The 60,948-nt window shown below is 48.0% G+C and overlaps 1 protein-coding gene across 1 annotated transcript; it reads left to right on the top strand.

The window, feature by feature from the left end:
• Nucleotides 1-590: 590 nt before the first annotated feature.
• Nucleotides 591-31,281, top strand: LOC144819646 (uncharacterized). Its single transcript, XM_078677458.1, has 5 exons — nt 591-685; nt 1,650-1,748; nt 21,121-21,204; nt 22,784-22,855; nt 31,015-31,281. The coding sequence occupies exons 1-5, from the start codon at nt 644-646 to the stop codon at nt 31,057-31,059; spliced, it is 342 nt and encodes a 113-aa protein (XP_078533584.1). The 5' UTR covers nt 591-643; the 3' UTR covers nt 31,060-31,281.
• Nucleotides 31,282-60,948: the final 29,667 nt, after the last annotated feature.

Here is a 60,948-nt window from a genome sequence, read left to right as displayed (position 1 = left end):
TACCCATTCAATCCACCCCACACATTCAAAATGCCCTTACACTGGCACCTGTCATCAGACAGCAAAACTAAACAGGTCTTCGCTAAAGCGACCCTTCGTGGGGCACTGCCGCACCAGCCCTATGAGAAGCACGTCCTATGATGATACAGTACATTTTCATGGATGTGTGATGGCACCAAGAAATAATCATAGGGATTCTCCCTTCTTTGTCAGCCTTTATTTCTTCTTTGCTTTCTGAAAGGAACAGTACCTCCACTGCTTTTCTGCATTACCAGTTTCGGAGCCTAGGTACTGGACGTTTACTGGCTCCCAGTCCTCCCTCTTCATTGTTTTGAGTCATATTCATGGCCATATTCAAATCTCTACAATGTCCAGAAGATATAACATGACATAACCTAACAAACATTTCGCTCAACTCATTAAGAGCTGTTTCATAGTGTGAGTTGAAGACATGTGTAGAGTAAATCAAAGATGAATACTCCGCTATAAGTATTACTCTCATAGAGTGGGCAGGAGTTTCTTTTTATTCGTAACTCAGACTGTCTTTAATTTACTCCCATATTAGGGTTTTATTTTCCGGTGCCTCGGGAAGTGCCTCGCCACATGCGATGATACTGCGCTGGTCTTACGTTACCTTCGAAAGATGTTCAATTCTACTAAGTTTATTGCAACTCCTCACCATGCAGTAAGTATCAAGTGTATTTCTATTCCCCTTAGGTAAAATTTCACCCTGTATGACCAGAACAAACACATGGAGTCTTACGGGACTGAAGAGCATCTGGGTTTTCATTGTTCTGGATTGTAATTTCATTAAAGGAGCTTGATGGTAAATTAATGATGACAGGAGACACCTTCCTCACTCAGCACATCCTGTCACCCAAAAGTGTGGTATCTACCCCATGGATAGCCAAATCATATCAGAGTGGAAACCCTCCGCAGTGTGGATGAAGACTGTAGTATAGAGCCTTTCTTCAGGTTACTACTGCTGCATTTCATCAGGGATTATTTTTGCCTCTTTAGGTGATCCGCCCTGATAGACACAAGTGTATTAATTATATAAATCAATCTTAATCAATGTAGCAGATAAATGGGATGAAGATCTAAAGCTTTGTGGAGCTTTCAGAGAGACCCAAAGAGATAACAGAGCTGTCTGTTTCTACCAGTTGTTAGAAGGGGGCGATTTCCCAGGGAATGAAGGACAGAGCAGAATCTGGTGTAATCCCTGCACAGTACCCTTGAGGAAGAGAGGATAAGCATTCCTTCTAAATAAATCGTACTCCTTCTTCCCAAATGCTTGTGTACTAAAAAGTCCTTGCAGTTTCTTTAGGTGAAAACCATAAAGAACCAAGTTACAGAACACAAATAGTGACTGAACTCCCATCTTATTGTCCATAGATGCTGCTTCAGTAGCATGGTAAGGACACTCCAGCATAGTTGTATAGGGAGTATCCTTAAATCACGCTTTCTGGAAACTGAATATATTTGCTTTACTAGTGGAGAACCATTTGCGATTGCCAGTTGTAAACACTGAAGGTCCAATCAAGAACAGTATCATTATCATTTCTTTCTAATATGGAATCTCTAGTCCTAAATGCCTGTGTTTGGTCAATGTTTCCCTAATGCTATGAGTTGTCTTTCACTTTTTGCAGGATATAATAATTGGATTTGAAACATGCGCCAAGACTCATCCATTCGAAAGCCGTCGGGTGATTGAAGAGTACAAAGGCTATCTTTTTGCTATTGACCTAGTAAGAACCATGCATCTCTTTTTGTCTCATATTTCCAACTTTCCTCAGCAGTGGCGATTCACATTTATAAAAGTGTAATTTGCAATTAGATAACAGTTTACAAGAAAGAAAAGCAAAAATATGTCTAAAGGCGTAGGTGGTCTACAATACCGAAAACAAAAGAAATTTAGACATTTATTTTGAAGGGGCTTATGATACCAAATGCAACAATGTCTTAAATTCACTATAAACAACAAGAACATTCAACCTTTACTTCCTCCTTTGCATTATTCATGACTTCAGAAGTGAGAGAGCACAGACGGAAAGGCTGCCCTCCAAGACGACTCGCATTTAGGAATCAATACAAGACCGGGTCTAAGACCGGTCCCTGCACTCCGAGGTGGCGGAGTACTAAGGATCAAACACCAGGCCTGGCTAAAGGCTGGGCTCTTCATCCACAGGATACACAATACAGTTACATTGTGGAAAGGAGAGGGGCTCTGTTCATAACTCCAGTTGAAATAGTGACTGGCCTAAGCCAGGAGGCAACCTTCACTGGCCCTGGTGTGTTGTGCTACATTCAGGACGTCCTAGGGCCGAATATTAAAGGCAATCTGAGAAAAAAGTCTAACTTTATGACTTTTGGTATTCACAGAAGTCATTTACTACTTTTGGTATTCAAAGAGGTAATTTATGAGTCGTATCTATACGTTTGCAGTTGGGCCGAAATCTCCGCCCCTGTGCCAAACTCTCCACACCCAGGCCTTACTCTCCATCTGGGGCCGTACTCTCCAGCTGAGGCATTACTCTCATCTGGAGTCGTTCCTTCCAGCTCAGGCCGAATGAAGTGTAATCAATGGGCTGGAATGTAAACTTTACAAAAAGGAACATTAGGAACATGTGATAAATTGTAGAGGAGGTCATTTAAAACAATCTGGCAGGGAAAATGGTATGGCCAGACACTGCATCATGATCCAGATAAGTTTGCTCCTCTGTATCATGGTGCAATTTGTGCTTCCCTCAGTGTTGACTGTAGTGTAAACACTACAGTCAATACTTAGGGCGCTCCCCTTAGTGTTGACTGTAGTGTTAATACCAGAGTGTGTGTGTGTGTGTGTGTGTGTGTGAATAAGAGTTACAGTAGGAGTAATGGGAAACATTAAAGTTAGGTGTAGTGTTAGACTCCAAGTTGTGTATATTGTGCCAATTAGGGAACAGTTGTTGTTTAATGTTAGTCTTAAGGATACCTTTATGGCTATAGATGAAGTATGGGTTTGATACAGGGTTAGGGTAAATGATTTTGTTAAGGTTAAGGATACTTTGCAGGATTGAACTAGGTTTAAGTTTATGGAATGTAGGCGTACATTATGTTGCTAGTGTTAGGGGTTTTGTGTTTGGGTTACATTGCATAAGAGTAATGGGCAATTGATGAGGATAGCGTTATCGTTAGGCATAGGATTTGCGGTTCGTGTACCTTACAGCTAGAGTCAGATCCTCTAACAACAATTTCTTATATGGCATTTAAATTTGAAATATCATTTTCTCACTTTTCTTTTTGTATTTCTTTTAATTTAATATTTAATTTCTCAATTTTATCTGAGATACCCGTGGCAGGGGACAAGTATCTTTTGAGCAGACATGTGCAGGAGGTAGTGCTACTAAAAAGGTATTTGACTCCATAATTCAGCCTTTGAGTGAATGGTCTATCTTACCTCTGTCTCCCCAGCTGTCTAGCACAGAAAAAGAGTTGTGTTTAAACATTATCATAACCAACAGCCATTTCACATCCCTCACTTCTTTCACAGTACATTACGTACCTGGACAAGTGGAAGATGCACTCCAACAAATGTGCCAATGGCAATAACAAAACATTGGGGCATATTAGCAAGAACCTTGTTAACATTATCGCCGTTTTAGCGGCAGGAAACTGTCGCTAAAACGGCGATAATGGGCTTGATAATATGCGTTATAGAATTCCAAACGAAGCCCAGGTTAGATAACCTGCACATCTAACCTGGGCTTCTACAGTTTCCTGTAGCTAAAACAGCGATCATTTTAACGAGGTTCTTGCTAATATTCCCTATTGTTTGTTAAGGCAGGAAACCTATGAGCTGCCAGCCTTTAAATGAAAAAAACTAGCTGGCTAATTTTACAATTGTCACTAAGTTTGATGGATCAATATCCGAAGTGTGGGTTTTAGTTTGAAGTTTAGCACTGCCCAGAAGCTGTATGAAGTCAGCACCAGATGGATGATTTTACTTTTTCAGACAGTTCAAAGATCCAATTTCTGGCAAAGCTCTTAACTTACAATAGTGGTTGCTTTTTAGGTCTCAGCTCTCGACGGCACGCATGCCCTGTCTTGACCCAACACTGCTGTATCTACTGTATGGGCTTCAACCTGCCCTTGGGGTTCCTATTTGCTGCTACAATCGTCACTGTTCAGTTTCAAAACTCCATTCATTCATTGCATGAATTTTTCATGCCTCATCCTGTGTTGAACCCTCCCTGAGAGCACTAGCCAATTTACTTAAGTCTTTTAATCAATCAGGGATTTGTGAAGCACCCTACTCACCTGTGAGGTTCTCAAGGCACTGATGGGGTTGGAGGGGGGGGGTGTTAAAGCTGCTCCGTCTCATCTGAAGAGCTAGGTCTTGAGGCTCTTCCTGAATGCTTGTACTGTGGGAGTTCGTCTGATGCTGAGGGCTGAGATTGTTCCAGGTCTTGGCTGCAATGCAGGAGAAGGCTATCCCTCCTGCTCTGGCTCTGTGGATGTGTGGGATTTCTTGGGTGCGTAGAAGGCTCTCCCTCCTGTTCTGTGGATGCGTAGGATTTTGGCCAGGGCAAGGTCGGTGTAGAGGAGGCTTCTCTTGGGTGCGTAGAAGGAGATTCTTTTTTTAAGGTATTGGTGTCCGGTGTTGCGGAGTGATTTGTAGGCATGAGTGAGGAGCTTAAAGGTCACTCTCTTTTCGACGGGGAGCCAGTGGAGATCTTGTGGGTGCTGGGTGATGTGATCTTGACGTGGGACGCCTAGGACAAGTCTGGCTGCAGCGTTCTAGATTGTCTGGAGTTTGAGGAGTAGACATTTGTTGATTCCGGCATAGAGGGCATTCCCGTAGTCTAGTCTGCTGGTTATGAGTGTGTGGGTGATGGTCTTTTTGGATTCAGGGGGGTCCATTTGAAGGTCCTGTGGAGGATGTACAGGATATGGCGTTCATCTGTCGGTTTAGGGTGAGGGAGGAGTCAAGTGTGATGCTGAGGTTACTAGCTTGGTCCATGGGTGTCAGAGGGTTGCTGAGGGCAGTGGACCACCGGGTGTTGTCCCATGGGGAGGGGGTATATCCAAGGATGACGACTTCCGTTTTCTCTGAGTTGAGCTACAGGTAGCTGCTGCTCATCCAGGAGGCGACATCTTTCATTCCTTCCTGTAAGCTGTGTCTGGTGATCTCTGGTTCATCAGTGAATGAGAAGATGAGCTGGGTGTCGGAAGCGTGGAATACTATCCTGAGTCTATGTTTTCTGACAATGGTGGCGAGAAGGGCCATGCAGATGTTGAGGAGCGTGGGTCTGATTGAGGATCCTTGGGGTACTCCGCAGCTGATCTCTGTGGGTTCAGAGAGGAAGGGCGTGAGTCTGATCATTTGAGTTCGGCCGGTGAGAAAGGAACGGATCCATTCCCCTGAATGCCAGCGTCGCAGAGTCTGGTGGTTAGTGCACGGTGGGAGACGGTGTCGAAGGCTGCTGATAGCTCTAGTGGGATGAGGGCAGCCATGTGTCTTTTGGTCGAGGAGGGTGCGGATGTCGCCTGTGGCGGCTAGTTGGGTAGTCTCGTGCTGAGGTTGCTACGGAATACAGATTGGGAAGTGTAGAGGATAGAGTTGGATTCTATAAAGTTCGTGAGCTGGTTGTTGACGATCTTTTGTTTGACTTTGGCTGCGAAGGGGAGGAGAGAGGTGAGAAAGGAATGGGTCCATTCCCCTGAATTCCGGTGTCGCAGAGTCTGGCGGTTATTGCACGGTGGGAGACGGTGTCGAAGGCTGCTGATAGGTCTACTAGGATGAGGGCAGTCATGTGTCCTTGGTCGAGGAGGGTGCGGATGTCGCCCGTGGCGGCTATAAGGGCAGTCTCGGTGCTGAGGTTGCTACGGAATACAGATTGGGAAGTGTAGAGGATCGAGTTGGATTCTATAAAGTTCGTGAGCTGGTTGTTGACGATCTTCTCAGTGACTTTGGCTGCGAAGGGGAGGAGAACGATGGGTCTATAGTTCTGGAGGTTGTCGGCTCTGCGGAGGGCTTCTTGAGGAGGGACTTGACATCTGTTTCAAGGGTGCTATAGAGGGTGGCGGCTCTGTGGAAGATGCACGTCGAGCAAGGGTCAGTGGGGGCTCCTGAGTGTATGCTTCTCATGGTCTTAGCTGTGTCTTCTGTGGTGACAAGGGTCCATGCGGTGATGGTAGGCTGGTTGGCATTACTGGTTGTAGGTGTAGTAGCGGTGCCTAGGTTCCGCTCGTTGAAGTTGTCGGAGAGAGTGCTGATCTTGTGATTTAAGTAGGTGCCTAGTTTGGTGCAGAGACCTTGGGAGGGGGGATGTTTGAGGATTCACTGGGAAGTTTTGTGAATTCTTGTATGATGCTGAAGAGTTGCTGGAGTTGGAGAGGATTTTGTCCTGGATTAAATTCTTCTGTGTTCTGTCATGGCTGTCTTGCAGGCGGAGCATGCTTCAGGGGTTTTGCTGTTCCTCCAGGCTTTCACGAGTCTTTGGCACAAACGCTTGGGTTCTCAGAGGTCGGTGGTCAACCAGGTGCTTTCGTGGTGCTTTGCCCATCAGAGTTCTGGAGGGGGACGAGTGTGTTTGCGCAGTCGGTGATCCATCTGTGGAGTTCATTGGCTGCAGAGTTGGCATCTGTTGTGGTGGGAGAAGGAGTGCGGTTGAGGGCAGAGTTGATGTACTCTTTGGTGATCTTGCTCCAGTTCCTGCACGGAGGCATGGAGTAGACTTGTGTGAGGTGGATTTATAGAAGGAAAAGTGGATACAGTGGTGGTCTGTCCATGGGGTTGCGTGGTGTGGCTGAAGCGAATGTTGTTTCCTTCTGTGAAGATGGGGTTGAGGGTGTGACCTGCCAATGTTGGTGAGGTTGTCCAGGAGGGCGGTGGACTTGGGGGTCGCTGAGGTTGGTGAGGTTGAGGTTCAGGTCTCTGAGAAGTATGTAATCCGTGGATGCGAGGGCGAGGGGCAAGATGACTTCACGATGGTAGTGCTGAACATGGCACGTGGTTCAGGAGGTCTGTAGGCAAGCGTTTTCCATAGAGTCGTTCGGGTGTTGCTCTGGATCTGGGAATGAAAGTGTTCCATGGGGGATGAGGAGTCAGTCGTGCTGGCTGTAGTTAGTTGGAGGGAGTTTTTGTGTACAACAGTGAGTCTACCTCCAAGTGGTTGGGGCTGTCCTTCTTCCGGATCTTGTACCCGTTTAGCGATGGCGGTTGCGAATTCGGGTGCCGAGCTGGTGTCGGTCCAGGTCTTTGTGAGGAAGGCGACTTCGGGCGAGATGGTGTTGAGGAGGTCCCAGATTTCCCAGATTTCTACTGCATGTCTTTGCAGAGAGCGTATGTTGAGGAGGATGCAGCTAAGGGGGATGGGTGCGCTGCCATTCGGTGGGTTGGCGGTAGCAGTGGGGGTCTAGTAGTGGGTGAAGGTGCAGCAGCAGTGTTGGCAGGAGAGCTGGCCTTGGGTGGTGTTCGCCATCGACTGCTGGCAATTGTAGTTTCTTCCGGGATTGAGAACGTGGAGGGATGCTGAGCGTGGGTCAGTGGACCAGGGTCCCTGGCGCTGGTTGCCGCCCAGTTGCAGAGGCTTGCCTTTGGTGTGCCATTGCACCCCAACTGCTTTCCTGCTGCGTGCCTGCTGTGCGGCTGCACAGCAGCCATCATTAAGTAGGGGTCGGGGAGGGAGAGCAGCTGGGAGGTGAGAGCGGAAAGATGCAGGAAGGAGGAGCGGCGGGAGCAGCAAGGGCGGGAAAGGGAGCGAAGCAGAAAACCGGGCTTTGAAAATAAGGCACAGAAAGGAAAAAAAGACACAATAAAGGCACAAGGAGGGGAAAAGACATAACAAGGCACAAAGAGAAGAAAGAGAAAATGCACACACTAAAGGCACAGAGAAAAAAAAGACAAAACGAGGCGCAATAAAGGTACAGAGAGAAAAAAGGCACAGAAAGGCACAGAGGGGAAAAAGGCAACTGACGGAGCTGCGCTACGGGAGAGCAGTTTCCCTGACCTGGAGGTCAGAGGTCTTTAACAGCTGTCATTTTAGATACTCATGTCTGGACATTTGTGGCGTTTCCATTGTTCAGCATGTGCCCCTTCATAACTGCTGTTTTATTGATCTAAGAGGTTTGACGAAAAAATTGGAAATGAAACTGCCCGCAGCCTGTCATTTTAAAAGCTGATTTCTCTGGGGATAGCATACTTCTGACAGTACCCAATGCTATCTTGGCTAAAACACTGCTTCCAAGTTGTTAAAATCAAATAGGAGCGCTCAATCAGATCTCATTAGAAGCCAGCCTGCAGTGAGATCTTAGATGGGACTGAGAGGGGCTGCAAGTCATACGAGAATCCTTGGGTTAAATGATGCAGAGGGCTGCAGTCTTCTCTGCATGTTTCGTCCTCACCCCGCAGAAACATTCGGTTTACTCGTGTACTTTCTTTCGGGTCTCATTTTTCTGACTCTGCGCATATGTTCATGTTTAACAGCGTGAACACCGTAATAATAATAATTTACTTTTTCATTTATAACTCTTGTGACCATAGTTTCATAGCACTACCACATGTCTTGAAGATACTATTTTTAACAACCCAGGCACGCATAAATATTACATAGTCCCAGGGCTTTAAGTGGGCCGGGTCTTGCCGGCGCACCAGCAGTACTAAAAAGCAGGTGCTGAGATGGGTCCCTATCGGGCTTTTACATTTGTATAACGTGCCCTGGCAGGGGGTGGCGCAAATTGCGGGGGGCTTTGTTTCAATTGTTTTTGTCGCTAGTCTTATTTATTGCTCTCTGATTCTAACTCAGGGGGCTAGGCATCCTCTCACACTGCAGTGGATTTGAAAATACAAACGCTTAATTGTCCCTTGCCACTGCCCACCTGGGCTCTCTGCAGGAGGGGCCTTTCACTGCACAGTGTGGGCCGCACTGAAGCGACCTCTCAATCCGTGCGCCACCTCTTCAATAAAACAAGAACAACGCCAATTTTTCTCAGAACGTACCTGTGGGTCAAAAGGTTGGTATGTGATCGAAAAGAGTAGCAGACTGTAAGGTACTACACTATGAACATTTTGGGAACCATCTGAGTAATTTTACACTCATCTAATTTGAAGAAACCTGTTACATATGTTTCTTTTATTATATTGGATTACACCATATTTGCATGTACATGTGATTTTCCTAGGAGTACATTTGTACACATGTGTGCTACATTGTGTGCATACCCCCAAGGGCAGGATGACATATTGCACATTTATTTCTGCATCTACACATTTGCCCACTACCCCTATTCCGTGGCCAAAACACACGCAGCCATTTTCGTTGTCGGGCATACTGCTCCCACTGACTTATAAACCACAGTGTCTGCTTGGTCAATCTATCTTGCTCTATGTCTCACTCTGAGAATGTGAAAAGAACATATATGCGTTGGTACAGGCAAAGCCTTGCACCGCTATTCAGGTATCTCTCTGATGGTAAATTACACAGCTAGAATAAGCCATGTTTTTAGGTCTCGGCTCTAGACAGCGCACATGAGCTGTTTCAAACCAAGAAATACTGCATCTACTACATGGGCTTCAGCCTGCCCATGGGCTTCCCATTTGCTGAAACCTTTGTCACTCTTAAATTCTATCCGCATAATTCCACAGCACACCATGCCACATATTTCCACTACACAACTTAACACTACGCCACACAATTCCACAACAAACAATTCCAATCCAACACTTGCACCACCACCAAACCTGTCATCTCTCCTCCACATACCCACAGCCCCTCTCATCTCTCCCTGCATCGGTCTCACCATGCTGCCACCGAGGCGGTACGCAGTGTAATGTATCGATCTCTGAGGGCAAAGTGCTAGTTCTGATGCGCTGTGCCCATTTTACTCCTGCAACTGTTTGATGCACCAGTTCTGTTAAACACAGACATACAATTCATCAAATTCCATGCTGCAAGTGTCTGGGCCACTTCCAGTGGGTTCAGGCACTGGAGCAGGGATAGAGACTTTGATGTTCCTCAGTCTCAAGCAATAGGAGGCCAGCCAACAAGCCCTTGGAGATCACTTGGAGGAAAGGCAGAGCCCAGCTCTCCTTTAGCACAGTCAGAGAAAAGCAGACAGCAGAGAAACACCAGAGAAAAGCAGACCTTCCAAGCATGCAAGCCAAAGATGAGTCATTTAAGCAGAACAGCAGTCCTTCTGACATAGATTCAGTTCAAGATCCAGAAGTATACAAATGCAGCGATGAGGGTTTTTTACATACCTCAGTAAAACTACGGCGCTCTGCCTAGTGTGTACGTCTCAAGGTATCTATAATTTGGTGGAAGTGTGGTCCGTTAAGAGCGAGCGGAGAAGCCCCTAACCGCTCAAAGGAGAAATTCAAAGAATCCCACTGAACTGAAACACAGCATTGCTCTCGCACACAACATACATAGGGTTTACAAATGGTAAGTGATTAGTTTAAACACAATAACAATATCATCAAAGGACAGAAGCAGAATCTTGACAGTATGTCTCAAGGTAGGTCGTTTAATGGTTCCACAATCAGCCGACACGTGTTTCGTCGTGTAGGTATAGTCCACAACGACTCTTCAGGGCTTGTGGCCAGCCTGCACGTAAGCAGGTTTAGTGAAATAAACCTCAATGTGGGTATCAATCAAGTATTCGGTCCGTTCATCGGTAAACGGCGACCGGGAAACTTTGGAGGAGGGATACCGCGCATCAGAGCAATCTCAAGGACTGTGGGATACAACTGCCCAGCAGACGAGAAGAATAGATTTTTAGTGGATCCCCTCCCGGTTACGGCCTAATACACACACGTATTAAGCATACAAGTACCTCTTTCAACTTGAAGAGTTTACTACTAACCGAGGCATACACACTTGCCATACCTTCCGAAAAACTCATTGACTCCCAATGAATACTTGATTGATACCCACATTGAGGTTTATTTCACTAAACCTGCTTACGTGCAGGCTGGCCACAAGCCCTGAAGAGTCGTTGTGGACTATACCTACACGACGAAACACGTGTCGGCTGATTGTGGAACCATTAAACGACCTACCTTGAGACATACTGTCAAGATTCTGCTTCTGTCCTTGATGATATTGTTATTGTGTTTAAACTAATCACTTACCATTTGTAAACCCTATGTATGTTGTGTGCGAGAGCAATGCTGTGTTCAAGATCCAGAAGTGCCTAATTTTGTGTGGGGCGGGTTGGTCAGAGACCCAGGACTTATAGCCAAAAGTGCCTTTTATGCTGGTTGGTGAATTCAAAGCAGCTCTCTGAAGTGCACGGCTTCCTCTTTCCGCCCAGTCCTGTCCTCCAGGCTATCTTTAGGGGATAATCAGTCCTTTGTGTGGGGACCGGTCACTGCCTATTCAAGTAAAGTGTTAGATCCTCTGTTGCGCTCTGCCCAGGTAAGGCCATTAGAATACAAATGTATGTTGATGGCTACTCAGACACACCTATCCTTTCTGGGTTGCGGCTGTCAAGAGGGAATGCAAAAAGTGTAGCTGTCACTTACTCCAATTATTGGGGATGGGCTGTCAGGCACACAAAGCAGTAAGTGCAGATAAATGTCTACTTTCTTACAGTGAACAAAGCAAACACAAGGAGATGATGTACGGAGTGCTGAAACTTTTCAGACACTCACCCCCAGTCACAGATTGGGTTGAATGTATCATCTTTCTTTAGCTCACTTCGCCACTTTAGTTTAGACCCAGCTATATGCAAATCAGTCTTGACCCTGGCTTGGCAGCTCGGGCTGGACTGCTCCCATAAGGAACAGGGTCAAGACTGATTTGCATATGGCTGAATCCAAACTGGTGTGATGAGGTGAGCAAAAGAATGATGGATTAAACCCAGATCCTTGTGACTGGGGGTGAATGTTTGCATTGTCCAGCATTCCGTCCAGCAATTGTTTCTTTTGCATACCTTCTTATAGTGGCATTTCTAAAATAGCAATGTTAAATTCAACTTCCCTAGTAAGTAGGATTTATCACTACCATTCCAAACATACGAAACATGAAAAAGCTACTCTCTGATCAGGAAATATAGCTTAAAAGTGTATTAAGAAATTCCTGATGCTAACCTATGAGAGGAGTAGGCCTGATTGTAGTGAAAAGTGAAATATGCTATTTGTCACTACCAGGACACGTAAAACAGAAAAGTACATGTCCTACGTTTTACTTACATATGCTGTGCCCTTAGGGCTACATAGGGCCTACCTTAGGGGTGACTTATAAGTTATGAAGGGGGAGTTTAAGGCTTGTTAAGTAGTTCTAAATGCCAAGTCGAAGTGGCATTCAACTGCAAACACAGGCACTGCAGTTTCAGTCCTGAGAGAGGTTTGAAAGGCTTCTTCTATTGGTGGCACGATCAGAGCTGCAGCCCACTAGTAGCATTACATTTACAGGCCCTGGGTATATGATATACCACCTTACAAGGGACTTACAAGTTAATTAAATAGGTCAATTAAGTGTACACCAATTGTACACATGTTTAAGGAAGAAGCACCTCCCCTTTAGCACTGATTCAGAGTGGTAAAGCGCTCAGAGTCTTAGGACCATCAAAAGATTCAGCCAAATGTGCAGGCAAAAAGATTGGTGAAGACCACCCTCAAGCTGACAGGTCAAACACCAACTATTTAAATGCTCCAAATCACCTGGAAGTAACTCTGGAGGAATGGCCACCACAGGGATTATGACTGATTTCCCCCAGTTCACTCTCAGGCCTGTATCTTCTTTGTAGATTTCTAGAATGCAAATCAGCTGTAGGATCAGTTGGTTTAGGTGCTGAATATAAAGGTGGACATCATAACGCAAACAAAGAGATGCAGTCCCCTAATTCGACACCCCACCTCAAGTCCCACACCTGCGCATCCCCGATCTATTTGCCCAGTGTTTCAATCACAAGAGCGAATAGGAGAGTAGACAGCAGGTGGCCCTGCCAGTGGCCTCTGCCTATCTGGAACTGTTGTGAGTAAATGGTGTTCACTCTGACCCTATCACATGGCACTGTGTATAACATATTTACAGACTGAAGGACTTTAGGGCCGAAATTATTCTTTTCAAGGATGACGTGGAGGAAAGGTCATTCCTTTTCTAGGACATCCCCCGCGCCGCACGGCCACCAGCTGTTGCGTGTGCCTACCCTGCCTGACTGCCTCGCTGCCGCCGCGTGACCACGCCCCCTGCCTGCGAGCGGCGTGGTCCGTGCTCGCCTGACCGGCCCCTGTTGTCTTTGCTGTTTGAATAGTATTTTGTCGTTCTGTATTGCCTGTTTTTCTAGTTTATTGTATTTTCCTTTCCTTTCTGCATTGCCTGTTACTTAGCTGCCCTTCGTCCTCCCTCCCCGCTTCCCGCCGCTAACCCCGCCCCTTTTTGCCTTCTGTACCCTCCCCGCTCCCGCCTCCCAGCTGCTCCGCCCCCCACGCACTTGGCCATATATGGCGACCGTGCGACGCAGGTGAGTGTGACCTAGTTCTAGGACACCCCCGCGCCGCACGGCCACCAGCTGCTGCGTGTGCCTACCCTGCCTGACTGCCTCGCTGCCGCCGCGTGACCACGCCCCCTGCCTTCGAGCGGCGTGGTCCGTGCTCGCCTGACCGGCCCCTGTTGTCTTTGCTGTTTGAATAGTATTTTGTCGTTCTGTATTGCCTGTTTTTCTAGTTTATTGTATTTTCCTTTCCTTTATGCATTGCCTGTTACTTAGCTGCCCTTCGTCCTCCCTCCCCGCTTCCCGCCACCGCCGCTAAACCCGCCCCTTTTTGCCTTCTGTACCCTCCCCGCTCCCGCCTCCCAGCTGCTCCGCCCCCCCGCGCACTTCGCCATATATGGCGACCGTGCGAACGCGCAGCGTTGATGCGCAGCGGGCGCGCCGATTGTGCGCCGAAGGCGCGCCAAAGGTAAGCCCGTCTGCGCCCGTCCGCGCCTGGAACGCGCCCAGTGCCAGGACCCCTGGCCCCCACCGACGGAAGCCGACCCGACGAACCTACAACGCCGCCGAACTCATCGCACTCAACACCGGCGGCATCCCGGGATGTCACCGAGCCACCCCGAAGCACACCCACGGACCCTTCAGCTGCCACGTCTGCAAGTTCACCTGCATCCGGACCTACCCTGCACCTGCACCCGCCAAGCCGAACACCAGCAGTACCACCTCAAATGCATCCTGCTCAACACCCGCTCCGTCCACAGACACGCCATCGAACTCTGGAACCTCCTCGACACCACAGCCCCTGACATCGCCTTCCTCACGGAGACCTGGATGAACGCCTCCTCAGCGCCCGACATCGCCATCGCCATCCCAGAGGGCTACAAGATCACCCGGAGGGACCGCACCGCCAACCAGATGGGAGGAGGCATCGCCATCATCCACAGAGACACCATCCGCATCACGACCAACACCGACTACACCCTAACCACCGCCGAACACCTGCACTTCCAGATCCACACCGACCCGAAGACCACCCTCAGAGGCACCCTGACCTACCGACCCCCGGGACCACGCTCACGATTCAACGAGGACATCGCCGACTTCATCAGCCCGCATGCCCTCCCCTCCGCCGACTACATCCTCCTGGGGGACCACAACTTCCACCTGGAGAACAACAGCGACCGTAACACCATCACCCTGCTCGACAACCTCGCCAACCTCGGACTCAAGCAGCTGGTGTCCACCCCCACCCACCTCGCCGGACACACACTCGATGCCGTCTTCTCATCCAGCAAAGACATCGCCTTCAGCCACGCAACAGGACTCCACTGAACGGACCACAGCTGCGTCCACTTCACCTTCAAAAGAACGACGATCCACCACCACCAGCAACAGGTTGCCCGAAGAAGCTGGAACAAGATCACAGCCGACCAGCTCACCGCCTCCCTGAGCCAGCACCCTCCTGCCAGCTCAGCGACCCCCAGCCAGGCCGCCGTCAACCTCACGAAGTGGATCAGCAACTGCGCGGACGAACTCGCCCCTCTGAGGACCCCGCCCAGCAGACCCGGCAGCAGAAAAACCCCATGGTTCACCGACGAACTCAAGAGCTCCAAGAAGAACTGCCGAGCCCTCGAGAAAGTATGGAGAAGGGAACCAACAATGGACAACATGACCACCCTCAAGCTCGCCACCCGGAAACTCCACCAACTGATCCGCGCCACCAAGAAAAATACATACAAGGACCGGCTGGACAACAACGCACACAACTGCAAGGAACTCTTCAACATCGTGAAAGAGCTCTCCAACCCCAACGCCGGAAACAACGACATCACCCCGTCGCAAGACCTCTGCAACTCCCTCGCCTCCTACTTCCACAACAAGATCGCGGACATACACAACAGCTTCAGCATCCAACCAACGCACGCCACAACCGCAGCAACGCCACCCACCACCACCCTCCGTGCCTGGACTCCGATCAGCACCGAAGACACCATCCGCACTATGAACTCCGTCCACTCCGGATCTCCGACCGACCCCTGCCCTCACCACGTCTTCAACAAGGCCGACGTTGTCATCGCACCCCACCTGCGGGACATAATCAACACCTCCTTCGACACCGCCACCTTCCCGGAGAGCTGGAAGCACGCAGAACTCAGCGCTCTACTCAAGAAACCTACAGCGGACCCCACCGAACTCAAGAATTACCGCCCCATCTCGCTCCTCCCGTTCCCGGCCAAAGTCATCGAAAAGACCGTCAACAAACAGCTGCCCGCCTTCCTCGAGACGAATGGATCCCTCGACCCATCACAGTCTGGCTTCCGAGCCAACCACAGCACCGAGACCGCCCTCATCGCTGCCACCGATGACATCCGAACACTGATGGACAACGGAGAAACAGCGGCCCTCATCCTCCTGGACCTCTCCGCGGCATTCGACACTGTCTGCCACCGCACCCTAGTGCAGCGCCTCGGCAACATCGGAATCCAGGAGAAGGCACTGGAATGGATCACCTCCTTCCTCGACGGAAGAACACAGAGAGTCCGCCTACCACCGTACAAGTCAGAGGCCACCGAAGTCATCTGCGGCGTCCCTCAAGGATCCTCGTTGAGTCCCATCCTCTTCAACGTCTACATGAGCCCCCTCGCGGCCATCGCACGCCAACACAACCTCAACATAATCTCCTACGCCGACGACACCCAGCTGATCCTCTCCCTGACCAACGACCCCGCCACCGCCAGAGCCAACCTGCACGAAGGGATGAAAGATGTAGCCGAGTGGATGACGACCAGCCGCCTGAAACTGAACTCAGACAAGACGGAGGTCCTCATCCTGGGCTCCTCGCCCACCGCCTGGGACGACTCCTGGTGGCCCCCCGCCCTGGGCACCGCACCCAAACCGACGGACCACGCACGCAACCTGGGCTTCATCCTGGACTCCTCCCTCTCCATGACCAGACAAGTCAACGCCGTCTCCTCGTCATGCTTCAACATCCTACGCATGCTACGGAAGATCTTCTGGTGGATCCCCACCGAGACCAGGAAGACTGTCACCCAGGCCCTCGTCACCAGCCGACTGGACTACGGCAACGCCCTCTACGCCGGAACCATCGCCAAGCTCCAGAAGAGACTCCAGCGGATCCAGAACGCCTCAGCCAGACTCATCCTCGACATCCCACGAAACAGCCACATCTCCGGACATCTGAGAGACCTGCACTGGCTCCCCGTCAACAAAAGAATCACCTTCCGTCTCCTCACCCACGCACACAAAGCCCTACACGACCAAGGCCCAGGATACCTCAACAACCGAATCAACTTCTACGCTCCCAAGCGCCACCTCAGATCCACCAGCCACGCCCTCGCCGCCATCCCCCGCATCCGAAGAGCGACAACAGGAGGAAGGTCCTTCTCCTACCTGGCCGCCAAGACCTGGAACTCCCTCCCAACCGACCTGCGCCTGACCCAAGACCACCTCTCCTTCAGGAAGAAGCTCAAGACCTGGCTGTTCGAGCAGTAATGGCACCCCCCCCCCTCCTAGCGCCTTGAGACCCTACGGGTGAGTAGTGCGCTTTATAAATGTCTTGATTGATTGATTGATTGATTCAACTGAGTCGAAGGCCTTCTCTAAGTCCAGTTGCATCATGGATGCGTGGTCAGATGTATGTGGTACAAGGCCATATTTATCCACCTGAGACAAGGCAGTGCCTCTGGTGGGAGTAAGCCATTTTGATCGCAATTCACTAGGGAGCTCGCCTGTTTCAGTACCCTGGTGCTACAGCCTTTGCAACTATTTTGGCTTAAATATTAATTAGGGGAATCAGGCTGTAAAATGCACAGTCTGTAGGTGGCCTATATGGTTTGGGGAGAACTACAACTGAGGCCACCTAGATATCATAGGGAAGTATCATAGCTGTCCCTGCAGCTTCGACCATTGTAAAGAAGTGAGAGAGTAGTGTTGGTGGAAACTTTTCTAAGAATTGCATAGGTAATACACTTGAACCGGGCACCTTCCCAGAATGTATCTCCTGCAAGGCTGCAAATAATTCCTCCTTCGACAGAGGTGCATCCAAGTCCTGCAGCATGATCAGGTCTGCAGCTATGGGGTGTTGTTGCTCCACTTGCCCGACGTGTTTGATTGGTAAAGTTTCTCATAGTATTGTGCGCAGTCATTGCCGATTGCCTCAGCATCGTGGGTCACCTCACTGTCGGGCCCCGTGTCTATGGGACAAACCTGTCTGCCAGAGTTGGTTGCATACCTGTGTAACAATGTTCCCATATACTCTCTGTTTTTGAGAATCGGACACTGCTGCCCCTGCAGGATCTGCTATTGTGTCCCCCTGAGGAACTGCTTTCCTCCCCTCCCACAATGTGATTGGGGAGACATCTGTTGTTGTTTTTTTCTCTGAGGTAGAGTTATATCTTTTCCTTCATGTGTTCCAAAAATCTAACATACTTCAGTCACCCAACCTGAAGGCTTCAGTGCTTATTAGACCTAGGCATCCCCAATGAGTTCAATCGGTCAGTGGTCCAATGGTACCCTTTTGTGAATTCGGAGTCCAGCCGTGAAAATAATACATACTGACTAGTTCTTTGCTTTCCATGGATTGCAAAGCATCAGGGACTCCACCCATGGCAGGAGGGTCGAGCCTCTCTTTTCACATCAAGTTGTAGATGTATGACATTATTGAATTGACCCGCTATGATAAGGTCCCACTCCGAGACTGTGGTGATAACTGTCATCAGATCTTTCATCGTGGTCGCCTGCAGGTTCGGTGAAATATACACAGACATCACCATCCATAGGATGCCATTCAGGAATCGAGTAACCACCCCATATCTATCCATGGTGTCTCAGATAGCATGCGTGACCATCAGGGGAAAGGTAACTCTTCTTGAGCACCTAGTGAACCCATCATGATATACGCAGTTAAAGCCATACTGTCCCAAAAAGGAACCCCTACTCCCAAGCAAATATGTCTCTTGCAACAATAGAACCACCAGGGTCAGCTTGTAGACCTATTGAGAATTGTTGTGCATTTTATTTTATCCGGCAACCCACTGACATTGCAAGACAATAGCTTTTAGTGGATGGTTTTGTTGTCAGAGGTATTGGTGAGTCGTTGAGCCCGTTTGACTAGGGTCCGTGTCCGTGTAATGTGTCTTGCGTGAGGCATTGTGTTGCAACCAAAATCAGCTCTATAGTACCCAACTTCAGGCGCGGCTGGCACAGGTAACAGCAGTGGGGTGTGAAGGGATGGGAGGGGGAAGTCGGCAGAAAGTAATCCCCATAGTTTTGTGTAGCTTCGCTCCACGCAAGCCCCTCTCTCTGGAGGCAATGTGTCTCTTCTCCATAAGCGAATGAGAAAACATTTGTAGCTATACATGGAGGAAAGGAAAGAAGGGTACCAAAATTCTCCTCTATAATACTGAATAACTTCTTATCATCCACTAGAAGGGTCCCCTCCCCGGTGATCCCCAGAGCTCTCTGAGGAGGATGCCCTACGTCTTTCCTCTGGTTGTGACCAGAGTTGCCCTCCTATCAGTCTGCTACACTTCTTCTTAGGGTGGGATGGTTGACCCCTTACAGTCTCCCGAGATGTCATTGGCTCCTTTGTTTATATGGGCAGTTATTTCCTCTCCGCTACTCAGTCCCTGGCCTCCTCTGGGCTCTCAAAGAAAATGGTTCTCCACTGAGGCATTATTTTCAATTTGGCAGGTTATATCAGCATATATTGAATGTCCACAGCCCTGACCTTCTACTTAATCTCTAAGAAAGATTTACAAAGGAGCTGCACTTTATTTGTGTAATCGGGGAAGAACATAACCCTGGAGTTGGTGCAATGGATGTCTAGATGTTGTCGTACCTGCCACGGGATATATTATCAGTTCACAAAGTTCAGTACCCTGATGACAATGGCTCTAGTGGGTCTCCCCCGGCGGAGGCCTTAGGGCAACCACCCTGTGTGCCCTTTCCAGAACAAAGTAGGGGGAAAACTCACAATCCAGGATCCAGGGTCTGAAGTATTCCATGAGGAATTTCTCTGGGTGCTGGTTTTAGATGCCCTCTGGCAGTCCCACCAGCCATAAGGGCAGAGGAGGGTCACCACCTACACCTGATGCAGGGAACATCTGCCTACGCTTGTCTCTGTGATGCCATGTCTTGAGGGTCCAGGACAGGGGCCACCCCCTCTATCCTCTTGAGACACCACAGTGAGGTGGAGTATTGCTGTACTTGTTTGACCGTCGAAGCCCAGTGTTTGCTGTAGTAGTCTCCCAGGATCTCTGGGCTCCTGGGGGGGGTCACCTCCTGAGGGGGAAGCTGTGTGTCCATCTCCTACTTTTGGGGCGAGACGTCTTGTGTGGGTTTCCACCCACCCAGGCTGCAATCGTAGTCCTGGATTCTCATGCTGCTCAGTCTGTCTCATCTACCCTTGTCCGCCATTTTGGATGGCTGTCACAAGCCCATGTGACTGCCTAAAGGTGAAAGGGGGTCCCTACCTCTCTTCTCCTTGTGACTGTCTCCTCTTACTCGCTGTGCCCCAAGAGTGAATGCTGAGGTAAACGTGGGTCGCTGCTGTGGGATTGCAGCTCCAGGTTGTGTCCATTGGCATCATGCCGGTCTCACGGCAGGGCGTTGTTTGCCTAATGCATTTCTCTTGTCCCCGGCTCCCTGCATGGGCTTGGGTAAGCTGAAGGGGACAAGCGTAGAGGCCGCCTCATGGATTTTTGCATCAGAGAAAAGGTCGCCCCATAGTCGGGGCTGCAGTTGCAGTCCTGGCTACTTGTAGCGCCCAGCCCATGTCCTCCACTCTAAAGTACCCATTCCGCTATTACGGGCTACCGCTTGGAAGTGAAAACAGCTTTATCCCACACCCCAGCTAATCAGCTGTCTTCTCTCCCTCGCTCATCCCTGGAATCGATGCAAAAGGGGGTTCGCCACGGTGGGTTCACAGCTCCAGGTGGAGTTTGCCACCGGCAGGTCGTCTCTCGGCAGGTCATACGCACACCCATGTTGTCGATCACTCAAAATTATCTCTCTCATCCCGGGCTCCCTGGATGGGCTAGGGTGGGCCAAAGGGGGTGAATATAAGGGTCATTGTTCAGGTGCTTGCGACCGAAAAAAGGTCGCCTAAGGGTCGGATTCAGCACGATTCTCAGATCTGACATCAGCTCGCTTAAAATGTGGCCACCATCCTAGGGTGCTTGGCCACACCCCGCAGTAATTTCTTTCCTGATGCTCTTTACAATGTAGTGGAGGAGAGTGATATGTCAATGGTAGTTGAGCCCTTTGGAGCCAGGATGGTATTTATCAATAAGGTATAACATGTATTGTTTAGAAGGAGTCATACAAGATTTCTTGAGTAAAGAGCAGAGTGAGCACTTCTGGTAGCAGTACACTCGTACACTGCCAGCTCACCATTATTCACTGTTTCTGCATCTTTGATCTATTACTCACAAATAGAAATATTTCACTCACACATATCTTCTACTTTAAAAGGTGATGAACACAAGGTGCTATGGATGTTAAATGGCAAAATAGGAAGCAAGCATAGTATGCAGTTACTTGTACAGATGCTTTTTTCCATTTGTAGTTGCTTGAGGTGTGCAGCGTTTCATGACTTCCATCTCTGCAAAACTCATGACAGTCCACATTTGTTGACAATGGTCTTGGTAATGCTGATCTTTTTTATTATATTTTCAGTATCCATATAAACTACTTGAAGAAGTAACACCACCAGAACACAGGGATGCCTTCAACATCCCCACCTTAGCAGCTGAGAAACATGTGAGTCTTCTTTAAAATACCATACCGTCATGTTTATGTGCCTCCTCTCTCGGACTCTGTTTCTTCCATTCCATCTTCAGAAATCAAAGTAAATCTGCAAGATATCACAGGAATAACTGCCTGTATAAAAAATGCACTCCATTCTCAGAAACAAAGGAATTCTTTACGATACTAGCAAGGAGTGAATGGTGTAGGAACTTAATCCGCCTCTCATCCACTGGTACCCATAGAAAGCTAGAGCTGATTTCTTAATTTCAAAGATGGTTTTAGTGCACAGAGTAAACAGACAGAGGTGGAATCTATCTCCTGCTGGAAACAAGGATTAATTAAAACAATCATCCTTCTGACTACTAGACTAACCTCTTCGTGAGAGATGAGAACAAAATACACGGGGGTTGATCCTACTTGTGTACAAGCAAGAACTTATGGGCTCAAACATTCCATTTAGCTCTAGGATCAAATTTAGCCTCACTTCTAAACTAGGCAAAGGATACGGCTGGCATTGGCTTTGAGCAAAGAATACAAAAGTCTCCTTCTCTTAAAAAATTGGTCACTCCCAGATTTCACAGGTGCAAGTGGGGTGGCCACTCCGTCTCTGTGGCAGCCGTAAAACTCTGGAAATCTTTGCCCCTTTCGATATCCAAGGCAGACTCCCTTCCAGTCTTTAGGAAGCTCTTGAAGACCTGGGACCAGATGTATGACCCATTTTTACATGCACAAACAGGTTAGCGACCCGTTTGCACATGCAAAACCTAATAGGGCCCTGTACAAACACTATTTAGCAAGTACCAATGTATTTGCAACTCGCTAAATAGGATTTGCAACTCACAATTAGGAAGGAGCTTTCCAAGGCTGTCCCTTCCTAATTGCGACTTGCTACCCTACGTAAGAATGTTTTGCGACTGCAATTGCAGTCACAAAACACTCACAATTTACCGCCCTCTTCAAGAGGGTGATAATGCACTCTCAAATGAGAAGGTGTCCCCAGGGGACCCCTTCCACTTTGCAAATGCAGGGGAAAACAAAAACGTTATTTTTTAAATGCATCCAGTTTTCCTTTAAGGAAAACTGCTGCATTTAAAAAAAAACTGCTTTATTGAAAAGTAGTCCCAGACATGGAGGTCTGCTGAGCCGAGCAGGTGGCCATACCTGGGAAAGCCAGCCATTCCTACTGGGGTCGCAAACTGCGAGCGCCTCATGAATACTGATGAGGCATGTATTGTGCAACCCCATTGGTAATCGCAAACAGTGTCTCTGACACTGTTGTACATGGCATTTAGCGTCTCGCAAATTGCGACTCGCAAATGAGCGTAATTTGCGAGTCGGTAAATGCCCCGGTCGTACATCTGGCCCCTGGTTATTTGACTCCTAGCAGATTGTTGGTGCTGTCACTTCTCCCAGTTTACTTAGCGCCTTGACACCAGCTAGTATAAGTGTGCTTTATAAATACTATCCTATCTTATTACTTAGGATCAACTGGTTATTGCCAATGCCCACAGTTGGCCATTTTAGAGAAAAATATATCAACAGTTTTACATGTCTAAATAGCCTTCTTGTTTCCATTCTCTCTATCTATCAGCTTGAGAACATGATCAAAATGATGAACAGCACTCTCAGGTTATGCGAGTTCATACTATCTACAGAGGGCGAGGTAAGATTGTGATGCTTTTTTCTGTCAATGTGAGAGAGAGTGTGAGTACTATCTAATTGAAAGAATCACACAACTAACCGTCACTAATCAATGGGGTCTCTGGAATGTAATGTAAATGTAAGGTGGATTTGTAAAACAGTGCTTGTCACCCATGAGGGTATCCAGGGGCTTCTTCCATCCAATTATGGGTTTGCTTTACTTGCCAAATAATCCATCCTATGATACACACTTTGCAGTTTTCCACAAATAAATGTTTGGCTAGTTTAGAAGGATCGAAAATAACACATGGTGCTGAGCCGTGGCAAACATTAACTACTCACCTGATTGTTTCACCCAAGTGTTATATTGGTACTAGAGAGGCAGAACGTCTTGCGAGAACAGCATTAATGTGTGATGAAACAGCAGAATAGTATTGTCACAGATTGCACTACATTATGTTGCATCATTTTCACTGTGTTCCATAATTTGGCCTCCCAAATGTGTCTCTGAATATCGATATTGTAAGGCACTAATATCACTGACAAAAAATCGAGAGACAAAATGTCAAAAGATATTTGTATAGATTTTCTGTACCTAATTCCACATCTGTGTACAAAACAAAATACACATATATCTTCATTTATGTGGTGTTAAGAATGGCAAATGTATACGTCCCTCTGTGCATTTACCATTCGATATTTTGTCCCTCTATATTTTGTCCACTGTTTTACTGTCCCACAATATTCTTGTCCTAGATATTCAAGAATACAATCGGCCCTTCATAGTCTTAGAATTCCAGAACCACTTCTGATGGAAGACATTTGATTAATGTTTTAAATTACATTACAGTTGGGTGTGTAGGAAAAGAAGGAAATACATAGGTTTTCAAGAGGCTTGGGAAAAAGTTTAATCAACATACGACATGGAGAGACTGAGGCTCACATCCCATTGGTGCTGGAGAAGGAGAGTTTCTGTGGTAGGGTCATTCAAAGCAAAAAGGGAAAGACTTTGTTTATATGAATTAATTACGTTCATTATGTGAGAATAGAGCCCCCAAGAGCTTGGCTGTCATCCCTATATGGATGCTTTGAGATTGCCACAGAAGAGCAAAATAATTCTGCAAATCTAGTTCAGATGCAAGGGGGGCCCGATGGGTAAGTAACATTATCTGCCCCCTAGAGTCCAAGACTGGTGTTTATCAGGTCGCGATCACATTGTTATAAATAATCTGTATGAGTACAAAACACCTACTGGCTGTTTAGAGACTTCAAAGAATACTAGAATTCTGTGGAGTAGCTCCTGCGTGTGAGAGGTTGTGACACTGGAGAAGAGATGAGACCGCTACTGGAGTACAATATTGTATGGCAGCACATTTTTATGAACTGTCTTACCTCTTGTAGGGGCATATTTACAATAAGTGGCGCATCCCTGCATATCAGCAGGGATGTGCCATTTATTGTGCGCCATGCCTCCGCCACCATAGTTGCTCCGTATTTACAATGCGGCGCACCTTGGGGCAAAAACGGCACAGATGCGTCACGCTTCTGATAGATACATCTGCCGTGTGGATTCCTCACCTTGTGAATATCCCCCTTGCGTCAGCAACATTCGGAAATTCTTTTGTAGCTTCGCGCCGACGTGAATCCAGACATCACAGAGGCACGGCATCGCACGCGACTCCGCTGACGTCACCGACGCCTACAATAGGCCTACGCCGGCGTGATGACATCAGTTCCCTTTTTTCCACGTCGTCGACGCTAACGGTTTTCAGGGATCGTGTAGTAGCTTACAGTAACTTTGTTACTATTTTCGTATTATTGTGTCTATCTTCATTCTCTTCGGTATGTCGTCGAAGAAGACTGGGTTTAAGGCCTGCGGTGAATGTGGCAAGACTATGTCTATCACCGATCCTCACGAATGTTGTGTCTGGTGTTTAAGCTCCGACCATGATGTCGAGGACTGTTCTTGCTGCAGGAAGATGACTCCGAAAGCCTTGAGAGAGAGAGAGACGAAACTCCTTGTGGCAAAACTCAAGAGCAAGAAGGCTAAAAAATCTTCGAAGTCTCGATCTCGTCGGTCGAAGTCGAGGTCGAGGTCTCGTTCGAGGTCACACTTGGAGTCGTCTTCGGCTCACGCTTCGAAGTCTTCGAAGAAGAAACACAGGAAGAGGAGCCGTGAGTCACGTCATCACTCTGGGAAGGACTCTGGCTCAAGACCGAAGTCCCAGGTCAAGCTTATGAATAAAGAAGTGGAGGTTTCGGAGTCGGAACATGAGGAGGCTTCGCATCCGGGTTCACCCGAACCTCAAGAACAGATCCATTCTCCGATTCTATCCAATCCTTCTGGTCAGGAGGATGAAGGTGAGGAGCAGGGGGCTGGTGGAGCCGAGGTTCCGGCACCTGATGGTTTGTCGACTCCGGTTCCTGCACCCGAAGAAGAGGTCGACGTCGTGCCGACTCCACCTCCTCAGGAACATCCCAGAGGTCCATATCCTGAGTTTCCGACTCCAGGTCAGGATCCTTCTCAGTTCCTGAACGCCATGTTTGGTGTCTATTCCAGGGCAATGTTCCCGTCTGGTGCACCTGTTGGTCCCACGGGTCCTATGGCCTTTAACTTAGGGGTTCCACAGGCTTATGCCCATGCACCCTTCATGCCTTTTATGCCGGCTCTACCACCGCATTGGCATTTTCCGACACCACCGGTGTCGTCGACGCCGAAGCGCACGACGCCGGTGCCATCGACGCCGATCCCATCGACGCCGTTACCTACGACTCCGAGGCAGGATTCTGTCCGACCTCGTGTTGAAAGACCTTGTCCGACGTCGGGTTCGACGCCAGCACCGACCCCGTCGGAGTCGATTCCGAATCCTTTGGCTTCGATTGTGAAGGAAAGATCTCGGAGAAAGGCCCAGAGACTTCTGGAAGAGGAGAAATATGGGTATTCAGATACTGAAGAAGGGGAGTTACAGGATTCTGAGGATCCCTTTGAAGATTTGTGTGAGGCCAGTGGGCTTGAACTATCGCCTGAATGGGAATTGGCTTCTGTATCAAATGTTCCATCAAAGGATGTGGTACCTTACCACACTGTTATTAAAAAAGCAGCGAGTTTACTGAACATCACTCTACCCACTGCTGATTATAAACCTAATATTTTGACTGAGGTGCTTCATTCACCTTCATCTGTGATTGAACCTATGTTGCCCTTCAACGAGGCCTTGTCTGAACCTATCTATGAGGTCTGGAAAAAACCCTTATCTGCTCCTGCAGTTTCTAGAACAGTGGCAAGGAGATATAGAGCTGCACCGGAGGACCCTGCATTTTTAACAACGCATCCTCTACCTGAGAGTTTAGTGGTGCAGGCTGCCTGCTCAAAGAAATCTGCTGATGCGTTTCCACAGGTTCCTGGAGATAAGGAATCCAGGAAACAAGACCAAAGTGCCAAAAAGATTTTCTCATCAGCCAGTATGGCATTAAAATCAACCAATGCTACGTGTCTGATGGGGAGGTATATCCATGCTTTGATGGACTCTGTCAAGCAGTTGATTCCGAAGGTTCCTGAGAATGACAGGAAGGATTTTCAAGAAGTAGTTTCAGACACTCAAGCAGCTGCGAGGCAGGTCATCCAGAGTGGTCTGGACACCGCAGACTCGGTGGCAAGGATCATGGGCTCCTCCGTGGCCACCAGGAGGGCTGCCTGGCTCAAGTCATCAGAGTTCTCTGCAGACGTCCAGTCTGTCTTGATGGACTTGCCTTTCGATGGGTCAGGTTTATTTGGCAAGAAGGCTGATACTGCCTTGGAGCGTTTTAAGGACAGTAGGGCCACTGCAAAATCTTTGGGTCTTCAGTCCAGGGGTACTACCGGAAGACGTTTCAGAGGGTTTGGCCGATCTTCCTTTCGATCTTACAGATCATCCCAGCAGCAGCCTCAACAGCAGCAGAATACACTGTACAAGTCGTACAGGGGCAGACAAAGATCCCGCCCTAGAGGTCGTAAAGCTTCCTCCTCCTCCTCCTCCTCTCCTTCCCAACCCCCGACCAACGCAGCAAAGCAGCCCTAGATCCGCCATTCCGGATCATGTGGGCCCAGTGGGGGGTCGGCTTACACATTTTCTACAAGATTGGGAATTAATAACATCGGATCTTTGGGTTCTCAATCTTGTGGAGAATGGGTATGCACTTCCTTTCCAGGAATTCCCTCCCAATTACCCTCCTTGCCAGGGTTATTGTTCGGAAGACCACCTGCTTCTCCTGCAGGAAGAAGTCCTGGCACTGTTCCGAAAGGGTGCGATAGAGGTGGTTCCAGAGCAGGAAAGGGGTCAGGGGTGCTACTCCCGGTATTTCCTGATTCCCAAGAAAGATGGCAGGCTTCGGCCAATCCTGGACCTCAGGATTTTGAACCTTTACCTGAGGCAGGAAAAGTTCAAAATGCTCACTCTTGCACAGGTTCTTCAAGCGCTGCTGGAAGAAGACTGGATGGTGTCGATCGACTTGCAGGATGCGTATTTTCATATTCCCATCTTGAAGTCGCACAGAAAGTATCTCCGTTTCACGGTTGGGTCACAGCACTACCAGTTTGTGGTCCTTCCGTTTGGTCTTACTACTGCACCTCGAGTCTTCACCAAGGTGATGGCAGTGGTGGCAGCTCATCTCAGGAGATCGGGGATTCATGTGTTTCCGTATCTAGACGACTGGCTGATCAAAGCGGAGTCGCCGGAGAAGGTGCTCCATCATCTGCAAGGGACAACTCAGTTGTTACACAGGCTGGGTTTTTCGATAAATGTACCCAAATCTCACCTGGTGCCCTCCCAGCGCAACCTGTTCATAGGTGCGGTACTGGACACTACTGTGTGTCGCGCATTCCCTCCTCCTCAAAGGATTCGCGACATACAGGAGATGATTCCTTTATTTTTCAATGGAGCGGTTGTTCCAGTCCTGAAGGTTCTTCGCCTGCTCGGTCTGATGGCTTCATGCATTCTGTTGGTCAACCATGCACGCTGGCACATGAGGGCACTCCAGTGGTGCCTCCGCAGGCAGTGGTATCAACACAACGGAGATCTCAGGGAGTCAGTGAAGATCTCCAGAGAAACTGCGGCGGATCTATCTTGGTGGAGCGTGGAAGGCAATCTGTCTCAAGGGAAGCCTTTCCAACTGCCTCCATCGGTGGCCACGGTAATAACGGATGCATCCACCCTAGGGTGGGGTGCTCATCTGGGGGATCTGGAGGTCAAAGGTCTTTGGTCTCCAGAGGAAAGGTTGCTTCACATCAACCTTCTAGAATTGCGGGCGATACGTTTGGCACTCAAGGCCTTCCTCCCTTCCCTTCGCGATCAGTCAGTTCAAGTCCTGACGGACAACACGACGCGATGTGGTACGTCAACATGCAGGAAGGAGTAGGGTCGCAGTGTCTCTGCAGGGAGGCTCTGCGCCTCTGGTCCTGGGTTCAGGACCATCGGATTTGTCTGATGGCAAATCATCTGGCCGGAGTTCTGAACGTTCGTGCAGACAGTCTCAGTCGGCAGTTCTCTGCCGATCACGAGTGGAGGCTTCACCCAGAGGTAGTTCACGGCATCTTTCGGATGTGGGGGACTCCTCGGGTTGACCTGTTCGCCACTCGCGAGAATGCTCACTGCCTGTCATTCTGCAGTCTCCAGTATCCTTTGCAAGGAGCCTTGGGGGACGCGTTTCAGTTGAGTTGGGGAAATCAACTCCTTTACGCGTTTCCTCCCATACCCTTGATTCCTCGGGTTCTGAGGAAGATTCGCCAAGACCGGGCCCAAGTCATATTGATCGCCCCGGACTGGCCAAGAAGGGTGTGGTACTCGGACCTTCTCCACCTCTCCTCTCACCCACCGCTCCGTCTCCCTCACAGGGCAGATCTCCTCTCTCAGATGGAGGGGGAGGTTCTACACCCCCACCTCCAGACCTTACACCTTCATGCCTGGAGATTGAGCGGGGCAACCTGATTTCTTTTTCTCTCCCTCACGATGTGGTGGATGTCATTTTGTCAGCCAGGCGTGACTCCACTAAGTCCATCTATTCTTATAGGTGGTCTAAATTTGTTGCTTGGTGCAGGGAGAAATATATAGACCCTTTGAGGTCTCATTTATCTGATGTGCTCCAGTTTGCCCTTTCTCTGGCTCAGCAGGGGCTTGCTGTTGCCACGGTGAAGGGTTATCTTTCTGCGCTGTCGGCTTTTATCTGTTTGCCTGACCAGCCTTCTCTTTTTAAGTCTCCCATTGTTTTAAGGTTTTTGAAGGGCCTCACTAATAGGTTCCCTCCTACACCTTTTATTGTGCCTCAGTGGGATTTGAATCTAGTTTTGACATTTTTAATGGGTGCTCCTTTTGAGCCTCTTCACAAATGTCACATGAGGCTTCTGACTTTCAAAACGGTTTTTCTCGTTGCAATCACCTCGGCAAGGAGGGTAAGTGAGCTTCAAGCTCTTAGTTCCAAGCCCCCATTCCTGACCATTCATGCTGAACGAATGGTTCTTAGGACCAGGGCTGCTTTTCTGCCAAAGGTGGTGACTCCTTTCCACCTTGGTCAATCCATTACCCTTCCTACTTTTTATCCTCCCCCTCACCCTTCCAAGGAGGAGGAGAGATTACACCGTCTTGACCCCAAGAGGGCGGTGTCTTTTTACTTGGACAGGACTAAAGACTGTCGAGTGGATGACCAGCTTTTCATTGGCTTTGCTGGCTGCAAGAAAGGAAGAGCGGTCCATAAGAGGACTTTGTCGAGATGGATCGTCCTCTGCATTAAGATCTGCTACTCTCTGGCCGGTAAGGACCCACCAGAGGGTATAAGGGCTCATTCAACTAGAGCTAAGTCTTCGACCTCAGCATTGGCTAGAGGTGTGCCTGTTGAGGATATTTGTAGAGCGGCAACTTGGTCTTCCCTCCACACTTTCGCGAAGCATTACTGCTTGGATTCCGAAGTGAGGAAGGAGGGTCACTTTGCGCGCTCTGTCCTTCAGGATTTCCTGGTTTAGAAGAGTGGACACCCTCCTCTGGGAGTGGGGACTGCTGTGGGACTCTATTCACAAGGTGAGGAATCCACACGGCAGATGTATCTATCAGAAGAACAAGTTACTTACCTTCGGTAACGCTTTTTCTGGTAGATACTATATCTGCCTGTGGATTCCTCACTGACCCACCCGCCTCCCCGTTGTCCACTCTTCTATGCCAGTTGTTTATATGATGTATTATTTTATTGTCAAGGATTTGTCTATTTCAAATGTTTTATTGCATTTGCTTCACACTGTGTGTGTTACCTTGATTTCTATACTGCGTATACTGTGTATATGTCTACTGTCATCGGTCCGTCCGTGTACCTCGAGGGCACGGAAAAAAGGGCGGAACTGATGTCATCACGCCGGCGTGGGCCTATTGTAGGCGTCGGTGACGTCAGCGGAGTCGCGTGCGATGCCGTGCCTCTGTGACGTCCGGATCCACGTCGGCGCGAAGCTACAAAAGAATTTCCAAATGTTGCTGACGCAAGGGGGATATTCACAAGGTGAGGAATCCACAGGCAGATATAGTATCTACCAGAAAAAGCGTTACCGAAGGTAAGTAACTTGTTCATCTGTGCCGTAAAAGTGGCACATTGCTGGAGTTGCGTCGCAGGAGCGACGCAGCTCCAGCAATGCTCAGGGGGGCCCTATCTTGTTAATGCTGCGTCAATCCTTACGCCTGCTTCAAGCAGGCGCAGGGTTTTGACGCAGCATGGGCCCCAAAGTGACTGAGTGAAATCTTGTAGACTTCACTCAGCCACTATTAGGAGGCTGTCCTGCCCTGGAACGCCCCTCCCGCGCAAGAACGCCTCCTTCTGGCGCAGGGCTTTACAACCTGACACATCTCCCAGAGGCGTCACGTTGTAAATACCCCGCACCATGGTGCATCTTTTGCGCCGCTGCTGCGTCACAAAAGTGACGCAACAGCGGTGTAAAAGAGGCGCAAGGGGCTTGTAAATCTGCCCCTCTGTGTTTAAAGAAGCATAATCTCTTCCCAGCTAACTCTCCCTTTACCTTGCTTAAATGTATTCAAATTCTTTGCAAGACAACATTTAAAACAAGGCAAAAGATACTTGATGAGCACAAGGTGCCTCCACGTTGCTTGCTAGACTGTGAGAATGGGCAATTGCCTACTTGACCAATCTGACCTTGTACCTTTCAACTTTCAGGTTCCAGCCGAAATACCATCTTTTGATTCTGACCACTGTGACTGATATCACTGACAACATTTATGGAGGATCGCTCACCATTTCTTTTCTTTACTTCTTTATTTAAATAATCATTTATTATATACCTATTTATGTATTCCATATTTATTTGTTTTATTCAACAGCAAATGTTATACCTCCATTGATATCTTTTGTTAGTATTGTATCTATTAACCACTTATTGATGCCTTATTGTTAACTTGTATTATATTATAAAACTCAATACAAATTTTCAACACAAAAAATATGTGTAATGTGAATGTTATTACCCACACTTTACTGAAGGTAAACATTGTACATTTTTTGTTTGTTATGCATTTTAAGGGCCCTTGGCACTAAATAAAAAAAATCAATACTCTTGCCTTTAATGAGAGCTGTCATATATTCTTGGCTAAATGACTGGCATAATCCTTCAAGATAGAGTTTTAAAACTAAGTAGGTGTGGGGCATATTGCAACACAATGCAACACTCTTGAAAAATCACACTCCGCAAGGTTTTTTTATGCAGAATTTAAGATTTGAATGTAACATGTTTCTAAAATCACATTCATAAATTTGAAACTCATGGACACACTGGTCTTTGTCTATGAATTTGCTTGGCTCAGACATGTGCAAGAGAAGCAACATGAAGAAAAGAATTCTGTTTATTAGCTGGGCAGTAACGAACAAGTTACTTACCTTTGGTACGCTTTTTCTGGTGGATACAGTATCTGCCTGTGGATTCCTCACCTTGTGAATATCCCCCTGCGTCAGCAACATTCGGAAATTCTTTTGTAGCTCTTCACGCCGACGTGGACGACATCACAGAACGCACGGCTTCGCGCGCGCGGCTTCGCTGACCTCACTGACTCCATAATAGGACTCCGTCGGCGTGATTACATCAGTACCGCCCTTTTTTCGTGCCTTCGAGGCACACGGACGGACCGACAACAGTAGATATACACACAATGTACACAGTACCAAATAATCAAAATAACACACACGGTGTGTAGTCAATGCAGAAAAGCAATTATAATAACACATTTTCTTTGACAATAAAATATTTACATTAAAACAATGACACTAAAACAGGTATAGAAAAGTGGACAACGGGGAGGTGGGTGAGCCAGTGTGGAATCCACAGGCAGATACTGTATCCACCAGAAAAAGCGTTACCGAAGGTAAGTAACTTGTTCTTCTGAAGGATACATCTGCCAGTGGATTCCTAACCTTGTGAATAGAGTCCCACAGCAGTCCCCACTCCTGGAGGAGGGTGTCCACTCTCCTATACCAGAAAATCCTGGAGGACAAAATGCGCAAAGTGGGCGTCCCTCCTCACTTCGGAATCCAAGCAGTAATGCTTCGTGAAAGTGTGGAGGGAAGCACAAGTTGCTGCTCTACAAATGTCCTCTACAGGTACACCCCTAGACAAAGCAGATGTAGCAGACCTTGCTCTAGTAGAATGAGCTCTTAAACCTTCAGGAGGTTCCTTACCCGCCAGAGAGTAGCATATCTTGATACACAAGACAATCCATTTTGACAGCGTGCGCTTGTGCACCGCCTTGCCTCTTCTGGCTCCAACAAAACCCACAAAGAGCTGGTCATCCACTCTGAACTCTCTGGTTCTGTCCAGGTAGAAGCTCACCGCCCTCTTAGGGTCCAAGCGATGAAGTCTCTCCTCCTCCTTGGAAGGGGGAACGGGAGGATAGAAGGTAGGAAGGGTAATGGGCTGCCCTAGATGGAAGGGAGCTACCACCTTAGGCAGAAAAGCAGCCCTGGTCCTGAGTACCATTCATTCAGCATGAATGGTCAAGAATGGGGGCTTTGAACTAAGAGCTTGAAGCTCACTTACCCTCCTTGCCGAGGTAATTGCAATCAGGAAGATCGTTTTAAAAGATAACAGTCTCAAGGGACACTTGTGCAAAGGTTCAAAAGGTGAACCCATCAAGAAAGTGAGCACAAGATTCAAGTTCCATTGAGGCACAATAAAGGAAGTAGGATCAAATTTATTTGTAAGGCCCTTTCGAAACCGTAAAACAATAGCAGATTTAAATAAGGACGGCTGATCCGGCAGACAGAGAAATGCCGACAAGGCCGAAAGATAACCTTTGACCATAGCTACAGCAAACCCTTGCTGAGCCAAGGAAAGAGCAAACTGAAGTATGTCAGACAATCAAGCCTTCAAAGGGTCAATGGACTTGCCCCAGTATTGGAACTTTCATAGATTCCCATGCTTTTGTATCATTCCCCGTCGTCGGAATGGGAGTCTCGGTAACAAAAATACCATAGCAGTAGGTACAAAAGAGAAAGAAACAAGCATTTACAATGCAACGGTTTCGCTTTTGTAAAAGTTAGAGCTTTTGTCATTGCTCATGACAAATTTTCTTGTATATATTGTTGTAGAAATCGGATGAGTAAATGGCATCTAATTGATAATGACAATAACTTATTGTTTTTAATTGTGAGTAGTGAAGAGTTGTATTAGGGTTAGTAGTAGAGAGTGAGTATTATAGTTATTTGATGGTAGAGTAGTAGAGAGTGAGTATTAGAGAATGAGTAGTACAGTAGTAGGGAGTGCTGGTGATGAGAGTAGTAGAGTGAGTATAATAGAGTTAATATAGTTGTAGAGAGTAGAAAGTGATTAGTATAGTGTGACAAGAGTATGAGAAAGTGAGTATTAGAGTAAGTAGTAGTGAGTAATAGTGAGTAGTTATTGTTATTGTTAGAGAGTGCGCGTACTAGAGGAGTAGAGAGTGTGGGTGTGAAAGAGTGTGGGTGTGTAAGAGTGTGTGTGTGTGAAAGAGTGTGTGTGTGAAAGAGTGTGGGTGTGAAATAGTGTTGTTGTGAAATAGTGTATAAGTGTGAGTGTGTGAAAGAGTGTGCATGGAATAGTGTGCGTGAAAGTGTACGTGAAAGGGTGTGTGGTAAAGAGTGTGGGTGTTAAAGAGTGTGGGTGTTAAAGAGTGTGGGTGTTAAAGAGTGTGGGTGTTAAAGAGTGTGGGTGTGAAAGTATGGGTGTGAAAGAGTGTGGGTGTGTAAGAGTGTGTGTGAAAGAGTGTGTGTGTGAAAGAGTGTGTGTGAAAGAGTGTGTGTGTGAAAGAGTGTGTGTGGAAGAGTGTGCGTGAAAGAGTGTGCGTGAAAGGGTGTGTGGTAAAGAGTGTGGGTGTTAAAGAGTGTGGGTGTAAAAGAGTGTGGGTGTGAAAGAGTGTGGGTGTGAAAGAGTGTGGGTGTGAAAGAGTGTGGGTGTGAAAGAGTGTGGGTGTGAAAGATTGTGGGTGTGCAAGAGTGTGGGTGTGAAAGAATGTGGGTGTGAAAGAGTGTGCACACGCCCCCTCTGCACCTGCCCTCTCTGCACACGCCCTCTCTGCACACGCCCTCTCCACAGCGCCTTACCCCTCACATTATCCGCCCAGCCCACACAAGTAAACACCCATTCAAATAGGCCCTAGAAAGGATGAAAGGCCCGTGTTTAACTTCCTTCTAACTCAAGCAGCAGTCCCCTCCGTGAACATCTGCGCTGGCGCACAATCTCCTTTCAACAGCTTCAGAAGTACCATGCTCAGTTAAAGTAGAAGATTACATGGTCCCGGACACCTACAGAGAGATGTAAAATGTGAAAGCCTTGGTCAGGAGAGCACCACATACTTTATTTACCTTGCCAGGCGGTGGAAGAACTGCTGTATCACATAAGACCCTCATGACCCTACTTTCTCTGAAAGTATTTCAATATATGGCAGGTTATATTTTAACAATAGATTTCACTGCGGATATGCGGGAGTGAGTGATATTTAACGATTATGGCTATGCCTAGATCTATCGCTGCATCTGGACCCCACAGACTTTGTGGTCAGGACATCAAGTTGCTGGAAAAGGCGGCCTAAATGTCGCCTTGAGCTAGATCAGGCAAAAATCTGGCACTTTGCCCGGCATCCCCGGTGAAGTTCAAAGGGTTCCCTCATCCCACTCAATGTTAAAATTGGTTTGCAGTCAGATTTTTGGCCCTCTGAATAGACAGTTCAGCTCACACGTAGCCCTGGATAGGTTTCTAACACAATATAAGAAACATTCAAATTAAGGCTCCCTGTTTTCTGTTTTTACTGATTTTGACAGATAAATTCAGACAGAAAACATTTATTTTCTTGTCTGTATTTATTTTTAAATGTGGGTAAAAACAGAAATTGGGTTGCTTTTTAAGTAACTCTAAATACAATCTGCCATGACTGCCAGGCCAATAGATGTGTGGATTGATAGATAAGGGGGTTAAAAAAGGAATTTTAGTAAAGAGGCTTTAACATCAGTAGATATGCACAAGGTTGATACTGAAATTTGCATATATTGATATAAGTGAACTGATTAATCTTTTGAGGGTGTTCACAGCACTGAAACCTGACAGACATTCAAGCAAAGCGCATATTTATCGGTTAAATAAATGTGGAAATATACTAATTTCAGCCTAATTTTTCCACAAAACCCTAAATAAATATAGATAAATACTGATAAAATTAGCAAAAAATAAATATGGATAAATACAGACGGAAATGGCAAAAAAATAAATACCATAAAACCGGGAGACCTAATTAAAATTAAGCTGAGCACTTGATGATAAAGATACTTCAACGTGTCTACATGTAGTTAAACGAACTTTTTATTTAATATAGGACCGCGAAAAATAACTATTCTAGCATATTTGGGTCACAGGTTGAATGGTGCAAAGAGTTTATGGTGTGTTTGAATTTGTAGGTCCTTATTTACTGTTTGTCTTTGAAATTCACAGTATTCATTTTTCAGTCTTATTTTGTAAGAAACACTTAGTGAAATTGATCGACAGCAAACGATGGTGCCCTGTCTTCTTTCCACACCTTCTCGTTTGTTACAAAAAACAATATAAACTGTGCCAACACGACCGATTCAAGTAGTGTGAGCTGAGTGGAGATACTCTATCGGATTTGCCCGAGTACGCAGTGCATCAGGGGCGGGTAAGGCCTGCAGATGCTGGATTCTGCATTGTTTTCTTTCTACATGTTTAAAGTGCCTTGAAAGCGCGGTAAAGTGCCTGCTGCTCTGCAGCAAATGTTAATACATACAGAAATCCCGTCCCCCCTCCCCCATCACAGGCAGGGTCCAGCATTGGTTTTGCCACAAGTGCCTCCAGCCTGCGAGCAGCAGATCCGGCCTCTAAGGGTGTCTTTCAAAAATGGAATTACTTAACAGCAGATTTGCTTTAAAAACAGAAGCAGCGGTTGTCAAGCTGAACGAAATGGAATAAATTCACCCGGGGAGTATTGATGGCTTTCCACTAACGACAGGCTTCTCATTAACTTTTTGTTCGGGATTTCTTTTTTCTTCCAATTCTGCTGCATTATCCTGCGCCCTCGGCCCCTTTCGCCAACACTTACAGGAGCGAAATGAAAAGGCTCCCGGACACGGGGCTCAGCGGATTACTCTGGGGGCTCTGCTCATTTCATGGTCAGCCCCAGCTGCTGGTCAGGGATGTGCGCGGGGGGAGTTTATCCATCTTCCGAGCGGCCTGGGTGGAGGGTCAGAGGCAACCTGGAGGGCGAAGACGAAGACGGAAAACAAAGACGACAGCCATGAGCCACGCACAACAATACACGGAGACACCAGGACACGAAGGAAATGGAAATGGCTTGCCTTAAACACAACAAAAACAGGAGCATACATACCGCCGGCATACTGTCGCGACAAACGTTTACTCTAAATACCAGCGCAAATCCCAAGCGACCTCAGCCCAGCGTGCATGGCTCCAACAAGAAAACTGCCTTCACCGGGAAAAGATGCCCGCAGCTCCACCGCAGCCCCTGCTCGGTCACCGCTTGGAGCTCCCTGCAACCTCTGATCACTTGTAAACAGAGACACGGGCAGCGCGTGGGTGGGGGGGCGGAACAAAGAAACGGACAGCGGGAGGGGGGACGGACAGCGGGATACAACCATGCGGGACCAGGACGATCTTAGCAATGAGGAGAAACATCCATGTTAAAAAAAAAAAGTACACGCCCACAGTGGCCCACGTCTTCATGACGTTCTAAAAGGGGCGGAGAGATAAAAAATCACCGGAACGCCCACGAATCTGCTCCCAGAAAGGGTGACGCATCTCTCTTCCAATGGCTAGCCTCCATTTATGGAGCTAACCAATGGAAGAGAGAGGCGGGACAAAGCCCCGTACTGCTAAACAAAAGATTTCGCCTGCGCAGTGGACGCCAGGCAAAACCTAAAAAGGCCTAGGCCTCATTTCCTTTTGTAGCATATCACCCTCTTTTTGTAAAAGAGGCCAAACTTAGGTATCAGCCAATCAGAAGAGCCTCACCCCATAGAACCCTCCTGAAGGAACCTCAGAGCCTCAGATTTTCTACCTCACGTTGGGCTTAGGGAGTCTCCTTTGAGCTCTGCTCATTTCTTCTCTATTCAAAGGATTTTATTCAAACTTTCTCAACAGGATTGTTTTAGGATGGCTGACAAAGATAAGAAGAAGGCCCTTTTCAAGCCCTGCTCAACCTGTGGCAAGAAAAGGTTGTTTGTGGAAGATAGGCATAAGGATTGTATCTATTGCCTTTACCCGGATCATAAAGCGGAAGACTGTAAGATTTGCCGCACTTTCTCTACCAAGACCCTCCGGGATCGTGCTGGTAGACTTTTGACCTGGCTTCAGAAACAGAAGGAGAAGAAACATGGAGTTTCCAGTGACAGTGAGGGGTCTTCATCAGCTGTGTCATCAAGTAGGTCAGTCAAAAGGGGTAGGGGTTTCCCTTCTCCTTCTAAGGAACATTCCTCTAAGGCCTCAAAAAAGACCCCCAGTGAGTCTGAGAGCCGGCGTCCAAGCGAATCTCCTCACCACGGTGAAAAGGAAAGGGTAGGACCATCTACGCCTTCCCAGGGTGCGAAGACTGACCCAGCCTTCAAGAAAACCTCTTCCCAATCTTCTGAGAGGAGTTCCAAGTCCTCGACGACGAAGGCGTCGACGGCGGAGTTTCCGTCGATGAAGAAATTGAAGACGAAATTAAAATTGGTTTCGTCTACAAGCTCGTCTACAGGGGATTCGTCGACGAAGGGATCGTCGTCGAAAAAGGAAGCGCCGACGGCAGGTTCATCAGCGTTGACGGGAGGTTTGCCGTCGACGGTACCGTCGACGAAGGCATCGACGACGAAGGCGTCGACGAGTACCACAGCATCGACGACGAGAATGACAGCGCCGACGACGATAATGATGTCGACGACGACGCCGATGACAACAGTGTCGTCAACGAGAGCATCGACGACGACGACTCTAACAACGACTACAGCTGGATCGTCGACAGTTTCATCGTCGACAACATCGACGACACCAATCTCGACGACGGGTGTGCGACCATCGTCGACGGAACCGTCGACGATATTGTCATCTGAAAAAAAGATTGTGATTTCAGTGACAAGAATAACGCCGGAGATGACATCTCCTAGGAGAGTGACCCCTTTGCCACCAGCTTTGCTCCTTGAGGAAGGAGAGTCGGATGAGGATGACCAGGACTCATATGGCTATGCCAATAGTCCCTCTCTACTTCTGGTCAAATGTCAAGACACAGACTCTGAAGGGGGATATGACCAGGAGGATGGTGGCCATCATCAAGCGGCCCAGTCACAATATTATTCTGGGCAGGATATGGTTACAGTACCTTCTTCATTCCTACAGGACCTGCATAAGATGCTGCAGGACTATAAATCTAAAGCTACTAGGCCAGTTCTGGTTCCGGCAGCGCCTGCAACGCCTGTCTTGGCTTCTGCCTCAACGGCTACTCCTGGATTACCTGCTCAGGTGTCCCATCAACCTCAGACATCCTTTCCGCAAGATCCTTCCAGGCCGGCAGATGCCCATGATGAGGATCAAAATTTGGATCAGGACTCTGTACATACGACGGAATGGGGTGAATATGTCATTCCGGATCCTGCATCTCCAGTCCCGGATCCAGTAGATTCCCCACCAGCGGACATAGGAGGTTTCCATCGGCTGATGGAAAGAGCAGCTGGTAGGTTCAAATTGGCTATGCCTGCGGTGGCCGAGGATCGTTTCTTGTACGACTTCAAGGAACCCTACAGGAAGACAACAAGATCCATACCTATAGTGGATCATCTCTGGAAGGAAGGCCTGAAGGCTATGAAGAACCCAGCGACGATGGTCCCTGTGCTACCGCGTCTGGATAAGAAATACAGAGCATCTGACGATGGGCCGGCGGCCTTAACGGGCCATCCCAAACCAGACTCAGTTATTTCGCAGGCAGAGCAGAGGAAATCCCGCAACCCCTCTGCTCCCTTAACAACTCGTCCGGACAAGGAAGGGCGGAGATTCGATAATGCTGGGAAAAGATTCTCGTCGATGGCGAGTCTTCTGGTGCGAGCTGCCAATGCCCTGGCAATATTGGGCAGATACGACCGCCAACTTTGGTGTGATGTTGCTCCGTTCCTGGACCAGCTACCCCCAGAAGCAAGATCAGAGGCAAAAAAGATCTTGCAAGAGGGAGAGGCGACGTCAATGGAGATCATTGACTGTGCCATGGACATTGCAACAACAGCGTTTTGTTCCTTGGCTGGGGCTGCAGTCCTCCGTGGCCAGGGGTGGCTGAAGGCTAACTGGTTTGGACCGGAGATTCAAAACAAAGTCCTGGATCTTCCCTTTGATGGGGAAGCACTATTTGGGAAACTAATCGATTACACTCTTCAGGGGATCAAAAAGGACACGGAAACTGCCAGATCCTTGGGTACCCTTCAATACCGCAAGTCTCCTTTTAAGGGTTCCAGAGGCAGAGGTAATAACTACAGGGGATCCTATCAACAGCAGCGTTATTCATCCACTGGCTCAGGTTCCCAACAGTACCGCCAGTCTTATCAACAGAGACAAGGCCAATCTTCTAACTAGTCCAGACCTTACAATAGGGGGAAACAGGCTAGCCGGGGACGGGATACGTCCAAGCAGCCAATAGCGGCCTCCTGGCTCTTCCTACTGGACCCTCCTCCAAGAAGTCATCAGTTGGAGGCAGGGTAACCAAATACTTCAAAACTGGTCCAAAATAACATCAGACCGTTGGATGCTCAACAACATTCGGAAAGGACATACCTTGGAATTTACGCAAGTCCCTCCACCCAAGCCCCCTGCAGCCATTCCATTGAAGCACCTGCGTCTCCTGCGGCTCGAAGTCCAACAGATGCTCTGGAAGGGAGTGATAGAGCCGGTCCCCTCCAATCAAAAGGGACAAGGATTCTATTCCAGGTTCTTCCTGATAAAGAAGACGCTGGATAAATGGCGCCCCATTTTAGATCTCAGGGAGCTCAACACCTAACTCATCTCCCTGTCGTTCCGGATGGTCTCTCTCCAGGACATCTTGCGGCTCATCAGCCCGGGGGATTTCATGGCCACGCTCGATCTCGAGGACGCGTACTTCCATGTTCCGATTCACCCAGCACACAGAAGGTTTCTACGATTCACTGTAGCCAAGAGCCACTTTCAATTCAGGGTTTTACCATTTGGCCTTCACTCAGCCCTGAGGATCTTCACAAAGGTGCTGGCGCCTGTAGCGGCATTCTTACGAAGAAACCATTTTCAGGTCTTCCCCCTACCAGGACGATTGGTTATGAAGGCCCCGTCCAGGAACGCAGCGCGGGCGCTGTTCGTGCCTGTACAAACTTGTTTCGAAATCTGGGACTCACTTTAAACAAGGAAAAGTCATCCCTAGTCCCGTCCAGGAAAGCGCGTTTCTTGGGAGCCATTCTGGATTCAAAGCTCTCGAAAGCCTTTCCGACCCTGGAAAGAAGGGAGAAGTTACAAGCCTTGGCTCAGGACTTACAAGAAAGAAGGTGTCTTTCAGTACGCCGCTACAAATCTCTGCTGGGCGTAATTTCATCATGTATTCCTCTGATTCCTCACTGCAGACTGAGGATTCGTCCTCTACAGGAGCAACTAGACAACCAATGGAAACGGGTTCACGGAACGTTCGAGGACAAGGTGACCGTCACTCCAATGATGAGGGAAGCGGCCTTATGGTGGGCAGATCAAAACAACTTGTCCCAAGATCTATCCTTCGTAAACGACCCGTCTCCTTAAGTAGTAACAACGGACGCGTCATTGGAGGGTTGGGGAGCAGTGATACAAGACCTACATGTCAGCGGTCATTGGTCTCCTAAGGAGCAACGGCTCCACATCAACCTTTTAAAGCTAAGAGCAGTAAGACTGGTTCTGCAAGCTTTTCTTCCCAGGCTTAGGAGGATCGCAAGTGCTTATCAGGACAGACAACACCACGGCCATGCACTACGTGAACAAGGAAGGAGGAACCAGATCTCGTCCGTTGTCGCAGGAAGCTCAACTGATCTGGGAATGGGCGATACTTCACGGAATATCGCTAAAGGTGGAACACTTGCCAGGAGTTCTAAACGAGAACGCCGACAGACTGAGCAGGTCATCCTCAGTTAGCCACGAGTGGGAATTGAACCAGCGAGTTCTGGAAGAGGTCTTCAGCCAGTGGGGCAGACCGGAGGTGGATCTCTTTGCCACACCGACCAACAAGAAATGCCGGTCTTACGCAAGCAGATTTCACCACCGAGGGTCGCTGGGGAATGCGCTTTCGATAGCCTGGTCAAGGACATTTGTCTACACCTTTCCCCCATCCCTCTGATCCCGCGGCTCATCAGGAAGATCAAAGTGGAGCCGTGCAGGATGATCTTGATAGCCCCTGCGTGGCCGAGACAATTCTGGTACACGGAACTCCATCTGTTATCGCAAGTTCCTCCTCTTCCTTTGAGGACTATTCCAGATCTCCTCAAAATGTCCGAAGGACAAGTTTGGCACCCAGATCCACAGTCATTACACCTGACAGCATGGCTCCTGAACAGCGAGAGTTTATGAACCTCCCCATCTCATTTGGAATTAAGGAGGTCCTCTCCCAGGCAAGGGCTCCTTCAACGAGCAGGACTTACCGTCTTAAATGGAAAAGATTTTGTTCCTGGTGTAGGAGAGAAAAAATTTACCCCTTTGCTTCCAAGCCTCATCAGCTCCTACCTTATCTGCTGTCTCTGGCTAAGTCGGGACTTGCCCATTCGTCAATTAAGGTGCATTTGGCGGCCATTTCGAGATACAGAAGGTCTGGGTCTGGACCTTCCTTATGTAAATTGATACTTGTATAGCGCACTACTCACCCGCAAGGGTCTCAAGGCGCTTGTACGAATACCGCTGTGGAACCCATCCTGGCTTTCCCTGTGAGGTGTCCACTCCTGGGCACCCCGAAGGTGGAGGCCAGGCATCCTTAGCATTGTGGGGGCCGTTGTGGAGATTAAGCAAGCTATTGCCCAGAGTTGCAGAGTGGGACTCCATGATTGGAATAGGCACCGAGGCGAGTACTATCAGGTCCGTGGAATTTTTTAGCTCAAGACCCGCCGAGGCGGGGAATTGAACCCTGGTCCCGGGCTAGACCTCTGCATCAGGGTCTGACGCTCTAACCATTGAGCCACACTTCTCCACTTATGGTCTTCCAGGATTGTCAAACAGTTTCTTAAGGGCTTTTTCAGAGTCTATCCACCAGTGAGGCCTCCACCTCCTACTTGGCATCTAAATCTAGTCCTTTCTCAGCTCATGAAAGGCCCATTTGAACCAATTCATCGTTCTGACATAAAGTTCCTTTCATGGAAATTGTCTCTCCTCCTCGCTCTCACATTGGCTAGACGTGTTGGAGAGTTGCAGGCCTTTACTATCCAGGAGCCTTTCCTGCAATTTAAAAGGAACACTGTAATCTTGAGAACTAACCCTAGGTTTATGCCCAAGGTACCCTCAGACTTCCACTTGAACGAGCCGGTTATTTTGAAAGCATTCTTTCCTCAACCGGCTACACCAGCGGAAAAGACACTACATTCTTTGGATGTACAACGGTGCTTAAAATTCTACTTAGATCGCACTAAGGGATTTCGGAGGTCCTCTCAATTGTTTGGCGCCTTTGGTGGTCCAAGCAAAGGTCTCCCGCTATCCAAACAGGGGATATCAAGATGGATCACAAGTGCCATTCTGCATTGCCACACTGCGGCAGGGAAACCTCTGACTGGCAGGATTCGTGCACATTCCACAAGATCAGTGGCATCGTCAACGGCCCTCTTTGTGGGGGTACAGATTAAAGACATTTGCAGAGCTGCTACCTGGAGCAGCGTTCACACCTTTACTAAGCATTACTGCTTGGAGTCCTTACAGCAAGAGGATGCGGCAGTGGGCCAGGCTGTCCTGAGGAACCTTTTCCAATAATTGGTGAGCTTTCCTTTCCTATCCCACCTTCCGTTGTTACACATTTTGCATCTTTATGTCATGTTGGCTATTGCAATGTATTTATGACACAAAATGTGTTTTTTAATTGCTAACTGCTTGCTACTCTGATACAAAAGCATGGGAATCTATGAAAATTCCAATACTGGGGCAAGAAAACAAGTTACTTACCTGTAACTTTGGTTCCCCAGTGTTGGTAACTTTCATGGATTCCCATGTGCCCATCCACCTCCCCAGGGAAAGCTCAGCCTACAGCAGATGTGGTAACTGTTACACGACGGCTACGAAAATCTGAGGCTCTGAGGGTCCTTCAGGAGGGTTCTATGGGGTGAGGCTCTTCTGATTGGCTGATGCCTAAGTTTGGCCTCTTTTACAAAAAGAGGGTGATATGCTACAAAAAGAAATGAGGCCTAGGCCTTTTTTCTTTCTCTTTTGTACCTACTGCTATGGTATTTTTGTTACCGAGACTCCCATTCCGACGACGGGGAATGATACAAAAACATGGGAATCTATGAAAGTTACCAATACTGGGGAACCAAAGTTACAGGTAAGTACCTTGTTTTCTTCTCCCCACACCAAGAGACAAATTTAGACCATCTATAAGAGTAGATAGACTTGGTGGATTCACGCCTGGCCGATAAAATGACATCCACCACGTCATGTGGGAGAGAAAAAGAATTCAGGTTGCCCCGTTCAATCTCCAGGCATGAAGGTGTAAGCTCTGGAGTTGGGGGTGTTGAACCTGCCCCTCCATCTGAGAGAGGAGATCTGCCCTGAGAGGGAGACGGAGCGGCGGGCACGAGGAGAGGTGGAGAAGATCTGTGTACCACACCCTTCTTGCCAATCCGGGGCGATCAATATGACTTGGGCCCGGTCTTGATGTATCTTCCTCAGAACCCGAGGAATCAAGGGTATGGGAGGAAACGCGTAAAGGAGTCTTGAGTCCCAAGTCAACTGAAACGCATCCCCCAAAGCTCCTTGCCTCGGATACTGGAGACTGCAGAATGACGGGCAGTGAGCATTCTCGTGAGTGGCAAACAGGTCCACCTGAGGAATTCCCCACGTCCGAAAGACGTGACCAACCACTTCTGGATGAAGCCTCCACTCGTGATCGGCCGAGAACTGCCGACTGAGACTGTCAGCAAGCACGTTCAGAACTCCGGCCAGATGATTTGCCATCAGACAAATCTGATGGTCCTGAACCCAGGACCAAAGACGCAGAGCCACTCTGCAGTGACACTGCGATCCACTCCTCCCTGCTTGTTGACATACCACATTGCAGTCGTATAGTCCGTCAGGACCTGAACCGACCGACCGCGAAGGGGAGGAAGGCCTTGAGCGCCAATTCCAGAAGGTTGATGTGGAGCAACCTTTCCTCTGGAGACCAAAGACCCTTGATCTCCAGATCCCCCAGATGAGCACCCCACCATAGGGTGGATGCATCCGTTATTGCTGTGGCCACCAATGGAGGCAGTTGAAAAGGCTTCCCTTGAGACAGATTGCCTTCCACGCCCCACAAAGACAGATCTGCTGCAGCTTCTCTTGACATCCTCACAGACTCCCTGAGATCTCCTTTGTGTTGATACCACTGTCTGCGGAGGCACCACTGGAGTACCCTCATGTGCCAGCGTGCAAGGTTGACCAGCAGAATGCAGGAAGCCATCCGACTGAGCAGATGAAGTACCTTCAGGACTGGAACGACCGCTCTATTGTAAAATAAAAGAATCATTTCCTGTATGTCGTGAATCCTTTGAGATGGAGGGAATGCCAGTACAGCACCTATGAACAGGTTGCGCTGGGAGGGCACCAGGTGAGATTTGGGTACATTTATCGAAAAACCCAATCTGTACAACAACTGAGTTGTGACTTGCAGTTGATGGAGCACTTTCTCCTGAGGTTCTGCTTTGATTAGCCAATCGTTCAGATAAGGGAATACTGGTATCCCTGACACTCTGAGATGTGCTGCCACCACAGCCATCACCTTGATGAAGACTCGAGGCGCAGTAGTAAGACCAAACAGAAGGAACACAAACTGGTAATGTTGCGAACCCACCGTGAAACGGAGATACTTCCTGTGCGACTTCAGGATGGGGATGTGGAAATATGCATCCTGCAAGTCGATCGACACCATCCAGTTTTCTTCCAGCAGCGCTTGAAGAACCTGCGCAAGGGTGAGCATCTTGAACTTCTCCTGCTTCAGAAAAAGGTTCAAGATTCTGAGATCCAGGATTGGACGAAGTCTACCATCCTTCTTGGGGATCAGGAAATATCGGGAGTAGCATCCCTGAACCCTTTCCTGCTCCAGAACCACCTCTATTGCACCTTTTCTTAATAACACCAGGACTTCCTCCTGCAGAAGTAGAAGCTGGTCGTCTGAGCAAAACCCTTGGCAAGGAGGGTAATTTGGAAGGAATTCTCGAAAGGGAAGAGCATACCCATTCTCCACAAGATTGAGAACCCAAAGGTCCGATGTGACCGATTCCCAATCTCGTAGAAAATAGGTAAGCCGACCCCCCACAGGACCCGCATGTTCCGGAATGGCATATCTAGGGCTGCTTTGCTGAGGTTGGAGGGGGTGGGAAGAGGAAGAGGAGGAGGAGGAAGAGGAAGCTTGAAGACCTCGAGGACGAGCTCTTTGTCTGCCCCTGTACGATTTGTACAGCGGATTTTGCTGTTGCTGCTGCTGTTGCGGCGGCTTGTAGGCTTGAAAGGAGGACCTTCCAAATCCCCTATACCTTTTACCCACAGTTCCTCTGGACTGGAGACCCAAAGACCTGGCTGTTGCTTTGCTATCTTTGAATCTCTCCAACGCAGCATCAGCCTTTTTCACAAAAAGGCCAGAGTCATCAAAAGGCAGATCCATTAAGGCAGCCTGGACATCAGCAGAGAATTCGGAAGTCTTCAGCCAAGTTGCTTTTCTGGTGGCAATAGAAGACCTCATGACTCTCGCCACAGAGTCAGCTCTGTCCAACCCACTCTGGATGACTTCCCGAGCAGCAGCTTGAGTATCAACAAGCACCTCATTAAAATTCTGCCTGTCCTCCTCTGGAATTTTAGAGGCCAACTGTTTCACAGAATCCATCAAAGCATGGATGTAAAGCCCCAAGAGGCATGTGGCGTTCGTTGATTTGAGAGCCATGCTCGCTGAATAAAAAACTTTCTTTGCAGATTGGTCTTGTTTTTTAGATTCTTTGTCTCCAGGCACCTGAGGGAAAGCACCTGCAGATTTTTTGGAGCAGGCTGCCTGTACCACCAAGCTCTCTGGCAAAGGATGAGAAGATAAAAAGTCTGAGTCTCCAGGACCACCCTATATCTTCTTGCGACAGCTTTCGAAACTGCTGGAGCCGTAAGAGGCCTACTCCAGACCTCCAAGATTGGCTCTGTCAAAGCTTCATAAAAAGAAAGCATAGGCTCTACCACTGAAGATGGAGAGTGGAGGACTTCTGCTAAGAAATTTGACTTGTACTCCGCAGTCTGCACATTTAAATTCAACAGTTCTGCTGCCTTCTTGATGACCAAATGATATGGTGCCACATCTTTTGAAGGGGCATCTGGGACAGAGGATAACTCCCAATCCGGAGACAGTTCCAATCCACTAGCATCTATTAGGTCATCAAAGAAATCTTCAGATTCCTGCAGCTTACCTTCTTCCATCTCCACTTCTCTGTACCTCTGTTCCTCTAGAAGTTGCTGAGCCTCACATCTCGACCTCTCCTTCGGGAACGGCATCGGCGGATCCACAATCGACTCCGATGGAGCCGGAGCCGGCGTTGAGCTCGGAGGAACAGGCCGCTGTACTCGAGGTTGAACTGGAACCGGCGCCGGTGATGAAGGAATCGACGTCGAAGACCTCGGCGGCGCAGTGAGATGCCAAGGCGGTGTCGGAGCCGGCATAAATGGCATGAACGGCGCCGGAGCATACGTCTGGGGGACTCCCAGATTAAAGGCCATCGGACCCATGGGACCAACCGGTGCTCCAGAGAGGTACATGGCTTTCGTGAAGACACCATACATAGCATTTAAATACTGTGTAGGGTCTTGTCCCTGGCCTGGAAATGGAGGGTATGAACCCACAGGCTACTCTCGAGGAGGCACCGGATTCTTGTCCACTTGTTTCTCGGGTTGGTGAGCCGGAGTCGTTGAACCCTCAGGCAAGGGAGCCTCTTCCTCCTCTCGAGATTGATTTTGAGACGGCGCCGGAGAGGGATTCAACACCGGAGCCGGTGAATGCTCCGGCGACTCCATGGGCGAAACCTCACCTTCCGGATCCAGAACATTTGGAGAAGGAGATACATCATCCTTACGATGTCTTCTACCTGGCGACTTTGGCCTCGAATCCAAATCCTTCCCAGAATGGTGTCGAGATCCGTGCCTCCTCTTCTTATGCTTCTTTTTTGTCGACCTGGAAGCATGCCCTGATGATGACCTCGAAGGCGACCTCGAACGGGACCTTGACCTCGACCATCTCGATCGTTAATTTCGAGCTCTTCCTGTCCTGTTTACCCTTCATCGTGGCATCCAGGAGCTTCACCTCTCTTTCACGAAGTGCCTTGGGGTTCATCTTCTAGCAGCATGGACACCCTTGGACATCATGGTCTGAGGACAGGCACCATACGCAATCTTCAAGCGGGTCTGTGATTGACATAATTTTCCTGCATTCTACGCACGGCTTGAATCCGGTCTTCTTTGAGGATATCTCGACATGAGACAAAGAATCAAGAAAACACTAAAAGTAACAAACAGTAACAGAGTTACTCAATAGCTACAGAGGATCCCTCGAAAACCGTGGAACTGATGTCATCACGCCGACGGAGTCCTAATATGGAGTCAGTGATGTCAGCGGAGCGGCGCACGCGTAGCCGTGCATTCTGTGACGTCATCCACGTTGGCGTGAAGAGATACAAAAGAATTTCCAAATGTTGCTGATGCAGTGGGATATTCACAAGGTGAGGAATCCACTGGCAGATGTCTCCATCAGAACTCTGCTTCCCTTCCGGAGTTTGCAGAGTATTTCCCAATCTGCGCTCCGCACAGAGCATGGAGATACGAAAAACTCTGCATAGTGGCATGGAGTGGAGTATTTCCTCTCGCCCGGTTCACCAAGGCTAGACTATCTCCCGGCGAGAATCCTCAACATGGGTGGTCACAGCAGAACGTTACTGCTCACGTTGAGAAACCGGCCACTTGCATTGAGGAAGCTGCCACTCAAGTTAAACATCTTTTCAATTGGCAGAAAGAGACTTGCTCCTCTTGCGCTGCTTGTGGTGCTGTTCACCCTGTTTTACTTCTTGTGGTAAAAATCAGCAGTGTGACTTATCTCGCTCTGCTGCTTGTGGACCTCCATGGAGCGTTGTGGAATTTTTCGTCACTCAGGCCTACTAATTTGTCCCTTGTTTATGTAAACACTTATGCCAGCCATTAAAAAGCCATTAAGGATCTAAGAAACCACATTTACACAAATCACCATAAAAAAACAAATCCATGCTGATCACATTTATGAATCTTCTTCAACTATTCTCAACCATCTTCATTATTTGGGATGTTTCAATGGACAAAAATAATCTCACTGTTTCAATTATTATGTAGTGTCCTTGAGCAGGGTAACAGGCACATACATCTTTCTTGAGGAAATAAATAACAAAGTAAAAAAAAAAGTGAAAGAGTATCTAAGCCCCTAACTCGCAGGAGATTTTTTGCTTTTTACCCCCAAATGATTTTTTCGACTCCTGACTCATTCTAAGAAGGAAGAGATGTAACTGAGGATCATATGGCTTCTCTGGCATAAGTAAGAGACAAGGTAATTAGTAAACAAACCCTGTAGCTGTGTGTCTCAAAATGTCCTTTCTTATTGTTAGAATTGGGGGTCTGTAGTTGGCCCAGGTAGGTACTTGTGAAAAATAGGGCCCCTTGCCTCTAGTCTGGGTAAGGGGGTATACTCCTAAAATAACTCCTGCTCACCCCCTTGGTAGCTTGGCACGAGCAGACAGGCTTATCTCAGAGGCAGTGTGTAAAGCATTTGTGAACACATACAGTAATCAAGTGACAACACTACAGATGGACACCACACAGGTTTTATATCAAAAATAAGTATTCTTTATATAGACTTATCACAAGATTACAACCAACAAAAATTCACAATACTATAATTAAGATGGTAGTTTTAGCTTAGTTCTCTTTAGTTCTTAAAATGCGAAAGTCTATGTACCTTAAGGTGCGACACGCAGGGCAACGAACGTGTTGCAACGATGGAAATGCGGCTAAGATCCGGTGCAAAGAAATAAAGATGGTGCTTTCTCCTTGATGCGACACGCTTCCCGGTGATGCGGCGGCATCTGCTGCAACGTCGATCCTCTTCTCCGGCGATGAGCAGAGACAGGCCCTGTGACATGCTTCTCGGAGATGCGGCGGTGACTGATGCAACGTCGATCCTCTACTCCTGCGACACGCTACCCGGTGATGCGGCGGCGTCTGCTGCGAGGTCGATCCTCTCCTCCGGCGATGCGAGGCACTTCGTGTTGTGAAGAGGCAGCTCTGCGACACGCTTCTCGATCTTGAGTCGTGCTACCATCTCCTTGCGACACGGTCTACTGGCAGGCATAAAGAAGTCTACCCTCAAGAAGCTACAGAGCGTACAGCACGCAGCGGCCAGGCTCGTCCTCAAACTCCCTAGAAGGTCCTCTGCCTCCGCAGCCCTCAACACTCTCCATTGGCTGCCCCTCCCTAAAAGAATCCTTTTTAAACTTCTTGTCACTGTTTTTAAAGCTACCAAGAACACAGGCCCCTCCTATCTCATTAAGCGCTTCCCACATTACATTCCATTGCGCCACCTTAGGTCATCAGGAGCCAACCTGGTCACCATACCCAGGTTCAAGCTCAAAACGAAGGGTGGAAAAACGTTTTCACTCCTGGCAGCAAAGGCATGGAATGGCCTCCCCTTCAACCTCAGGCACGCCCCCTCAGAAAGCCTTTTCAGGAAACTCCTGAAGACATGGATATTCTCTCAGCCCGACTCTCTGGTCCTCGCAGCCATCTGATTCCTGTTCACGCCAAGCTGGTTTCTTCTGTCTGCTCAGCGCCAAGATGCTCCTTCCGGAGCGATAGACGCGCTTTACAAAAACTAATAAATATCAAATATCAAATAGCAAGTCCCTAAAAAGTCCAACACAACTGCAGGCACTTCAGGAGAACTCTTGATGAGCTGATGGGTGAAGTCTGTTGTCCCTGAGACTTCAGCAGGAGGCAAGCTCTGTTCCAAGCCCTTGGAGATCCTTACACAAGTTGATGAAAGTACACAAAAAGCTCCTCTCTACTTTCTTTGGCAGTCAGGCAACCACTGTAGGCCAATCCCCCAAGCAGCACTTCAGCTTAGGGATAGTCTCTCCTCAGTTTCTTCAGGATCCTCTCCTCAGCAAAAGCAAAGGTTTCTTCTTGTTGTACAAAAGTAATCTAATTTCTTGGGATCAGGGTCCCAATATTTATACCCCAAAATTCTTTGTCCTCTGAGGGCAGAGGGGGCTTTGCCTAGTCCAAACCAGTTCTCGGGCACTCTGTTTACATTACTCCTTCTTTCCTTTCACAGTGCAGGGCAGAAACATCAGACGCCCCACAGGAGGTGGAGCCAGCATTGTGGAGGAAAGGCACAGCCCTGGAGCACTCTGTTGACATGATTCATTCTCTTCTTTCACAGTGCAGGGCAGAAACATCAGACGCCCCACAGGAGGTGGAGCCAGCATTGTGGAGGAAAGGCACAGCCCTGGAGCACTCTGTTGAGATGACTCCTTCTCTTCTTTCACAGTGCAGGGCAGAGACATCAGACGCACCACAGGGGGTGGAGCCGGCATTGTGAAAGGCAGGCACAGCCCTATTCAGGTCCCAGGTGCCAAATAGATGCAGATCTCTCTATTCACCACTGGGCTGACTCATCCTGTCTCCTGGACTCCCCCAGCCCTGTCACTCAAACTCCAGACAAGGAATACACAACCTAGGAGAGGGAGGCTTGGCTAGTTAGATAAGAAAATACCTACTTTCTAAAAGTGGTATTTTCAAACACAGAATGTTAAAACCAACTTCACTAAAATATGTATTTTATCATTCTGAGTTCAGGCGTACTAAACTTGAATTTTTACCATGTTGTCTGAGTCATTTAGAATTATAAGATGTAATAATCTAACTGCCCATTCTGGCATATGGAGAACAGGTAGCCTTGCACCAGTGAAAAACGAAAATGGCTGTAATTCACTATTAGGACATGCCACACACAACAGGGCTTGTCCTACCTTATACTTACAATGCACCCGTCCCTAGGGCCTACCATAAGGGTGTCTGATATGAAGAAAAGGGAAGGTTTAGGGACTGGCAAGTGGGTGCACTTGCCCAGTCAACATGGCAGTACCAGACTGCACACAGGCTCTGCAATGGCAGACCTGAGAAACACTTTTACAGGCTGCTTCTGTGGGTGGCACAACCAGTGCTGCAAGCCCACTAACAGCATTTGGTTTTCAAGCCCTGGGCACACTCAGTGCACTGTACTAGGGTCTGACAAGTAAACCAAATCAGCCAATCATTGAATCACTAATCCATACATCAATTTACAATAGGGAGAGCATATGCACTTTAGCACTCATAAGCAGTAGTAAAGTGCCCAGAGTCATAAAACAGCCAACAACAGGTCAGAAAAATAGAGGAGGAAGGCAAAACGTTCAGGGATGACCCTGCAAAAAGGGCCAAGTACAACACTTATAGAGAATGTTCTTGTTGTTTATAAAAGTGGGAGGGATGGGATCAGATGAGCAGAATGGGGGTTTGGTGCTTTTTATGGCAGGCTTAATACAGCACTCTCATGAGGGATTTCTATCCTCATGATGCACCTTGTTTGTGACAAAGTGGCTCTGTATATACTGGACTAGAATGAAGTACAGTATGTATAGAGTCCACCAACCCCAGAGGTATAACAGAGGTTAAAGTCAGAACTGACCTTACTCTTCAAAGTGGTAGCTTGGTCGAGCAGTAAGGCAGTACCAGAGGACAGTGTAAAGCATTTGTTGTACACACTCAGTCAGCAAAAGGTTTCACACACTCAAGAACTGAACTCCAGGCCAATTGTTGTTATAAATAAAACACAATATGAAAAGGGGTCTCAGGGGAAAAAAACCTTTAGAGACCAGCTTGCATCCTATCCCCCAATCTCACTATCAATAAACACACAAGGGATGCTAAGGGTCTTAAAATGTGTACACTCAATAAGTAGTGTGTGTAGGTAGTAGGTGTTGTAAAGGAGAGATAGCTATGTGTAGAAAGATACCCATCAGCCCACCTATCGGCGGAATCTCATCCTCTGTTTTTTTTTTTTAAACTGGTATCAGCTAGGTACCTCTCTGATGTATAGAGGAATACTAGCTTCAGATCCACCAGTGAGAGAAAGCCAGCAGGATACGTTTGGAGGGTTGAAGGGAAAAGAAAGTTGCAGTGCAAAAAAATAGGTGTAGAGTTGAGAAAGTGATAAATTAAAATTGCCTAGTATGATGTCAAAGACATTACTTTATTGAAGGGAGACCATCATAGTGGCAAAATAGCAGCGTGGAGATAGTGTGTAAAGTAAATATCGCTATCAGTTATCAAAACTATATGGTCAACATGTTTCAGCCTTACCAAGGCTTTCGTCAGGACCTGTATAATTACACTACTGCAACATAGAAAAGTAAGAGATGACCTACCATTAGTGGTTTGCTATAAGGTGGTCTTGCATCGTTGTGAACAAAGAAACTCTCCTAAAAAAACAGAACAGTTATAGAAAACACTAGATATAGTAAACAAATAACATTAATTGCAAAGATGTCTGTGTGTGTCCATATTTATAGATTAAGAGCTTGGAGAAAAAACTCACCTATAAATTTTAGGGAGATTACCTCACCTCGCCTGGCACTCGCTCAGGTCAAATGAGGCCCCGCTCTATAAAAGAAAGGAGGGAAGAAACGAATGTTGTTGATTGAAAGCGATAGTCTTCCATCCAAAGGTGCAGAGGTAGGTAGGCCCAATGATATCCAATGAGGGAAAGGGGGCCTTTGGTTGGTGGCTGCTGTCTAGCAGGCCACGCGGCTCTGGGAGCTGGGCTCCTGGTCACTTGCTCAGGGCAAGGGGGGAAGAAGGATAGGACAAAGGGGTCACAGCCAGCGGCTGGGTGCAGGGTACTTTTGAGCTGTCGGGCGCTCAATGTTATCCAAAGAGGATCTTAAGGAGGGAACAAAGGCTACAGGCTCAGGGATGGAGACTCTCCATGGGCGACCAGCACTTTGAGAGGTAAGTTGGGATGCTGGAGCACAGGTAGGTACCCCACAGGGAGGCACAGGGGGCCGCGGGGTGCCGGGTGCAGGGGTGACTTTGGGGGTTGGAAAGCTTACCCTCGGCTGGTCGCGGTTAGGGTGGCCCCTGGTTCTGAGTCTGCAGGCGTCATCCGGTTAGTTGAAGAGGGTCTTTGGGCACTGGACTTCATGTCCCAGTCGCCGGGGGGACGTCCTTGTGGTCTTGGTTCGGGTTGGCCCGGCCCGGGCTCGGCTGGTGCAGAGTGGGCTGGTCCGGAGCTTCCTGGTGAGCACCAGGTGGGTTGTTGCAGCAGAGCCTCTGCTGATGGGAGTCCCAATCTTTGAGAGGGTCAAGGCAGGCAGGTCCTCTGGGTGTCCCAAGGTTGCTGCCCGCGGAGGTCACCCGGATTAGGCAGGAGCAGGTTCCAGGATCAACAGGTTGGTGGGGCTGGGGCCAAGTCAGTTGTTGTTGTCCTGTTGCTAGCAGCTGCGCGGCGGGTCTTCTTCTTCTTGATCTTCTTTCTTCTTTTTAATATCGGGATCTGAGGAAGGAAGGTTCAGGGAGCCCCTAAAATACTAAATTTAGGGGCGTTACAGGTAGGGTAAGGACAGGGACCAATGGGTCCCGTCCTGGGGTGAGTACACCCCCTAGCCTCTTCCTCTCCTTTAGGAGGGGGGCAGGAGCCTAGCTGGGATTGGGCAGTGCTCCCCATCTACAAGATGGCCGGGGCCCGGGGTCGTGCTTCACCTCGCCTCCCCCACCTGAGGGTTGGGGTTGGCACAGGCTGGCACACCCCCCTTCCTCACATAGTTTTTCCCGCCAGTCTTCCCGCCAGAGCAGGGTCAGGACGGTTGGGGGCTGGTTGCTGGGTACAGCAAATGGTCTGGAGAAGTGCACAGAGGCTGTATGCCTTTGAAGCTTCCCCCTGCCCATCCTGGGGGAGGAGACCTAGCACCTCGCCCAGGATGTGCATTGTTGCAGGCCCAGGAGAGCGGGGCTCTCCTACCCAGGTGTGCAGCAACATGTCTGCTGTGTGGCAGCCTCTGCAACCACTCAGCCAGACGTGGATTGTAGGTTAGGTTTTCAGGGGGGCATCTCTAAGATGCCCTCTGGTGCATTTTACATTAAATCTCACACTGGCATCAGTGTGGGTTTAATGTGCTGAGACGTTTGGTACCAAACTTGTCAGTCTTCAGTGTAGCCATTATGGTGCTGTGGAGCTCGTAATGACAACCTCCCAGCACCATATACTCTTAATGGCATCACTGCACTTACGGTGCCCAGGAATGGTCCTGAGTACTGTAGGGGCACAGGGCTCATGCACCTGTGCCCACACCACTGGCATAGGGCACCCAGCTAGAGGGGTGACTGATGTATGCCAGGGCAGTGGGTCTATGGGCATGGCACACAGGGATGTGTGCCATGTTGACTCTTTGTTTAGTTCTGTACCTAGGCACTCACCCTGCAAAGGCAGTGTGTGGGTACCAAGGTACAGGGCACCTAAGGGTGGCACAATAGGTGCTGCAGTCCTTAGGGGTCTTCTCTGGTCACCATGCCCTGGGGACCTAGGGTACCATTTACTAGGGGCTGATAGGTGGCCAGAGATGCCAATTGGGTTTTGTTTCAACACAGTTTTTAGGGAAGGAACACAGGCCCTTGGTACCTGGTTGGCAGGAGCCCAGGGCACACTCAGTCAAAGCACATCAGCAGTTCAGAAAAAAGTGGGGGCATACCAATGCAAGAAAGATGGCACTTTCTCACATTGTTACTTCATCTTTACTTGATATATGAAAACTCATGTTAAAGATATAATGCCTCACTGAAGGCCCATATTAACTGCCTCTTGGGGTACCCGTCTTTAAGGCCTAAGGAGATTTGATTGTGTGCAAATTGTAGAACAATATGATAGTACTACGTCTTTTTTTACAGAGAACTGTACAGTATACACAACCTATGGTCTGTTCACAAACAGTGTTAATAATCCGCTAAAGGATGTTGCCCTGGATCCCCATATGAACTCGCTGTAATATGACGGTTGTAATGCGACCTTGCCCAGCATAAGATTGCTAAAAGACTGGACCTTGTAATAGATAACTTGTAATAGATAATAGATCCCCCTATATATGGGATTTATTCTTGTTGTACATAGAGAAAACATTTAGGGCCCGATGTAGGTAAATCTTTTTTACCACTTCTTAAATACCGATTCATACCGAATCGGTATTTAAGAAGTGGTAAAAACAGAGGAGGGCAGATGTAGGTAATTAATTACCGAATCGGAAGGAATCGGTATTTACCGATACGGTAAATACCGAATCGGTAATGCCCATTGATTCCTATGGGCATTGAAGCCCATAGGAATCAATGGGCATTACCGAATCGGTATTTACCACATCGGTAAATACCGAATTTTGCAAGGGTGCAGGGGGTGTCACTTTGAAACCCTCTGGCACCCCAATTACAGGCATGTGTGCCATGTGGCACACATACATGCCCTAAGGGCATGTCTGTGTGTCACATGGCACAGGTGTGCATGCACAGATGTGCATGCACACCTGGATTCGGTATTTCACCACCCAATTGGACTGGGTGGTGAAATACCGACTCCTAAAGGCCTGTGGCACTGTTTGCAGTGCCACCAACATGTGAGATTTACCGAATCGGTAAAATTACCGATTCGGTATTTTACAGAATCGGTAAATTTACCGATTCGGTAAATTTACCGATTCTGTACAAAAGGTCCCCTACATCTCAATGACCCATTTACCGGTCGGTAACGGCCGAATTCGGCCGTTACCGACCGGTAATGGTCACCTACATCGGGCCCCTAGTCTAGTAAATAAAAAGTTTTATTTTGTACATCAGAAAAAGTGAACTTGCATATTTGAAGGTGCTCTCTTATGTGATATTAACGGAAAAGGTGGCTCCTTAAGACAAAATATTTGCCCAGGATCACACAATTTGAGACCAGTTCCCGGGTCAAGTACATTACAGTTATGTCGAGTAGATTATTAAAGTTACTAGACCTGTAGTTCTAGTAAAAGTTTTATGATTTTTTGAGCTCTGCTAGACCATATCTTCACCCAACACAACAAGGGCTTCACTGCCACCAAATCCGCTATTTAATTAACTCCTAATTTTTCCTGTACGGTAAACGAGTGGGAACTTCAAAATTTGTCTCAAAAATATATTTTGAGCGACCTGTAACTTGTTGGCCACTGTACACCCCCAAACCTCGCTACCGTGCAAGACCTTGAAGACACATATAGACTGGTATAACTTTAAAATCACATCAGGCAACCAAGAACCCAATCTGTGGACATAGTTGGCAATAGCTCCCATAGCTTTGTGCATGTCGCATAACTTTCCCTCCATCAGTTGTTTCCAGTAGAGTTTTGCGTCAAATAAAAAATTCCTAGGTAAGAAAAAGCGGTGACCTTTGCTAAGGTGTGAACACCTTCCTTAAAGGTTTTAAATCGAGTTGCCAGAGAGACAACTTCCAAAATGTACGATTTTGTGAAGTTGGCCTACAGGTCCAGCCCGTCCATAAAATAAACAAACCCATTGATAAAGACTTGGAGGCCCATTGGTATGCGAGCCTTCAGTACCGCATTGTCAGCGCATAAAAGAACTGACTGCTTTCCTGCCACTGGCGGGCAATTAGGCTGTAATAAGGACAGGGAGGCTTCAAAACTATTAATATAGATAGTAAATAAAAAAGGGGCAAGAATTCAACCTTGATGGACCCCCCTACTGCAGTTAACATATTCTGTGAGGCCCACTCTCTGTGAATACGTGACTGACTGCTTCTGTAGTGTAGGCATGAAGGTTCATTAGTAAAGTTCCGATAATGGGCTCGACTCCCAAGAAACTAAGTAGATTTCACAATTTCTTGCGGGTTAACCTGGTCAAAGTTGGACGTAAGGTCCATGAAGCCAAAAAAGGACACCAGGTTGAGCTACCATATATTTGGTCACTATTAAATAGAGGTTAAGACATTAAGCAGTGGTTGAGTTTCCCAAACTTAAACCAAACTGCTCCTCAGAGATTATTCTGTTTGTGTGGGCCCCAGCATAAAGCCTAGTCAGTAAAACTCGACCTAGACCCTTAACTGTGGAGTCAATGAGGAATATGGGGTGATAGCAGTAGAGGTTATCCTTATCACCCTTCTTGAAAATCAGTATAATGATGGCAGTTGGCAAAGAAGGCGGCATCCCTTTACTTGCTGCTGCATTTAACACCCTGGTCAAAACTGGGGCCCACACGTCTATGTTGTGCCGGAAAAGATCTGGAGGGATCCAATCGCGTCCAGGCACCTTAATCCAGGAAAATCCCTTGATGCCCAAGCATACTTTCTTCAAAGAGAAAGCACTTGATGTATCACCCGGGCCGGGTTCTATCTCATTAAGGGGCTATTCAATATATGCAAAGTTGTACATCCTCTCAAAGTGATCAACCCATTATTCCAGGGTAATGTGATGGCATAGCACAGGCCTTGATGTCTCCGCAAAACAGGGTCTATTTATGATCGGCCAAAAGAGTTTACGATCACCCAGCTCAGTCGCCTGGGCTAGTTTGTCCCATGCCTGTCTTTGTATTAGATGCCTCCGTTCTTTCAGTGCCCCCTTGTAATTATTACAGCAATTTGCCACCCATACTCTATGTCGGGGAGGACTGCTTAAGAGCTTGCTTCAGGAGGCCAAGGGCCCGTGAACACTCAGCATCAAACCATTTCGGGTGTTCTGGGGCAGTGCTGGATATTGTCACCGTAAACAAGTCAGCGACCGACTGGGCGATGTTAATAAATGAGCTTGGCGTCTCTTCACCAGAGGCTAGGGGTCTAAGCAGGTTAGTATCTCCTGGTGTCAAGTTCTAAATAGGATACAAATAAAAGCCATGGCTTCTATCTGTGACCAGCATAGATGCCTCCTGTGGTCGATTAAAGATAATGTGCCAGGTGATATGGGAGGCTTCTCCGCCTGGTTCACTGTATACTAATTGTAGTTTGCCAGCAATTAAGTTACTTTCTGTTGGTTTCAGCTCTTCGACTGGTTATTACCCCCATCCCTTAAATGCAAGGTGCTAACAGTCTCAGGTTTCCACACTCTGTGAGGCTACTCAGGCCTCTTATGATCCTCTTCAAACCTTGGAGTCACCTATCTCTGTTATGGTCATAAGACCTTTCTGGGTATGGTACCTATTTATACGCTTTTACTTTAGTCAGCCGCAACATGGATGGATTTTATTTCTCTATGGAGTTACTTTTAGTTATGATATTTGTCTCTGCAAAGTTTCTGGTTCAATATTTCGGACTTCAGATCCAGACTAAATTGCTAGTTATTGGCCCTCACTTGACATATGGACCTGATACGCAGGGAGACCTACTCAATGAAGGTAAGTGAAAAGAATTATTTTGACTGACTCCATGGTCAGGAAGAAGATTTGCATCTGGTGGTGAGAACCTGTAATTGAGGACAACATTTCTAGAGCTACAATTTGCACTCCGCACTCAACTTTCCAATGAATATGTCGATAAAGTGCAAGTAACCTGGGCAGATGGTATCATAGTATATTTCTTTGTCACTCTTGTAAAGGGTCCTGAGCAGAACAGAACAGGCAATTATGTACTCATTATTGCCTGCGCCCCAGATGATTAACATTATTAGAAAATGGATATGCAAGAACATGTTCTGGTGTCCTCGTTCTTCTGGGATATCCGCTGTCGCCAGGGCTGGACTGGCCATAGCGGGCACCGGGCGTTTCCCCGGTGGGCCGCTAGGGTGGGGGACGATTTTGGGCCCCTGGGGGCTGCTTTTGTTATAGGGCCGTTTTTGCAGCAAAGCTGCAAATTCGGCTGTGTAACAAAAATGGGAGAAACTGGCCCTGGCAAACAGCTCGGCTGCTCCCAGGGGGGCCGGACGAGCTCTTTGCCAGGGCCAGTTTTGGTTCCCAGTCCGGCCCTGGCTGTCGCAGAATGACTCCCCTTTACCATGGTCCATTTAAGATGTAGGTCATGTCCACGGCTCCTGTTGCATCCTCTCTTGTCCCACTGAAGTCTTTTGTCACTCAATGACAGCTGCAGCAGGACCAGTGCATGACAGCTTAGGTAGCTCCTCCTGCAGCTGTCATTCCTTGACAGCAATCTCTAGGGTAGGGAGGTGGAGCATTGTAGCACAGACCATTGAGGCACTGTACACCCCTAGCAGCACCCTTAGTTGTGGGGGTGCCTTTTCCAGTATCTGCAGGGACATTAAAGCATCCTCATGACCTCTAGTGTCTCATTGAAATACTACCCATCACCATAAGTGTGTGTGTCAGCCATATGTCTTCCTTTGGCAAGTGTTGCTCAGTATTTTATGGACTGAGTATGACATGTCTTCTTTCTTTTGTTTCTAAACAGCTAAAGGAATTCCAATACACAGCCTCTTCATAAGATTGCTTGTGAGTATCACATTCCACCCCCACCATATTCCACCAGATCCCTCTTCTCAAGTTCTTTGCTGGCATTGCTATGCAACCATGCCCATGGAGAGCTTGAATTCAACTCAGCTTTTATCATTTTGAACTTGATGGTTTTATTTCCAGTCAATTGGTTATCAGTAATACATACTACTTACATCACACAGAAACAGCCAAAATGTGGTATTAAGTACAGTAAGTACTGTATAGAAAACAAGGTAGCATTTCCAGATGCTTTAAAGGCCAGAGAGTATTCACTTGCTGAATTCTTTGTTGTGGGTTTTCAGTTCATTTCTTCATATCCTCGCTGGGATGTCGAAAGGGGAACCTCGGTCTTGGCTCTTCTTGAGTGCCTGATTCCTGCAAACTACCCGTTTTTAGCGAGGCTCATCAGAATGAAGATCCCCTCGCTGATAACATATTTGGAAGGTGAGTCCCCAAAGCATAAGCCATTGAGCACCCAATTTAAACAAGAATGTTTTGCATTTCAAACAAGCATTGAGAAAGCTATTAAGCCTGTTGTTGGCTGCTAGCTTTTAGGCTTTGTCCACGCTTGGTTTTTGTCATTGTTTTTGTAAACCTTTACTGTGGGAGGAGATGCCAGGTACTCAAAAATCCCAAATTCCCATAGTAGTCCCTGGAACTAAAGAAAAATACTTTGTTCGTGGATGTGCTCCTTGTGAAAAAGCAGAATGCCATCACTCACAGTGAAGTTAGCCTAAGGCTGATTTGGCCCATGATGAATGCTGTTGGCAGAAGAGAATGTGAATGATATGACACAATAGACCAACAGATGAGGAGGTTTGACTTAAAGGCTGTTTAGGTAAGCAAGAAAATGTATCAAAATGCACACAGATTTGGTTGTAGCTGGCCGA

This window comes from Lissotriton helveticus, chromosome 2_1, assembly GCF_964261635.1.
Source record: "Lissotriton helveticus chromosome 2_1, aLisHel1.1, whole genome shotgun sequence".
Taxonomy (NCBI): Eukaryota; Metazoa; Chordata; class Amphibia; order Caudata; family Salamandridae; genus Lissotriton; species Lissotriton helveticus.
This window is presented reverse-complemented; position numbering and strand designations above follow the sequence as displayed.

Coding starts and splice junctions, on each gene's coding strand:
- LOC144819646 (XM_078677458.1), top strand. CDS start 644: ATGTTCAATTCTACTAAGTTTATTGCAACTCCTCACCATGCA. Junction 686..1,649: donor TTGCAACTCCTCACCATGCA/GTAAGTATCAAG, acceptor CACTTTTTGCAG/GATATAATAATTGGATTTGA. Junction 22,856..31,014: donor TACTATCTACAGAGGGCGAG/GTAAGATTGTGA, acceptor TTCAACTTTCAG/GTTCCAGCCGAAATACCATC.